General features: G+C 39.5%; 1 protein-coding gene across 2 annotated transcripts; it reads left to right on the forward strand.

The window, feature by feature from the left end:
* The first annotated feature begins 2295 nt into the window (after window positions 1-2295).
* On the forward strand, window positions 2296-56812 carry LOC127626179 (adhesion G protein-coupled receptor L4-like). 2 transcript variants are annotated; one of them, XM_052101784.1, is made up of 16 exons: window positions 2296-2407; window positions 3228-3368; window positions 13184-13333; window positions 13502-13648; window positions 22202-22272; window positions 25702-25869; window positions 26295-26478; window positions 27435-27551; window positions 27650-27849; window positions 28450-28626; window positions 36891-37094; window positions 37989-38209; window positions 39270-39336; window positions 48011-48102; window positions 54760-54928; window positions 55063-56812. In XM_052101784.1, the coding sequence occupies exons 1-16, from the start codon at window positions 2362-2364 to the stop codon at window positions 55123-55125; spliced, it is 2217 nt and encodes a 738-aa protein (XP_051957744.1). In that variant the 5' UTR covers window positions 2296-2361; the 3' UTR covers window positions 55126-56812. The 2 variants fall into 2 exon arrangements, with proteins under 2 accessions (XP_051957744.1, XP_051957743.1); XM_052101783.1 differs by lacking the exons at window positions 48011-48102; window positions 54760-54928; window positions 55063-56812 and adding an exon at window positions 44421-46587.
* Window positions 56813-60948: the final 4136 nt, after the last annotated feature.

Here is a 60948-nt window from a genome sequence, read left to right on the forward strand (position 1 = left end):
CAGTAATGGGCTTCATCATACAACATTAGCCACAAGAGGGCAGTCAGGATGTCAGGATCAACTCGACGAGAACTTATTTAATGATTACAGTAAACACCATCCCTGTTCAGAGCGGAAGTTTTGAAACAGAAGGAAAAGCCGCACCCTCCATCTTGCTGTCATGGGTCACACAGGGATACATTTACAATCAGACCCACATCATGGAGCGAAAGAGAGAGCGAGAGTTCATGTCACAATCAAGCAAACACATATGCTTTGTTTTTTAAATACATTTTCTATTACATTTGTTTTCATGCTTGACGAAAGATTAACAACAGTCAGACATCTGTTGTCCCAATAACTGCATGATACTAAAGAAATAGGCTACTTACATGTAAACGTAATTTTGTAAAATCAGTTTGTAAACTTTGTAATGATCTATACTCTTTTTAGTATCATGTTGAATGTAAAAAATAAAAACAATAAATAAATAAACAGTGGCCCCAAAAACTATTTGGACACTTAAAAAAATTATTTAAATTACATAACTAAATATTAAACCAAGTGGCATTTTTTATAAGAAAGACACGTGCACAAAACGCTTCACGAAAAGACGTTTATAGGTTTTAAATAAAAACAAAATAAACAAATAAAAACAAATATATAATAGATACTGTATACTGTTTTCTAATAAAGACAAAAAGTATTGTGAAAAGATCTGGTATAACAATTTGTAATGAGCTAAACCTGTGGTTTCTATAGGTCACCTGTGATCTTGAGGAGAATTGACAGCCTCTAATAAACACCTTAAAATATAATTGCAAAAAAACACCGTGCCAAAAAGTAATTGCCTATTGGTTAAAATTAGTTCTAAGAAAAGTTGTAGCATAATTTGTTTGCAGCTGCCATGTGATATTTCACCAGCTAATGCACTGAAATTCAGTTAAATACTTTTGGGGCCTCTGTATCTGGCCTCTGTAAAGTAAAAATATTTTTAAGTGAAATCTCAAATGAAACAAAAGATTCTAATTAGACAATATGAAAAAACAATATGTTTAATAATCTCTCTCTCTCTCTCTCTCTCTCTCTCTCTCTCTCTCTCTCTCTCTCTCTCTCTCTCTCATATATATATATATATATATATATATATATATATATATATATATATAAAGCATTAAAAACGTTTTAGTGATTCTCAAGTTTCTCTTTCAGATTTCTCCTGTAGTCTGGAGAGTCCAAAGTCATCTAGTGGGCGTTGGGGTCCAATTGGTCCTGACCAGAGCACTTGTGTTTCTTATCTTCAAGCACACAGACATCTAGAACAAAGAGGCTTGCAGTTAAAAATATACCTCTCCACCCAACTCTGATACCTATACTTTGTTGATAGAAACGTTAAGAAATAAAGCTTTTGGCTGCAAGAAGTGACTAATTTTGTAACCCAACAATATAAACTATCACAGTCCAATGACATTCTCAATTAATTTGAAGTGTGAAATAAACAAATCAACATTAAATTTTAAGACAAGAGTATTATGTGTCATTATACACAGTATAAATATGTAACACTGAGAATGCAATGTGTACTTGTGTATTAACAAGAAAGGCAGTCTGACACACTTCTGAATGCAACAACGCACAAACTTGTTCTTGCATAGAAGCATCTATGTTTACGTACATGCGTATAGTATTTTTTTAGGCTTGTTTCGCATCAGTGTTTCATACTATGAGCTCTTGCAAGGAGAAAAAATCCTTGATTGCTACATTTTAGATGTCTACAACAGAGATGTAAAACTGCTTTTAAATTTACAGTGGGTTTCAAAAATATAAAATGTAACAATTACGATTAGGCAATCAAATTTAAGCACATTTGTGCCATTGATCATGTTAACTCCCTTGTACAAAAGATCAGATTTCCTTGCTTCCATTAAACCACACAAGATGCTTTTTCTAGAACATTCTCAAATCATACTGGGATAAAATGGATCATTAGAATTTTATATTTGCACAAACTTTCACATTTTCACATTATATATGTATATATATATATATATATATATATATATATATATATATATATATATATATATATATATATATATTCAATAATTTGTAATAATATATTTAGCTTTTATTTAGATTTTCAATAGGATTTTCCCTAATGGTCTTCTGTATAAATCTGTTTTCATTATTGTGCGTTAGATTACAGTAGTATTGTGTGTGTGAGAGGATGAGTTGCTGTGTCCCTTATGCTGTTTTTGTGAGTTGATTGAGGCATCGGACAGGAAGGGTCAGGATTAGAGAAACAGGAAACTGACATAGGGAAATGCCATGCGTCACAGACAGTCACTTACTGCTTAAAGACATTCCAGCCTCGGCTCAGAAATGGAGTTTTTCCATGGTTCTCCAATAAATCTCCTGCTTTTAGCTGGTAAGTCACATTGATAACACCAATCAGACTGTATTTAATGATTATAAATGCACTTAAAATTAACCTTTAAGAAAATAAACTTTAAAATTAGCTTAATTGTTTTTGTATTTGTGTAGTTGACAGATAACATATCCATGGACTTTTTCAATCAACATTAAGGTTTTAGGTTACAATTGTATGAATGTATATGAGAAAGTGTATCTTTGTTCACCTTTTTTAGGTTACAAACTGGTAATTACAAGGGTATTATGCTATAGATGTGGTTTATGAGGACATTTCTAGTGTCCCCATAATTTAAATAGCTTAAAAACTTGTTAAACAATGTTTTATTGAAAATGTAAAAATGAAGAAAGTTTTTTGTGAGGGTTAGGTTTAGGGGATAGAATCTATAGTTTGTACAGTATAAAAATCTTTATGTCTATGGAAAGTCCTCATAATGATAGGTAGAGCAACGTATGTGTGTGTGTGTGTGTGTGTGTGTGTGTGTGTGTGTGTGTGTGTGTGTGTGTGTGTGTGTGTGTTTTATTACTTGTTTACTCAACAGCTACTGTATTACAGAAATAATATGATTTTGAAATGTTTGTTTGGAGGATAGAATTCACAAAAATTCTTAGTTTGAGACGAAGAGACTTTGAACTGTGTGTTTGAAACCAACATACAAAACAACTGCTAGAGAAATTGGACTTCAAACTCAATACCTTGTTGTAATTAAGATTAAGCCATTTCTTCAACTTACATATGTGATAACTAGCCTTGTACTCCTCTATGTATTTTAACAAGTGCTGTAATTAATGCGCAGATCTTGACCTTTGTTTTAAAGCCTGGCTTTCAAGTGTGCTGGATCCATGCAGATTGTCTGACATTTGCCAGTCCTGTCACCAGCATGCCAGTTGTGATGACTTGAAACATGCCTGCTTCTGCAAAAATGGTTTCACTGGTGATGGAATCAACAATTGCCAGGGTTTGTAATTTATTTTTATTATATAAAACCAAAATGATAAATGTACTTCAGTGCTTTTGTTATTTATATAAGATTATAAAAAGTTTGACGATTCTTAGATAATTTATCAATCTTGGGTGTAATGTAGCAATGCTTTACGTCAATATCAAATATAATTCTTAGAATAAATGTAAGTCAGATTGGTGCCAGATAAAGCATAATTTGACTTATGCAATGAACATGGGCTCTTGATGGAAACTATCATGATAGAATTGTGTGTGTGCTGATGAGACAGCTGTAGGCAAAGCAGAATAATGTATGTGATTGTATCAGTTATACAGTAATCTGTATAACTGGCCAGTAATCTGTATAAATGGCCCATCTGATTATATGGTGTAAAATATGGGCTTATTTGTTATTAACCAGAGTCACTGTTTCCACTCTTTGTTCTGTATGTCAGTCTTGACATATGACAGGTATGTGACCTGCCTTTGTATGTGTGTGTGTGTGGTTGAGTTGAGATCTGAAAGTACACCAGTCAGTTAAATGCATTCCAGTGTCCCATCTTGATTTCTTAAAAGTATGCACACCACAATATGGAAATGTATTAGAGTGGAGACAAGGATTGATAGACTGTATCAGCTGAAAATCAAGTAAGTTACGACAGTGGGACAGTTACGACGAGGCACAAGTTGGATTAAGCAGCTAACAGGTGTGCGAGCATGGCAGCAGTGCAGGTCAGCAGGGTGGATGAGTACAGAGAGTCAAGGGAAGACAGTGAATCCTAACTGAAATGTTTTGAACTGTGAAGGCAAGTCAACAATGTCACAAATGAGAAAAAGCTCAGTGATTTTCTCTCATTTATCGGCGCTTTTAGCACATTACAGACCACAGCCACTGGATATTGCAGAACGATTTCGCTTCCAGAAACAGAACCAAAAAGAGTCAGTGGTGAATTATGTTGAGGCTTTGAGACAATTATCAATTAATTTTGGACAGCATTTGGGAGATGCATTAAAAGACATATTTGTGAGTGGACTAAATTCAGAATCATTGCAATGCAAATTGCTGAGGCATGTGAAATTGCGTCATCAATGGAGTTGGCCTCAAGGAACGCACTTGAATTTGCAGGAAAGACAAAGGATGTGCCATCAGTGAATGCAGTGCAAGAATTAAAAACGTTTCCTTAGAGGGGGAAAGGGCAGTTAAAAAGCAGTACAGATTTTTCAATAGGACAATTCAAAAATACATTTACTCAAAAAAGAAAATACCAGCAAATGTTACAGGTGTGCAGGGAAGCATTTGTCCAGGGACTGTAGATTCAAAAATGAAAATGTAATGTGTGCAGTGAAAAAGGACACATTGCCAGGGCCTGCAGAAAGAAAAGATCTGCTGTACAGACTCATTATATGGAGTCTGAACTTTTGGGGGTCTATATAGTCTACTTAGCTTCAAATGGAACCAAGAGAAATGCAGTGAATGTGAAACTGGATGGTAAAGACCTGGACATGCGGTTAGACACCGGGGCTGTGGTGTAACTGATTTCAGAACAGTCTTACAAGGTGGCTCTGTCACACCATACCATAAATACTTACATGACTGTATAGGAACCAGCGTCTCAGCTATGGGATTGCTAGTGCTCCTTCAATTTTCCAAGCAGTCATGGAACACATATTATAGGGATTGGACCATGTCACAGGTTATCTGGATGACATCCTTATCATGACCAACTCAAAAGAGGAGCACATCAGGATGCTGGATGAGGTGCTTACCAGACTGGAGAGATATGGACTGAGAGTGTAAATTCATGCAAAGTAGTGTGGATTATCTAGGACATCGCATTGACAAGGAAGGGTTGCATCCTCCTGAAGAAAAGGTTGCCGCAATTATCAATGCATATAAACCAAACAATGTCACTGAACCACGGTCATTCCTGGGTGTACTCAATTATTATGGCAGTTTTCTCCAGAACTTGTCCAGCCTACTCCAGCCCTTGCATATCCTGTTGAAAAAAGAGAGACACTGGCACAGGACAGCTTCCTGTGATGAAGCGTTTCAGAGAGCAAAACAGTTGCTGCTCAGTAGCACAGTACTCGTGCACTACGATGCTAGAAAACCACTCAAGTAGTCATGTGATGCTCGCCTTATGGTGTTGGGGTGGTCATTTCTCATATCATGGAAAATGGAGAAGAGTGCCCAAAAGCTTTTGTATCTCGCACACTGCCCGAGGCAGAGAAAAAGTATGCCCAAATTGAGCGAGAGGCACTGGCAATCATCTATGGAGTCAAAAAGTTCCATAAATACATCTATGGAAGTAAATTCATGCTTATAACCGATCATAGCCCTCTGCTGACAATCCTGGGGCCAAAGGCAGTAATATCCACCCTAGCTGATCACAGAAGGTCTTAATTCTCATGGTGTACATCTACAACATTGAGTACCTAGAGCTGAAAAGGACTGTATGAGTGATGAGGCGAGTATATTATACTTTTCTCATGTTGGAGGGCTGCATATGTGTGCTAAAGACATTGCACAGGAAACAAGGAAAGATCCAGTACTATGCAAGGTGTGGAATTACACCGTAAATGGCTGGCCCAACTATGTGTTGGAGAAGAGCCTGAAGCCATACTTTACACACCGACATGAGCTGTTTGAGGATCAAGGATGTGTGCTGTGTGGGATGTGTGTAGTATTACCACCTAAATATAGACACAGACTGGTGGATGATTTGCACCATGAGGATCCTGGTGTTTCCCGTATGAAAGCAGTCGGTTAAACACATTCCAGTGTCCCGTCTTGATTTCTTAAAAGTAAGTACACCTTAACATGGAAATTCTGTATATTACATCACCCATGTTTTGTTATAACCCCATATAACTCTCTTTCTTTTTCTTAACACAAAGGGAGAAATTGTGAAAACATGTTGTGCTCAGTGTTGACATGCAATGGCAGTTTATGGTGACCACCTCTTCAAGTTTCAAAAGGACACAAAAGTATAATTCAGGAGTCCAATACAGTAAATTATTGTATGCAACTCATGTCTGGTTCTGAAGGAATATGGTATGTTTTCGTGAGAAACAAACTGAAATCGAATGTATTATTTCGTGAAAATCTTGTGTGCTTTCATGAGACAGCCTGCACGTGACCTTTTGATCTTCTTGCACAAGAGAATCAGTACACTGCATGAAAAGAGTAAATCTGGAAAATGTGGGAATATTAAACCCCCACATAACTTCAGGTTTGTTAATAAGAGAGATAAATTCTGTTTGGGATTGGGTGAGGTAAATTTTAAGTTTAACCAATAAAATGAAAGCCAATGCATGCAGTGGACCAATATCTATCAATATTTATGGATGTGTTACATAAATTGTAATAAATAAAATTAAAGCCAGTGCATGCAGTGACCCAATGATTGGCCAGATTTAAAGGTAGGTTAAGTTTAAAGGCAGCCAATCCAGTTGGAGATAAATGACCAATAAGGGTGACAATTTTATCTTAAAGGTGAGAAATGCAAATGGAACTCAGATGTGAAAAAGTCTCCTGACAGACAACTTAAGGGGACCATGGCAACAAATGGCCATAACATGGCAAGAATAATCAGACACTATACATTCAAAATGGTATTTAATTAGATTTATATGGGCCTGTGGAATTTGAGACTCTGGGACAGTAGATTTATGAATATGTCCGAAATTCAGCAGTTTATATAGGAGTCTACTGATCTGGATGCAGCTCTTTTCATGCAGTGGTAGTTATGCAGCATGAGCGAGATGGGGCATTCAAGTGAAAACTAATTTTGTTTCACTTTAACAGGACCACCAGTGATAATAACAACAGTAAACAAAACATGGCTGCACACAAACCAGAGAACAGAAATTACACACATGTCTGAAGAGTTTGTAGTAAAAAAATAGATGCATTTATTTGACCAGAACCATCTCCATTCTGTGTGTGTGTGTGTGTGTGTGTGTGTGTGTGTGTGAGCGTGTATTTATCACTTTGTGGGGACCAAATGTCCCCATAAGGATAGTAAAACCCGAAATTTTTGACCTTGTGGGGACATTTTGTCGGTCCCCATGAGGAAAACAGCTTATAAATCATACTAAATTATGTTTTTTGAAAATGTAAAAATGCAGAAAGTTTTCTGTGAGGGTTAGGTTTAGGGGTAGGGTTAGGTTTAGGGGATAAAATATAAAGTTTGTACAGTATAAAAACCATTATGTCTATGGAAAGTCCCCATAAAACATGGAAACACAACATGTGTGTGTGTGTGTGTGTGTGTGTGTGTGTGTGTGTGTGTGTGTGTGTGTGTGTGTGTGTGAGCGTGTATTTATCACTTTGTGGGGACCAAATGTCCCCATAAGGATAGTAAAACCCGAAATGTTTGACCTTGTGGGTACATTTTGTCGGTCCCCATGAGGAAAACAGCTTATAAATCATACTAAATTATGTTTTTTGAAAATGTCAAAATGCAGAAAGTTTTCTGTGAGGGTTAGGTTTAGGGGTAGGGTTAGGTTTAGGGGATAGAATATAAAGTTTGTACAGTATAAAAACCATTATGTCTATGGAAAGTCCCCATAAAACATGGAAACACTAACATGTGTGTGTGTGTGTGTGTGTGTGTGTGTGTGTGTGTGTGTGTGTGTGTGTGTGTGTGTGTGTGTGTGTGTGAGCGTGTATTTATCACTTTGTGGGGACCAAATGTCCCCATAAGGATAGTAAAACCCGAAATTTTGACCTTGTGGGGACATTTTGTCGGTCCCCATGAGGAAAACAGCTTATAAATCATACTAAATTATGTTTTTTTGAAAATGTAAAGATGCAGAAAGTTTTCTGTGAGGGTTAGGTTTAGGGGTAGGGGTAGGGTTAGGTTTAGGGGATAGAATATAAAGTTTGTACAGTATAAAAACCATTATGTCTATGGAAAGTCCCCATAAAACATGGAAACACAACATATGTGTGTGTGTGTGTGTGTGTGTGTGTGTCTGTGTGTGAGAGAGAGAGAGAGAGAGAGAGAGAGAGAGCAGACCTCTGCCTAAAGAGACGTATGCAAAAACAGTTGGTAGGTGTTACATTCTCTGCCAAAAACAAGTAGTTTTAACCAGCAAGTGAAATGTTGGCTTCAAGATAATGTTATCAGAATTATTTTGGACTGGTGCCAGTTCATAGTGGACACGACTCATGGCACACTGCCAAATATAGAAAGCAAGTGATCAACAGAAAGTCCCATCACTCGTCGCAGCTGCATTGGACAAAAAACCTGTAAGATAACTTTTATTAACTGTCATCTGAATCTGGTTACCTCAATTATTTTGATGCTTGAAGAGGTGGTCACCATGAATTGCTTTTGTATGATATCACTGTGCACAATTATTTTTCACAATTTCTCTCTTTGTGTTAAGAAAATGAAAGAAAGTCATAAAGGGTTATAACAGCATAGGGGTAAGTAATCAATGACTACATTTTCATTTCTGGGTGAACTTATCCTTTAAGATTTAATTTCTGCCTGATCTGATTTTTGACTTGAGTAGAACCAGTTCATTTAGATTTTACCACAATCTTACACATAATTTTTTTTTAAATTGCACTTTTTTTTCTTACAATACACCTTTACAGTACAATGTAATTTATACTATATAATTTGGTAGATAATTGCATACGAACCTGTTAGCCCATTTCACAAATTTCTTTCCTGCTTATTTTCATATAGATTTAAGCTATGATGAAATATTCTTTATTAAGTTTTAATTATTCTCAATCTTTTAAAATGTTGAGCCACTGGCAACTAGCTCTGTCGCCTCATAGCAAAAAATGTCCCAGGGTGAGTCCTGGCTCAACCTGGCACTTTCTGTGTGAAGTTTAAATGTTCTCCTTGCGTTTGCTTGGGTTTCCTCTGGGTGCTCCGTTTCCCCCTCAGTCAAAAGACAATGCAGTTCAAGTGAATTGGACTCTAAATTGTCCGTAAGTGTAAGTGAGAGTGCGAATGTGTTTGTCTGTGTGTGTGTTTGCTCTAAGATGGTCTGATGTTCAGAGGTGCAAAAACTACAGTAAATATGTAATGCATGCGATGCATAAGGGCGCCAAACAATACATAGGGGCCCCATACAACAGAGTTGTATGAAAGTTCTGATTCCAAAAACAGACTTTTATTACAGTGTAACAAAGCCGAGGTGGTCCATGGAGCATCTAAATTTACACTTCAGAATCATGCATTTTTTTATACAGTTTCTGTTCCCCCTTATATCTTTGAGTGGTGGCCTCTTCATCCAATGAAATCGTCTTACGCCCTCCAAGTTTCATCTTCACCATCTCCCTTGTTGCTGGTCACCCTTGGCCCCAACGTGCTTCAATGATGACAAAAAGCATGACTATTTCATTTCTATTTATAAAGCACACTGTAATCACTTCATATGGTTACATATTTTATATTGACTAACTATCATTACTTTCTGCATTAATTTGATTAGTATATTCAATTATTTTATTATACTAATTATTTTATTGGAGAGTTGTATGTCCACACACATACATGTTTTATCTCATTTCTAGCACTAATTAACGCACATATATCATCTGCCTTTTTTGGACACCAGGCAGTTCCTGTCTCTGACATTAAGTCATCCTTTTAATATCCACACACACATCCCCTTTAGAGTCATATAGAGTTTAACAAAAAGAGTCTGGCCACATACGTGTTTCATGTCATTTCTTGCACTAATTAATGCACATATATCATCTGACTTTTTTGGACACCAGTTCTGCTCTTATTAAAACATTAAATCATCCATTTAGTATCCCAACACATCTCCCATAGAGTCATACAAATTTGAACAAAAATAGGCTGTAATTCTCCCTAGAGAAGTCAATTTGCACCTTGATTATTAAACTAAGTAAATGATAATTAAATCAATATATTAATGATAAAATATCAAACATATTGAATAACATTCATAATGGAGTTATTCGTAGTACATTGATTACACATTATCATTGAAAGAGCATTGCATATTGCATAGATGTTAATTAAATTATGAAAATGGACTAACTGAATGATTAAATGAATATATACCATAGGATATTGATACATGATTTTCATAGGTTAAACTGTTTAACTTGACATAGCGACCATTTATGACACTGAAAACCAGTGAGATGCTCCAAAAGTGTCTGTCTGATGCATAAGCCCAAATAAGCACAAGAAACAATTGTAGGAACACTATGTGTGTTAATACTTTATTTAAACTCTCCTTATTCTACATCATTATTATGTAAGGACATTTTTAATAGAATTAATCATGTTTGACAACCATTATAAGAAAGATAAATTACAAATAATTAGATTATTTGTCTGAATAAAATTCTCCACCATTAAAATTGTAATCCAACATCAATTTCCATTGTAAGGAATTAGCTTTAATAAGATAATTATGATTCATTCACTTATTGGAGTACATTTATTCTGTTGTCTTATATAATAACACATATTTTAGATACAGCTTTGAGGCAAGATCTTTTAAAATAAAGTGACAAAATTATCAAAATATGTCTAATCATCTTTGAATACAAACAATCTTTATTGCTATTCTAAACATAAAAAGCTAATCTAACACATACTACATAAAACAGGTTTGTGAGTAAAGTGATAGAATGTGAAATGAATGATCAATACAGAGAAAACGTCATGTTTACTGTCATAACCTCCATTCCCTGATGGAAGAAACAAGATGTTGTATCAATGTAGTGACACAAGGGGTCGCTCTTGAGAGCCCTGAACACCTCCCATTCTTTGAGAAAAGGCCAATGAGAATTGGCGAGTGGAAATTGTATGCCACTCCCCTGGACATACGGGTATAAGGAGCTGGAATACCACTCCATTCATGTTTTGAGCCGAGACAAGGTCTGGCCATTTCAGTGGCTAGTACAGTGTTGTGGCAAGAGGGATACAACGTCTCGTTCCCTCCATCAGGGAACGGAGGTTACGACAGTAACCATGATGTTCTCTTCTGTCACTCACTCGACGTTGTGTCGATGTAGTGACACTAGGGGTCCCTATAGAAAAACGCCACAACAGCTGAAACGTGTTACGTGAACTGCTGATGCAGGTGCAAGCAGGCTGCTGTGTGTGTAATAGCAGGTACATCAGACTGCATGTAACCTTCCCCAGTACCCCAAAAGATGTCATGTAGTTACCCACATCCCTGAGGGGGAGAAGCGATGTAACTGGCATGGGAACAGGCTATGCCAGCTGTGGCCTTTTCTCTCTATGTTTTCTCTCCACAGAGTATTAGATTTGCTTGGGGCCATCTAATGCTATCATATGCATCAGGGAAGGTGTTATTTTTCTTTCCTATTCTTTCTGGGGGGAAGACCCAGCGGAGACCACATCCTGCCCAAAAGGGGAGGTGAAAATGTGGCAATACGACACAAGGGCTCAGCAGCCGCACATAGAAGAGGCATGGTGGTAAGTTCTACTGGGGGGTTAAAGCACACATTTCCGTCTCAGGGGAGGGTAAAGGTGCAAACGCAAGCGATACACCTGTCCAGCTCTTCCGTATTACTGAACTCTACCTTTTCATACCTGAAAGAACACGAGACAAAACTGGCTCAACCCTGAGATTGTAAAATCTCATGTAGGTATTGGGTGTTGCCCAGCCCAGATGTTTGCCCACGAGGACACCACACTCCTTGTAGAGTGTGCTTGAACACGCAAGGGGGCGGGCATGGTCTGGGTCTGGTAGGCCAATGCATTGGCATCCACAATCCAGTGGACAAGCCTCTGTTTAGAGACAGCCCTTTCCGCTGTCCACCAAAGCAGACAAAGAGCTTCTCAGAGCATCTAAAGCTCTGCATGCAATCCAATAGGTGCGCAAAGCACGCACCGGACACAGCAACGACAGGGCTAGGTCTGCCTCATCTCAGGGAAGTGCTTGCAGGTTTTCACCACATGATCCCTGAAACGGGTCGTGGGAACTTGAGCCAGATTGTGCCCCATCACTGAGAAAGAAGGTCCTCAAACCAAGACTGGGTGGTCCAGTATGGGGCCACGACGGTGACTTGTTCTTCGTCCTCCCTGACTTTGCACAGGGTCTGTGCAAGGACGCTCATTGGGGGGAATGCATATATGTGCAGCCCCTGGGGCCAGCTGTGTGCCAGCGCATCTGTCCCGAGGGGGGCTTCCCTTTTGTTTGTTTTATTGACCAGATGTGAGCTTCAGCTAGACTTCTTGACACCTAGTCCAGTAGAATCTTATCATTTATGATGTTGAGGAATTCCAGGATTAAAAGGTTGGATTTTCTAGATTCAAGTAATATTGCAGCAATTGTTCGCTCTTCTGCATCTAATATCCTACACAATATCATTTAAAATAGCACAGACAGAACATAAGAACTTGTCCTTTGAGAACAGGACAGATTGACAAACTCAGTTGTAAAATGTAATGTAATGTAAACTCATTAAGCACTTTATTAGAAATGCCTGTATTCCTACATATTCCTGGGATTATCTAATCATGTGGCAGCAGTGCAATGCATAAAACAAAGAAAGGCTACAGTAACTCAGATTAACTCTGTAAATTTGTAGTAAGCAGAATAGCATCTCAGAATGTACAAAACGTTGAACCTTGAGGCAGATGGGCTACAACAACAGAAGACCACATGGGGCACTTTTTTAGGACCATAATGTTCCTAATAAAGTGCTCAGAGAGTATTTGTATTTTGGGGGCCTTTCTCAGATAATCTGATTAATTAATAGGCATGTCATGTAAGTACTTTTAAATTTAATTGATTGACAGACATAATAGTTTAATGTACAGGATATGTGTATCTGACCTCTCACAGATGACAATGAGTGTGACAATGTAACAGGAATATGTGGCCCAAATGCCAACTGCACCAACACTGTTGGAAGATATTACTGCACCTGTGTTTCTGGCTACACTTCAAATGGACAGCAACAATTTCAAACTAATGATGGCACCCAATGCAAAGGTATGGCATAACATGGATAAAAACCAAATTATGTATATTCATATGAATGCCTTGTTTGTTTATGTCATATTTATGTCAAAATGATTTGTATACCGATCATTTAAACTGAAGTATACTTACATTTACACTGCTTTGCATGTGTCATTTTTTTGTGCATGCTAAATGCAGATATTGATGAGTGCATGGCTGCTGGTAGATGTGGTCCCTTCTCTAAATGCAACAACACAAATGGTTCATTCATCTGCTCATGTCTGAGAGGTTATACATCCCCAGCTGGGACCTGGTTCAAGCCTGGCAGAGGGACAGACTGCACAGGTAAGAACATTACAAATTACTCTCTGCTCATACTACAGGGGCCCATTTGTCACAGAGAATATTTATCAGTGTAATCTTATTTTTTAAAGTCAGTTCCTGTATAGAAACATACCTGAAAGTCTTGGCTAAAAAAGCTTCTTAACATTTCCACCATTATTGCCCACACTGAAAAAAGTGCTAACCTAAAAAAATGTGCTTCATGTGGTAACATCTAATCTAACTGGTTTAACTCAAGTCAAAAATATTTTACATGTCTGAATCAACTTAACTATACTAGAGTACACAGACAAAAATAATGTTAAGTGTTCGGTCATGTAGAAATAGCACCTAAGTTCATGGGCGTCATTTTGTTTTAAAAAGTGGTGGGGACATCTAGGGGGTGGTGGGGACGTCACGATGCGGCAAAACTCATGCATATTAATTTGATTATGTGCAGACAATGTCAAATAATCAATTTAATGTTTTGATAAATAGCCATTCTTTATGATCAATTCAATCGCTGTCCTTTTCTGCATAGCGCGGCACCGTTTTGTAGTCCGTTTTGCATAATGCAGCAGGTAATTTTAGCTTATCACGGCCCATTCGGCCCATTTCACGGCCGACCCATCGGCCCGCTCAGTTCTCCCGATGGCCAGTCCGCCCCTGATCGGCCCCAAAGTGCGTCGGCCCTTGGGGCAAATGCTAGGTATGCCACATTACCAGTCCAGCCCTGACTCCAATCCATGTTCATGATTCCTAAACATTAATTTAGCATTCGCTTTTATTCAAAGCAACAGAACTCTTTTTTAATTACTCTTTATAAAACCCTTAATGGGATACAAATGCACGGGTACTAATAAATCATACAATATTACTAAAATCAAAATAATATATAATAGACCAACTCCCACTCAGCATATGGCCGAGTGATGTGGCTTGCGATCTTTCACACATCGTCCATTAGAAGCACCTAACACAACACCATCATGTGCCAAGTATCAAGATTATAATACATATGGTATGCATAGGTTAGAGTTAGTGGTGGTTTGGGACAATATTTAATGAAAATTGAGACAAATTTGCAGAGCAATACCAACTCCATTTCCAGTTGATGGGATTAAGGCAGTAGGCTACAGAAAACACTTGACAATGCCTGGGCATACAATTAAGAAGCTTTTGTAAAAGTCAACCTAATCTCATAGAATAAACATTACTATAACAACATTTTTGCAAACTGACTTTTACATGCCGAATTCAATTTTTTGTTTAAAACTGCGTTTAATTCACTTTCACACAAATCAAAACTACAACGGCTGATTATGACTTTATTAACACTTTCACTCTATTACTCACACACTGTTATGTTATGATATCGAAACACTTTTACTATAATGCATAATTTCAAAAAAGATACATTTTAACACTTATATTACAGACCTACCTACATTGACACACATGTTTCAATGTGATTATTAAATTAAGACTGCGGCCTGAGACCAGTCAAGCACGCAAGTTGACACCTAGGATGAGAGTGTCATAGAAGCGTCAAATAATTACATGGCTGTTTCAGAAAATGTGCTTTTCATTTCTCATTTGGATTTTGGATACTATTGGTTAGGTTTAGGTTAAAGTTTTAGGGTAGGGAGGTACGTTTTACTCATTAAAACCTCCAACTAATATTTACCTTAAAATCCTCACCTGATTACGACACAATTTCACTCTCTGTTTGGCGCCCCCCGCTGGATATTTCACTGGGAAACTGCAATGAAATGTTCATGAGACCAGTCTGGTTAATGTTGTGGTGAAAGTTTCCTCCAAGTAGCTGCTTTCATTTCATCCACACTAGAACATCAACAATTTTAAATTTTTCCCCTGCAGTACTCTACCATTAGACCTATTTGGACTAATAAAAAATAATTCAGTTCTTCATGCTATCTGTCTGTATATGTTCTTTTGCAAATATCATCTTGGCTTTCTTATTCCTCAAGCTAGATTTTTGCCATATTATTCTCCCTCTGTATCATACTCTTTGTTTCTGTTTTGAATGGTCTGTGAACTAAGTTGTACTGTATATTTCTCATTGATGTCTGAGGCAATCATTGCTGCTGTCTCTTAACTATGTCTATTATTCTGTCCAAGTTGCTGGGTGTTTTAAATATTCTCATTCAGAAGTCTTTCATCTTTAAACTTTTTTACAATAAACCCAACTGTAGAGGATAGAAGATACATTTATTTGCTGATCTTGCAAATAGAGTGGCCTTTGAGCAATTGATCAAATTAACAACTGTTATAGTTCAACATATTAATTATTTGCTTGTGTCCACATATTTTGGTTTGATATTTTGTTCTCTAATGGAATAAAATTCATATTTTGACCGATGAGCCAAAACATTATGACAGTATGCCAAATTTGCTGTTGGTCCTCAGTGTGTCGCTAAAATTGCGCTGACCCGCCGATGCATGGAATCTACAAGACCCCTGAAGGTGTTCTGTGGTATCTGGCACCAAGATATTAGCAGCAGATCATTGAAGTCCTGCAAGTTGTGGATCCACTGTGGATCGGACTTGTTGGTCCAGCACATCCCACAGGTGCTCAATGGGATTGAGATCTGGGGAATTTAGAGGCAAGGGAAACACCTTGAACTCTTCATCATGTTACTCAAGCCATTCCTGAACAATGTGTGCAGTATGGCAGGGCGCATTATCCTGCTGAAAAAGGCCACTGCCATCAAGGAATACCATTGGGGTGTACCAGGTCTGCAACAATGTTTAGGGTGGTGGCACGCGTCAAATCCACATCCACATGAATGGCCGGACCTAGGGTTTCCCAGCAGAACATTGCCCAGAGCACCACACTTCCTCCACCAGCTTGTTGTCTTCCCATGGTTTATCCTGGTGCCATCACATCTCCAGGTAAAATTAACTCGTCCGTCCACATGATGTAAAAGAAAATGGGACACATCGGACCAGGCAACATTCTTCCACTGCTCAAGTTCCAGTTCTGACATGCACCCATTGTGGGTACTCTGACCGGTCTGCAGCTACGCAGCCCCATATGCAGCAGGGTGCAATGCACTCTATGTTGTGACACATTCCTCCCATAACCATCATTAAAATGTTCTGTGAATGGTGCCACAGTAGACCTTCAGGCGGTTCAGACCAGATGGGATAACCTTCATTGCCCTCATGCATCGATGAGCCTTGGGCACCCAACACCCTGTCGCCGGTTTGTGGTTTGTTGTTACTCTTGACTTGAGAACACAGTTAAACCTTTCGGTTGAAATCTTCATTATATACCATAATTGACTCTTGCCATAATGTATGACAGTATGGTTTTATTTGCGATAATTTATTTTACAAATCTATTACACAGCTATTTTAAAAATATGATGATACTGGTATCTTTGCCTTGTATATAACATTTGCATGAATATATAAAACATTATCCTACTGTCACGGATCCACCTGGCTCTCCCTCTCTTTCTCCCTCACTGCCAACACAGTGCTCACTCTCCCCTGAGTTTTGATCACACGCACCTGCACATCATTAGTGGATAATCTAGGACGGAATTTATACCCAGCTTTCACACACACCCTTTATGTGTTCTCATCTAAATTTTCTCAGAGACTACTCAACTTACAAGTATTGACAAACTTACCTGATGTTATATTCTATGGATATTACTTTCTTGTTGCCTTGTCTGGGTTTGTGTGTTGGTTCCTCCTCCTGTTAAACTCCAGTGTTTATTCAAAGTTACCTGCAAGTATCAAAAGACAATTATCTGTGAATTATCTATTCATCTGTACATTGTGTTATTTCCTTGTCTGGAAATTACTTATCTGCTGTTTGCAACACTGCTCAAACTTGATTTACGCACCTGTTGTTTACATCGCTGTTTAATTCATCTGTTCAATATAACCCACGTTGTTGAGTTAATATCTCTACCTCCATGAGTTTCTCCATGACAGAAGAACAGACCACCAAAATGGACTCAGTGGAGTAGGTTATATTCCAATAACTCCGCCAATATTCCACCTATACCAACAAGCACAATCATTGAGGAGCTGGTGAATGAATTTCGTCAGGTCATCTCTCCATCTGGAGCTTCAGAGGGCAGTTCGTTTTCCCTTTCCTCACCCACCTCTCCATCGCCGGTTTCTCTTTATGCCAGTCCCATGGTCAATCCTTCTCATTATTCGGGTACAGTGGAGGTTTGCAGTGGATTCCTGCTGCGTTGTTCACTGATGCTCGAGTTGCAGTCTTAGAGGTTTCAAACAGATAGAGCAACCATCGCCTACATTATTTTATTAATTTCCAGATGTGCACAACAGTGGGCAAACTCTCTGTGGGATCAGGATGGCCCAGTCATTGGATGCTTTCCTCACACACTTTAAGGAGGTTTTTGGTTTACCCGTTGGTGAGTGAACAACTTTATTCTCTCAAACAAGGAAAGAAATCGATCATAGATTATGCTCTGCAGTTTCGCACGCGAGTGGCTTGAATTAACTGGCCCTTCTAACAACCTACCGACAGGGGCTGGAACCTTCTCTGCAGTTGCAGCTGGTGGCGCACAATGGCTCCATCGGCTTGGAATGCTTTATTCAGCTCTCCATACATATGTCAGCGAACAGAGTAATATGCAATCCCCACCTGCATGCCGTTCTCCATGCTCCCCAGAAACAGAAGAAGAACTGATGCAGATTTATTCATGCAGATTGTCCCCACTCAAGCGTCAACGGAAACTATAAGAATGGCTATGTTTGTACTGTGGAGTTGGTGGGCATGTGATTGCCGAATGTCCTGTTCGCCCCTTATGACGTACGGGGAGTCCGTTTTCTATTATAGTTTCAGTGATCAGCCCACATGTTTCTCTCTCAGTCAAGGCCCTCATTGACTCCGGGGAGGCAGGCAGCTTCATAACAGAACAACTCTGCCACTGGCTCCAACTGCTGTCAATGAAATGTCCCTCCCCGATCTTCGTCCACTCAATGATTGGAAGACCTCTTGGAAGAGGAATCATCACACATTGGACTCAATCAATTACCCCTCGAGTGGGTTGCACACATATTGAAGAAATGTAATTTATGATTCTGGAGGTCTCTACAGCTGATATCCTGGGGCATCTTTGGCTACAACTACACCTACCGCATCTCACATGGACTACACGAGAAGTGATGGTTTGGGGTAAGGAGGGTTTTCATGGATGTTTACAACTTCCCAATCCTAAATGTTCCAGAGACATTGTCTGTGTGTGCCACTTCAATAGAGAGTCCTGCAAATGAGCTTCAAGTAGATGCACCCCAGGAATATAATGCATTCAAAGATGTCTTCAGCCCACAAAGAGCAGCTAGTTTACCTCCTCATCGACCATGGGACTGTGCCATCAATCTTATGCCAGGAGCACCATTACCCAGGGGACAGATTTATCCTCTTTCACTTCTCGAGCAGAAGGCCATGGAGGATTACATCGATGAGGCTTTGAAGCAAGGTTACAATTACCCATCTACTTCCCCTGCCGCTTCCAGATTTTGCTTCTGGCAAAGTTATAGTCAAGTTCTGGTATCCCCTTCCCCTGTTCCGGCAGATCTAGAACTCCTAAAAGGAGCCACTGCATTCTCTAAGATTGACTTGTGTAGCACCTACAACCTTGTTCATATCCGGAGGGGGGGCAACTGGAAGACCACCTTCGTGACCCCAACAGGCCACTATGAATACCGACCGGGTCATGCCCTATAGCCTGGCAAATGCCCCCTCCGTGTTCCAGAACTTTATGATCAAAGTGTTCCAGGTGTATTTCTAATGATTCGCTAATATCTACATCAATGATATCCTCATCTACTCCCAGAACGAGACTGACCATCGTCAGCATGTGGCACTCGTACTGGATTAGTTTAGAGAACACCAACTGTACCAGAAACTGGAGAATTGTTAATTTAATCTACCATCTATTCAGTTCCTTGGATACATCATCAGTCCCAAAGGGGTGGAAATGGACCAGGGGAGGTTAGTGCAGTTAATTCCTGGCCCAAACCCACAACAATTAAAGAACTTCAGAGATTTCTAGGTTTTGCAAACCTTTATCATCGCTACATACACAATTACAGTTTTATGTCTGCTCCTCTAACCGCTCTTCTCATGTCTAAGTCCAAGTCTCTGTCCTTGAACCAGCCCGCCTTGGAGGCCTTCCAACACCTAAAAGAAGCATTCATGACTACCCCCAGACCTGGAATAACCTTTTGTTGTGGAAGTGGATGCCTCCACCTTAAGCGTGCATTATTATCTCAGCGTCAGGGGAATCCACCCAATCTTCACCCCTGTGCCTGCTTCTCGTGGAAGCTTACTCCGGCGAAGCAGAATTATGACATAGGCAACCGGGAGCTACTCACCATCAAGCTGGTGCTGGAGGACTGGCGCCACTGGCTGGAGGGATCACATCATCCATTTCTGGTCATCACAGATCATCGCATCCTTGAATACCTGAGATAAGCAAAATGGTTGAACCCCTGCTAGGCCCAGTGGGCCTTGTTTTTTACATGGTATAACTTCTCTGTTTCTTATCGTCCATGGTCCAAGAACACCAAAGCGGATGCTCTATCTCGACTGCATGTGGTGGAACCTCTTAATGGTACACCTGAATCCATGCTACCACCAGCATTGTTCGTCAGTCCCATCCAGTGGACCCTGGATAATCAAATATATGATGCCACCAGAGAAGAACCTGCTCCGCCAAGGTGTCCCGAGGGAGGCAAAAACATCTGCACTTGCCTTCAGACTTCCCTCATCCCTTCCGTCCACTCCTCCTTGGGCTCTGGTCATCCTGGTTACCATCAAACCATCTCGCTTCTCCAAAATCGATACTGGTGGCCCGTATGTCCCTGGAAGTCCAGCGATATGTCCAAGGCTGCCCAGAATGTGCCATCTCCAAATCTCCTCGCCATCTTCCATCTGGTAAGCTCCTTCCTTTGCCCGTCCCTCAGCACCTCTGGTCACACCCTGGGGTGGATTTTATAACTGACTTACCTGCATCATATTCCTTCACCTGTATATTAGCTGCTGTTGACAGATACTCCAAGGCATGTCATGTGGCCTCCCCATGGTGCTGGGGACCGCAGAGGCCTTATTCCATCATGTCTTCTGTAATAACGGCCTCCCAGAAGACATTGTGTCTTACAGTGGCCCCCAGTTTATCTCATGGGTATGGATGTACTTCCTGGGTGTATCAGTGAGTTTAACCTCTGGATATCATCCAAAATCCAACAGGCAGACTGAGCGGAAGATTCAGAACTCTCTCCGTCAACCAGCCACTGGACTCACCCCATTCCAGTGCATGCTCAGCTTTCAGCCCTCTCTGTTTCCCTGGTCTGGGACTCAGCTCATGTCCATCTTCAATGGGCAGTTTGGCACTAAATGCTCCAGGCCGACACTAGAAGATCAGATACTCCTACTTACCATCCTGGGAAGAAGGTCTGGCTCTCCACTCAGGACATCCGGATCCAGCTGCCTTGTTGAAAGTTGAGTCCCAGATACATTGGTCCATTCACTATACAACATCAAGTAAATGCAGTCACATACCGGTTACAACTACCCTCACATTACAGAATCAATCCCACTTTCCAAGTTTCTCTCCTCAAAACTTACTATTCTTCTCTGTCTTTTCCTTCCCCATAGCCCGCTGTGACCGATGAACCCCCTCAGCCTTTGCTCTTGTAGGATGGGTTGCTGTACCATGGGTTGGTGAGGTTCAAGCCATCTTAGACTCTCGTCTGCGTTTGTGTTTTGGTTCCTCCTCTAGTTATCCTCCAGCATTGTTACTCTCCTGTTTCTTCAAAGTTACCTACATTTATCAAAAGACTGTTTTGAGTTATCTATTCATCTGTACATCATGTTATTTCCCTGTCTGGAAATTACTTACCTACCATTTGCAACACTGCTCAAACTGGATTTACTCACCTGTTGTTTACATCGCTGTTTCAATAAAACCCTGTTGTTGAGGCCATATCTCTGCCTCTGTGAGTTCCTCTGTGAGACCTACACCAAGTGGCAATCAGCAGTTGTTACTTTAAGAAGCTATTTCTACATTGTCTAACCTTTTAAAATTTGTTGACGTAACCTAATGTATTCAGATTTTGTAATGTTAAATAATATGTTTGACTTGAATGAAACCAGTTAATTTAAATGGTACCACATGAAGCAGATATTTTTGGGTTACTTCACAAAACATTTTTATAGTGAAATTATGACAGTTTAAACTTTGTGTTTAAAACAAATATAGATAACCACTCCTAGAGAAAACAAGCATTTCTGCATTTGGACTTTTGTCTCAAATCTCAGTTATTGAGGTACTTGAGACAACTAGCCCCTGTCTCCCCAACTATAGTGTGTTTATAAAAGCAATCAGAAGATGTTTCAAACTTGCATTTCATGTTTCTCCCCATGTGACTTTTTGTACATTTCTTAAACAATTAAAGTACAGTATAATAAAATAAAAAATTCAAAAAGTATACTTTTTAATACTGTAATATCCGATTTCCATTTACATGCATTTAAGTGTTTCTGTGTTTTGTTTTTGTCAGAAAACCCAAAGAAGCACTGCCATCAGGACCACAGGTGTATTTTACAGGCTGTTAACAACACACTGGAAACAGTGAGTTTCATAATTCCAGTAAAATATTCACTTTGCTCCATGATTTCACTATAATCACAGACAATAAGCACTATTGCTACAGCAAAGAGAAACACCAGCTGTCTAACCAGCTGTTTGCCATTACACAGCAAACCACAGAGGAAGAAATAAAGTAATATATGCTCGAGCTAAACATTTTGCATCCTACTTACTAAACATATGTGTAAACATTTTTGGTAACACTTTCTATAAAGCCTGTACATTGTGGTATGCTTAATGCATTGTAATGGCTTACAATACACCTTATAAACAGTTGTATGTTCTTTTGAACAATTGTAGGCAGTTATAAAACATTTACTTACCGAATTATGATTTATATCCCAAGAGTTTAATGCATTAAAACACATGATCAACACTCTTTTCCATGTTATTGGGATAAAATGTGTTATCTTACATTATAATGCATTACAGACCTAGTCTTAAAAAGTTTAATAATTAATTAATTTAAAAAAAGTAATATCACACAAGCAAGAGTGTGTTGTTCTGTATATCAGTACTAGGGGTATAAATATTAACTCTAACAATAATTAATTTACTTTTCTTAATCTAGCATTTAGGATGCATGGTGAAATCAGAATTTTGGTCACGATTTGATTCTATCCGATTTGATTATTTTGGACATAATTACGTTTAAATTATACAGAGAAATGTTTAAAAGTTTTAACTGAATGTTCTTAATTTTGACAGCTCAGACAACAGCACTACAGTCACATGCATTTAGGACCAAGGAGGTTTGGCTTATGTGCGGCTGCATATGTAAACAAAAAAATAATACTATAGTTACATGCTTTATAGGTCTGATACGAATAAGGGATAAGATAACATAACATCTGATGCAACATAATGACTTGATCCAAACACACACAGATGAAATGTAAAGCGTGAATTAAGTGTAATAGATTTGTATGGCTAATGTTTAGATTTATTGCACAAATATTGACAAATTAATAAATACATCATATGCAGGCAGATAAGGCCCATGTTTAAATCAAGCAGGGTCATAGAATTAAAAACTATCTATTAGTGTAGCGTATAAAGGCATTTTACAGGTATGTGGTAACTCTGAGTTCCCTATTTATTTTCAATGGCAGATAGCTGGCACCGGTGGCAAACTCATTCATGAGAATTCAACTGCATTATCATACAGGACTGCTTGTGAGACAAAAATGTGTTATTTTTTTGTGGCTGCCATGTGACACTGAAAAACCAGAAGTGACTTTAATCAACCATCATTTAGCTTTCAAGAGCTGAAATCACTACATATTCCCTATATAGTGCACTATGTGGCTTTCACTATGAAGATAATAAGTGCATGAGTGAGCAATTTCGGACACAGCAAATGTCGGCCTTTTTGGTAAATTATTGGCTGCTGAGTGCATAAAGCCATTGTAATTCAAGAGACTTACAGAAAACATTTAATAACTTTGCGTATTGTTGAACCAATGCATGCCTATTCAATACATTTCAATATTTAATCTAAAGGATATTTTTGTTTACTATATGTGTAAAGGTAGCCAGCTGGTTGCTGTGGTGTGCTGTGCAGGTTAGCTGCGCAGTGTGTAAACCTCACTCCCCTGGCCTCAAGATGCGCACTAGCGAATTACACTAGAGGCTGTAGCCTTTAGCCTCCTCATTAGCGTGCCTGCTTCCCATGCCGGAGATGCCTGATCGAATACTGCTTGGAGTGGGTCGAGCAGGACCGGTTACAGATGTCCAATGTAAATCTAGAAACCAGTTGAGAACAATTTTGTTATAAGGCATTAATATAGCCTACACATTTAACATAGCATACACAGGTTGCATAGAAAGTGTTGCCGATTTATTCAAAATTATCAAAACATTCACGGATGGTAAAAAGTATAAGGCTGCACTGTAAAAAGTTGTAACCAACAAATTTTACATTAAAGTGTTTTTTCTATTTGATTTAACCCTTAAAATGAGTTTTTCTGATGTAACTTAATGTATTCAGGTTGATTCAGTGATGTTAAATCATATTTTTCACTTGAATAAACAGTTTTTTTCATGTTATCACATAAGCACAGCTGAAAAAAAAATTTATTCGGAGTTTTTTATGAAGCATCTATTCAATCTATATTTAAAAAGTCTATTGTGTGCAATAGGTAAAAGACAGTAGACTAACTGATAACTGGAAATGTCTGAAGTTTAGTCACGTCCCTCTCACATGTTTTTCCTCTCACCTTGCTGAGAACATCTATAATGCAGGAAACAGCTGCTCCTGATGTAATCATCAGGATGGACAGAGTGTTTTAAAAATGCCACAACTGGCATCATACATTTTCAGGAATGGTGTGAGAAGCCTCACTGTATTGTAATGAGTTCACCTGCAATTTTTATCTTAAAAATCTATTCCTACCTGATCTAAACCTAAACAACCTGTGTTGTCTTGTCTCTTACACCCTCTTGTGTATTGCAGTTTTGTTGGTGAAACCTAATGTATTATTCCTAATGTATTGATTTAATAATGTTAAATAATATTTTTTGACTTGAATCAAACCTGTTCATTTCGATGTTACCACATGAAGCACATTTTATAGGTTATCATAGGTTACAGGTTATCATTTTTCATTAACCATCATAACACATTCATCTAAAACAACTGGTTTGATTCAAGTAAATAAATCTTTGGCACTCAGGCAGATACGCAGCTCTTATTTAAGTGTGAGAGAATAGCACCCTCTGCTGATGCCATGCAAGATGTGCAGTTTCTCTATAAAGAGATGCCAGACTGATTCATGTGCGTGTATGTGCGTGTGTGTGTGTGTGTGTGTGTGTGCGTGTTTTTGTGATTTACGAGGACAATTTTGTAAGTTACAAACTGGTAATTACAAGGGTATTATGCTATAAATGTGATTTATGAGGACATTTCTAGTGTCCCCATAATTCAAATCGCTTATAAATCATACTAAACAATGTTTTATTGAAAATGTAAAAATGCAGAAGGTTTTCTGTGAGGGTTAGGTTTAGGGGTTGTGTTAGGTTTAGAGGATAGAATCTATAGTTTGTACAGTATAAAAGTCATTATGTCTATGGAAAGTCCTCATAATGATAGGTAGACCAACGTGTGTGTGTGTGTGTGTGTGTGTGTGTGTGTGTGTGTGCGTGCGTGTGTGTGTGTGTGGGAATGCAGAAACAGGAAAATTTCATCTCAATATAGTTTTACAAGATAGTAAATTCACATCTTTATATTTATGCAAATATTAGTATCAATTATAGATACAATGACATATAATGACACACGTGAATAAGAATGCTAGATCTGTGTTTTCTGTATATTCCTGTGATGAATATTCTTACAAATTCTGACATTAACATTGCATCATATTCAGTCTTTGCGAGAACATTAAATCTCTTTTGCTCTCTTGGCTGTAGATGATTAATCTGTCAACTCCAGAGCGCCTGAGGGAGATAAGACATCAAACATCAGCTCACCTCTCTCCAGTTCTCCTCATATCATACATCGAGGCTATGACCAGCCCTAAACTGAGTTCTATAGATGAGCTTGAACATCCTGAGGAACACATAAATGAAACGATCATGGTAATCTATGTACTGTCGCACATACAATATATGATTTGAAAAAATTAGAGAAACATGGCTGTAAATTATAATAAGCCTGAAACTTCAAACTGGTTGAATGATGTGTATTTTTAATGACCGACGCCAATAACCATCTGATGGTTGATCATATTTATCGTATGCCAACCTTATACTGTATCTTTGAGGTGAAACTATAACTACTGTTTGGAGCTAGATAGGTAAAGTTGTTTTTGAACAGTGTTAACACTTTTTGGTAAAATTCTAGTTGAATGCATTTTAAGCTGGAATAGGGGAAAGTATTTTAACATAAAAAAAACTGCACATCATATCAAATGAATGACTGTTTTCATTAATGAAACTGATTTAAAGTAAATAACAGATGATATATGTTTAATGCATGTTAGTTTTGTGTTTTTACCGGTCAGGATTTGGTTTTTAGTGTGAACAATTTGGTGGAGAGTGATGAAAAAGTGGAATGGGACAAAATAAAGGAGGATTTAAGGAAGCATTACCTCACCACACTGCTTCACACAGCAGAGAAGCAAACACTGGCCCTTTCTGCATTATACACACACTCAGTGCAGATGCAGGTGAACGCTGGTGATGTAGGTGAGTTAGTCTGAGGCTTAACATCACATTTAACCCACTATGATTTATTTAAGACTCTTAAAGGAAAAGCTCACACAAAAATGTAAATGTCATTATGTAATTCCTGATGTCGTTCCAAACCTATATGGTGTTTTTCTTTTTCCTTTTCCTTTTCTTTTTTCAAGGGAACACAAATGAAGGATTTTGACAAACCTTCATGCAGCTTTTTACAATACAGTAAACATTCATAGTGACCATAGCTGTCAAGATCCAAAAATGACACATAAAAAACACCATAAATGTCGCAAAGACAACACAACAGAGGGTAAAGTGGACCCAAATGCTGGGACTTTATTCCACAAATAAAACCGTAACCAAAGAATCCAAAAAAGTAACAGAAGACAAAGGCACAAGCCTGTAAAGATGTAAAACAAACAGAAATAACTTCAATAGAGACCGATCACATGTTGACAACAAACAGGACAGAGTCTAGGATATCTCTGATGACTAGACAGAGAGTGCAGGGAATGTGTATGTATATATAGTGTGTGTGCTGATTAGTGAATGGGGAACAGGTGTGGAGAGCTGATTAGTCAGTGGGGAACAGGTGTGGAGGCAAACGTGGATCAATAATCCAGGGAATTGGAGTGGACCTGTCAGGGAGAGGAGAGACCGTTGTGGGCGTGACAATAAAAGTGCTATAAAAGTATTTTAAATGGCAATGCATATTCCAAGTCTTCTGAAGTCATTTGAAAGCTTTGAGGAACAGACCTAATTTAAAATCATTATTCACTAAAATCCTCCCCTCCACAAAAGTTCTAGCAGCATTCTGGTTTGGAATGATATGAGGGTGAGTAAGTAATGACAGTATTTTCATTTTTGGGTAAACTATCCCTTTAACTAGTCCTATTCTTACCTTTGGATTGTTGAGTCTGACTATACTGCTATTTAATCGCTGTGTGCTTAATCATTTCTAGAAATGAAACTATTCTCGTTTGAACCCCACCAAGCACACAAGCATCCAGTTTCAGCCACCATGCATGGAAACTCTATTGCATTGACTCCAAAGAATGCAAAGGATGAAAGGAAAAATGGTTAGTAAAATTCATTTCATGAAACATTTCAGTCAAATTTAAATAAAATCTGCTAACTAATGCAAGTTTATTTCTATTTTGTTTTGTCTCTGCTGTAGGGAGTACCTCCATTGTCTTTCTAATTTATAAGAGTATTGGGGGTCTTCTGAAGCCCACCGATGACCCTGGTGTCACTGATTATTCACGATATGCTGCAGCTGGTGAAATTACAGTTAATTCACCAGTAATAGCAGCTGCCATCAGTAACCCAAAGACATTCACCCTGAACAATGTGACCTTCACTCTCAAACACACAGAGGTACAGTGTGACTGATTGCTCCAGCAGGGCTTCATCTGAATAGTTCTAATACACTATATGGTCAAAAGTGGATACCCCATTCTTATGAACATTTTAAGTTATTCAAGTAATTCCAGTGAAGACCTGTCTTAATTCTATGGCATATAATGGCATTCCAGAGAATTGTGTGTTTCCAAATTTGTGGCAACAGTTTCTGGAGGCCCCTGCTCTATTTTAGAATGACAGCCCCCACCCCTGTGCACATGGTTTGTAAATCTGCTGTGGAGTACTTGATTAGTCTGCACAAAGCCCAGACCTGAACCCCACTGAACACCTTTGGAAAGAATAAGAACTCAGACTTTGAGCCCAAGCCCCATCGCTCAACATTAGTACCTCACTGATGCTCTTGTGTCTGAATTGGAGCAAATCCCTGTAGCCATTTTCTAATATTTAATGGAAAACCATCTCAAGAATTGAAGCTGTTAAGAAGGACCAGCTTTTAATGCACATGGTTTTAAAATTAAACATTCACGAAGCCCACATGGATGTGCTGTTTGGAAATCCATATACCTTTGTCCATGTAGTGTATGTATTGACTGAGTTTAACTTTTATTTATACAGGAAATAGACCCTGCCCGTGATGAAACAAAGTGTGCATTTTGGGAGTATTACCAGAGCATGGTGGGACACTGGAGTTTGGAAGGGTGTAAACGAACCCATGTGAACGCCACACACACTTCCTGTTCTTGTAATCACCTGACACACTTTGCAATTCTTATGTCCTCAGCTCAGGCCAATGTAAGTCTCCACTGCTCACAATCATTCTTGGTGCCCCCTGTCAACAAAACATTATAGACACTTTAGCCACACTTGTCTGAATGTCAATGCATTATATAACAACATATCTGCAAGCAAATGATACTAGATATTTCTTCCAAACTAACTTCACTTTTCTGAGTCATGCAGTTACTTTTAACCAACTGGTCTTAAGGTGATTTTTAGTGGATAAATGAAGTCAGTTACCTTTATTTTTTCATAACTGTGATGAGGAGGAGTGCAGGGTCATGCTGTGACTTTGCACACCCGGCCCCCAATCGGGCTAATCAGCATTTATCCCTCTCCTCGGCTGATTAGCCTCTCTCTCCTGAACTGCCGCGTTCCACTGCATTTATCCCTATGCATCAGAAAAGTACTTTCCAAGACAGAGATTAGAGCGCAACTCAATTTTTTATTATTATTGTTTTATTTTTATGAGTGTATCGTCAAGTGCTCATGAAAAAGATCCGTTTTTTGAAGACAGCAAAGGAATTGCTGGTAACACTTTAGAATACTGTATCTTACTTAATGCATAACTACTAAGGAATTACTGCAGAACTAATAGGTAATTCTTCATTGGCACTTAAGTCACTACTATTAACTACTAAGGAAGATGTGTTAACTAATCAGTATGTAATAGCATTTTATAGTTGTGTTAAGTAACAATTAGCTAATCAATAACTATTGAATTCAGTCATGCCTCCTGATGAACTACTTTTAATTATCTACTAATTCAGCTTCAGGAGAAATAACTATTGAGTAACTTTTAATGAACAGTCGATTAATTACAATTACAATAATATCATAACAATTAGCAATTACTGTATTCAGGTTGTGGCCCTTTCTTCTTCCTTACTTCTAATGTTATTATTACTATGGAAATGCAATAGGCATTTCGTGGAATTACTACACTCCCAAAATGAGTCATTACAGCGAATTTAATAGTTTTGGCCTGTATGGTCAATTGCTTTGTGAGTGTCACCAGGCAGTCCAAGGAGGGCGCATGGGGCAAACAGGCAGTCCAAGGGGGGCACAAGGGGCAAACAGGCAGTCCAAGGGGGGCACAAGGGGCAAGGGGATGAGGGGAATAGGGCAAAGACAGGGAGGCAGGGCCAAGATGAAGCCGGGGACCAGGGAGACCAGAGCAGGTCAGGCGGACGGCAAGGAGACCAAGGTGACCAGAGCAGATCTGGGGGACAGTCTGGAGACCAAGGGGATGACCTCAAGGTGGGGACCGGGTCTGGAGGCCTGGGCGACTGCCACAGGACGGGGACTGGTGTCAGGAGACCGGAGAGGCGGCCACAGGACAGGGACTGGGTCAGGAGGCCCGGGAGGCGGCCACAGGACAGGGACTGGGTCAGGAGGCCCGGGAGGTGGCCATAGGACCACAGCTATGGAGAACTCAGAGGGCGGAGCCGTGGAAGACTCAGGTGGCGGAGCCATGGAGGGCAGAGCCATGGAGGACTTCGGGGGTGGAGCCGTGGAAGGCAGAGCAAGGGCGGACTTCGGGGGTGGAGCCATGGTAGGTGGAGCCATGGAAGGCTCAGGAGGCAGAGCCGTGGAAGGTACTCCGATTCGATAGATGTCCTTCAGGGCTTTGTCATCTAAACCGATGTGGATGGCCACGATGAAGAAGAAGTGGGAGAACTCTCGAATTGTTAAATCCGCCTGGCTTAGTTCCATGAAGTATGCCGCTAGATCCATTTTGTGGTCAGTTGTTCTGTAACTCAGGGAAAAAGTCAAGAGAGCTGGATCTAGGTGCAGCGAAGGATTTTAATGAAAATAAACAAATACAAATAACTGGGAGACACAGGAACAAAGCAAACATCCACAATGGGAAACAAGAACATAAACAGGAAAAACACAGTAGATCTGGATACATACACATTTAAATTACATACAACAACTGACCCAGAACAAGCAAACAACAGAGCATTATATACACAGTGGGTAATGTCTTAATGAAACACAGGTGAAGACAATGAAAGATAGCTGGCAGCTGAATTATGGGAAGTGTAGTCCATGGGGAACAGATGACAGAGGCAAAACACAGGGCGTGACAGTTGGTACGACAAGGCACTGCTCATTTGCAGGCCGCAACCTTCTGGTGGGAACTTAACTCTGCATGAATTATTTTAGGTTAGCTGGAGCAGACCCAGTGATTGTCTGTATGCCAGCATCAGAGCCTTGAACTTGATATGTGCAGCAACTGGCAGCCAGTCTAGAGACACAAGTAGTGGTGTAGCATGCGCTCTCTTGGGTATGTTGAAGGCCAGACGTGCTGCTGCATTCTGGATCATTTGCAAAGGCCTAATTGCACATGCTGGAAGGCCAGCTAAAAGAACATTACAGTAATCCAGTCTAGATATGACTAGCGACTTTGAACAAGGAGTTGTGTGGCATGTTCAGAGAGGAAGGTTCTTGTCTTCCTGATGTTGTGGGGTGCAAATCTACATGGCCGTGCTGTTTTTGAGATGTGTTTGTTGAAACTGAGCTGGTTGTCGATGGTTACCCCTAGATTTCTGACGAGGAAATCGGTTTTCACTAAACCTTAAAGTTTACACTGCTGTCCAGGGCTAGCAGAGTAGCCACAGGTGTTAGTTCATCACATTTACTAACTACTGTTTGTACATGTTCCACTAACTTTTGACAACAAAATTGTTTCCATATACTTTGTCTTCATTTTGAATAGTTTAAAGCCTAGCAAACTTGTCATAGTTAAGAGTCTACACAAAAAGTACTATATTGTGCTATATTGCTTTAATAGAAAAGGATACATTGCTTTAACATGCTTTGATATTTCATTCTAACATTTTTAAGTGTGGCTTAAATGGACAAATACATTTTGAGTGACTGTATATAAATGCTGTTGTGTGCTAGTACACTTTTCTATGGCCTGTATTCTGGAGCATTTAAAGTTGTGGTAGGCCTGTACAAATAGTTGTAGTGATATTAGTAGATAGGATCACGTTTAGTTTGAACATTAACAGTTTTTCTGAATAGTTTGTATGACTAGGGCTTCATCCGATGCCAGGAAAATGCTGCCTCAGGAGGCTGTATACGGAGGTAGGAAGGGACCAGGCATGTCTGAATCCAGTGTTCCTGTCACATCTTGTCTACTGAGATGCCTTCAATTGATCGGTATCCTAGCAACAATGTGACATTATGCTGCCTTATTAGCCCATCTAAAACCAGTTTTTGGAGGTACCTTCTTATGCAAACGCTGTCTGAGTTATTGACTGATAGGGCATAGAGGTAACAAGACACCTACCTTTGGTTTCGGATGCAGCCTAGTTCAAACAACTCTCAAAGAACACAGGCATAGAAACTAATTTTAAACATAGTTTATTTACCTTTTGTTTGTAAGAAGATACTACTGTCAGCTGGTGAAAACCTGTTGTGGCTCAAGAAGTTTACCTTAAGCTTGCATAGGTTTTAGAAAAACATAAACACTGCCACCTTCAGAATAATTATTAAAGATAAAATATATCCACAAACTGTTGCAAGTCAGTGAAGTGAAGTGTGTTGTATCTAAGGTTCTTCGGTATATGTCAAGTAATTTTTATTTGTATAGTGCTTTCCACAACACACATCGTTTCAAAGCAGCTTTAGAGAAAATCATGCTTTAACAGACAATGAAACAGTAATATCTATAAAGTCATAGAGTCATCATTGTGATAAATATTATTGTCAATTATGTATACATTTAAATAATAATTGTATTTAGAACCTTATACAGAAAGCCGAAGGCGACTGTAGCAACAAAAAACTACATAAGATGTTGGTTAATGGAGAAAAATAATCCTTGGGAGAAACTAGGCTCACTGTGGGGGCCAGTTCCTCTCTGGCTATACAGCATGAATGTAATGCCAATATTACTTATTTGTGTGCAGTGCAAGACATGGTTTAAAATATGTGAACTAAGTAAGTGTTAAGGTCCAGTGTTTAAACAATGATTTTGTATGAACTGTAAGATTAATGACTAATGTCTTCGAAGTCTATCCTTGATTGACTGCAGAAGATCACACAGATGCATTGTCCTTTGTTAGTTGGCTGATGAAGGGTTTTGTTGGCAATTAATTGATAGTCTATGTATTCCATCTCAAGAGTGCAGTCCTTCAATAGACAAAGGTGATGCAGGCAGAGATCAGTGAGGTGCATCGCAGTTCAACCGGCAGGTCATTTCGGTGAGGATTGTGGGGTCCATCCTAAGTCTATGATTCAGGCAGAGGCATATGATGTATCCGATGTCTTACAGTTGGAGTTGGCATCAGTTCATCATCTGAAGTCCATCATAATAGACTGAAGTGATGTCTGGCTAGCACCGGCTGTAGTTTGTTGTCATCACCCAGCGACACATAGCAGTGGAGTCTGACACCAAGCAGGAGCTGGATCTGGCCAGCTCTGATAACGTCAGAAATTAATCCTGGGGTTGTGACAGGGAAACAAATAGAATAATATTAGTGTAGATGCCATTGAATTTATTGCAGACTTATAGATTATGAGAAATGTTTCTGGTTCCGGCAGACCTAACTAAAACAGCCTAATTGTGAGTTGATGGATAAATAAGGTGTATGTCTGGCTAAATAGATGAGTCATTAGTCTAGACATAAACTTAGTGAGTATATTCCATAGTTAATTAGCCACAAAGGAAAATGATCTACCTTCTTTTTGTGGATTTTGATATTCTAGGAACTATTAGCAGGCCAGAATTTTGTGATCGTAATGAACGTGATGGAATACAGCATGACAGAAGGTCACTTAAGTACTGTGGAACTAGCCAATTCAAAGCTTTGTATGTAGTTAACAGAATTTAAAAATTAATACGGAATTTAACAGGCAGCGAATATAACAACGATAAAATGGGGCTAATATGATCATATTTCTTGGTTCTAGTCAGCACTCTGCATGCTGCATTTTGAACTAACTGAAATGTATTTATTGAACTTGCTGGACATCCTCCCAGTAATGCATTACAATAATCTAGTATTGAGGTCATGAATGCAGTAATTAGTTTTTCAGCAACAACATCAGAGAGCATTTGTCATAACTTAGCAATATTTCTGAGGTGGAAGAATGCTGTTCTACAAACATTGGAAATTAGATTTTCAAAGGACAGATTGGTATCAAAATATAACACCTAATTTGTTCGCCGTAGAAGACGACATAACAGTTCATCTATTGAGAGTAAAATTACATTTTAGCGGCTTATTTTTAAAGGTTTTTGGTCGAATAATTAGTACCTCTGTTTTGACGGAATTGAGTAGAAGGAAATTTCTGGCCATCCAATCTTTGATTTAATTGATACACTCTGCTAATTTGGAGAATTGTGCATTCAGGTATCATCTGCATAACAATGAAAACTTATTCCACAATTCCTGATAATATCTTCCAAGAGAAGCATATATAAGGAGAATAGCAGAGGCCCTAATACTGTTCCCTGTGGCACTCCATACTTAACTTTTGTTTGATTTGACAATTCCACGTTAACACTGGCAAAGTGGTAGCGGTCTTATAAATATGACCTAAACCATGCTAATGCAAGTCCACTAATGCCAACATAATTCAACAGCCTATTCAAGATAATTTTTTGATCTATTGTGTTGAAGGTAGCACTAAGATCTAAAAGCACTAGAAGAGAAATGCAGCCAAAATCAGATGATAAGAGCAAGTCATTTGAAACTCAAGTGCAGACTCTGTACTGTGATGGGGCCTAAATCCTGACTGAAATTGTTCACATATACCATTTCTCTGTATAAATTAACATAGTTGGGATGACCCTACCTTTTCTAGTATTTTCGACATAAATGGGAGATTTGAAATTGGTCTATAATTAGCCAGTTTTCCAGGATAAATCTGCGGCTTCTTAATAAGCGGGTTGATAACTGCCATTTTAAAGTTTCTTGGAACATGTGCTAAGGACAGTAAGGAGTTAATAGTATTAAGAAGAGGTTCTGAGATTACAGGGAATACATCTTTTAAGAGCTTAGAAGGTTTTGAAACACTTGACTGAAATGTTTCTCATGATCTTAAAAACCTTTTGATCTGAAGGCGTATGCTTAAATGTTTGAAAATAGTTTTGTAGACAAAAATATAAAAGTGCCACCATATTAATTTATTTTAATATAAAACTAAAATTGTATTAATAAAAAAAGTTTTTGAAATTGATGACTTGGACCAGATAATAAAGAAAATCAGCCAATAAGTGCTCAACATAGATGGGAACTCCTTCAATACTGTTTAAAAACATGCCAGGGTGATACCTCAAGAAGTTGGTTGAGAAAATGTAGGCAAAGGGTGACTATGAAGATGCTAAAATATAACACAGTTTTGATTCATTTTGGATTTTGTTTAGTCACAAAATAATTCCCATTTGTTCAAAATGGCCAGACATTTCCTTCTACTCAATTCTGACAAAACAGAGGTACTAGTTATTAGACCAAAAATCTCTAAAAATAAGCAGCTAAAATATTATTTTACTCTCGATGGATGTACTGTTACATCATCTCCAACAGCGAAGAACTTAGGTGCTATATTTGATACCAATATGTAATTTCTTTCTTTATATTTTATTCTTTATATTGTTTGTAGAACAGCATTCTTCCACCTCATAAATATTGCTAAGTTACGACACATGCGCTTTGTTGCTGATGCCGAAAAACTAATACATGCGTTCATGATCTCAAGACTAGATTATTGTAATGCATTACTGGGAGGATGTCCAGCACTTCAATTGGATCAAAATGCAGGATCCAGAGTGCTGACAAGAACCAAAACATATGATCATATTAGCCCCATTTTATCATTGTTGCCTGTTAAATTTCGTATTTATTTAAAAATTCTGTTAACTACATACAAAGTTTTGAATGGTCTAGCTCCACAGTAATTAAGTGACCTTCTGCCACACTATATTCCATCAGGTTCATTATGATTGCAAAACTCTGGCATGTTTATTGTTCCTAGAATATCAAAATCAGGTATATCATTTTCCTATTTGGCTCCTAAATTATGGAATAGTGTCCCTAACACTGTTCAGGACGCAGACACACTCCTTGAGTTTAAGTCTATACTAAAGACTCATCTATTTAGCCAGACATACACCTAATTTGATCTTTACCACAAAATTAGGCTGCTTTATTTTGGTCTGCCAGAACCAGAATCATGATCTATAACTGCAAAAAATGTAATGGCATCTACACTAATATTATTCTGTTTGTTTCCATGTCTCAACCTCTGGACTCCTATCCAGAGGTTTCCAGAACCAGCCGGATCCAGCTCCGTTCCTGCTTGGACTCCACTGCTACGTGTCTCTGAGTGATGTTGACAAAATGCAGCTGGTGCTAGCCAGACATCACTTCAGTCTATTATGATGGACCTCAGAGGATGAACTGATGCCAACTCCAAACATAAAACATGGGATACTTCATATGCCATTGCCTGAAACTTTGATTTAAAATAGACCTCACTGCAATTACCGGTTGAACTGCAAAGTAACTCTCTGATCTCGACCTGCCTCATCTTTGTCTCTTGATGGACTACATTCTTAAAATGGATGCATCTATGCATCTATGTGAACTTCTGCAGTTCATCCAGGATAATCTTACAGTTCTTTTAATATCTTTGTTTAAACACTGGCCCTTAACACTTGACTTACACTACACAAAAAAGTAATAGTGGCATTATATTCATGCTGTTAGCCAGGGAGGAACTGGCCCACACAGAGAGCCTGGTTTCTCCTAACATAATTTTTCTGCATTAACCAACATTTTATGAAGTTTTGCGTTCCTTGTCACAGTAGCCTTCGGCTTGCTCACAGGGATTCTCAATAGAATAATTATTTAATTACTTGATTTTATACACACATCATAATTGTATTTAATCAAACTACACAATGATGACTCGAAGACTTTATAGATATTATGGTTTAATTTTCTGTTAATGCATGATTTCCTGTAAAGCTGCTTTGAACTTATGTGTTGTGAAAGGCACTATACAAATAAAAATAATTTGACTTGACATTATATTATCTACTTAAGGCACTAACTGTACATTGTCCAATTGCTTGACACAGTTGCCTGTGTATACATGGCACAGTTGGTTAAGTAGCATTTAAAATGTGCTTTTGAAAAGTCTTAAAGGGACAGTTCACTCAAAATTCTCTCTTCATTAACTCACCCTCATGCTTTCTTCTACTGAACACAAACAACTATACCTTTAAAAGCCTGTTCCTGCTCTTTTTTGTGCAGTTGTTTGCACACTATAATGTTCTGACGAGGATAACACAGCTGGGAATGGTTATCTCCCTTATCTGTCTGTCCATGTGTATCTTCACCTTCTGGTTCTTCCGAGACATCCAGACCACCAGAACCATGATCCACAAGAACCTGTGCTGCAGCCTTTTTATGGCTCAGTTCATCTTCCTCATCGGCATCAACAAGTTTGCACACAAGGTATCTGCCTATGATTTATGAAAGCCTATGAAAGCATTTTTAATTCTCTCTCTCCTTTCTCCTTGACTAGAGCACAACTTAAAGGTATAGTTCACATAAAATGAAAATTCTGCCATAATTCACTCTTCCTCATGTGGTTTCAAACCTTTATGACTTTCTTTCATGGAACACAAAAGGCGATGTAAGGCAGAATGTTAGCAACTGAGTCACCATTCACTTTTATTCCATCTTTGTACAATGGGAGCATTTACTAAGTTTCAAGTCATAAGGGTTTGGAACAACACAAGGGTGGGTAAATGATGACAGAATTTTCTATTTTGCGTTAACTATCCCTTGCATCACTCATGACGCAATGTCACTAGGACAACTTTTTGCCAGCACCACCAAACCGTCAAAATGTTTTGGAATATATTATTGTGACTTGTATCTGTTACATCATATATACTGTTGAGAACTAGTGAGTTTAAGACATATGGTTAGTGTTAGGTGTTAAAAAATATCTATATACTGTGTTATATAAAATTATTGTGACTAATTTTACCTATCCTGTTCCATATTTCATATTATTAATAAGTGGCTATGTTTAGGAATCAGGTTGAGTTAGGGGATCTAAAATATTGATATGAAAGTATAATGTTAATAAAAACAGCATGTTTCTAACTATAACAAAACAGATTGCAATTAAACTCGCAATATAATCTAAAGATTGCAGAGCCTGTGATGGAATCATCCATACTGAGGAGAGATAATTCTGTCCATGGTGCAGGAAATTGTCTATATGGTGATGCCTTGCATATGAGTCTGCCCTGGTCCCACTTGCACTCCACTGTCCCTTACATAAAAAAAATAAAATAAATTAATGTCTGTAATATTTGTTTACTGTGTGTGTTTCAGTGGTTCTGTTCGCTTACTGCTGGCCTGCTCCATTATTTCTTCTTGGCTGCATTTTCGTGGATGTGTATTGAGGGAATTCATTTATATCTTATCGTTGTTGGTGTCATCTACAACAAAGGTTTCCTCCACCGGAACTTCTACATATTTGGTTATGGAAGCCCTGCTGTGGTCGTTGCCATATCTGCAACTCTTGGCTATAAATATTATGGAACTAGTACTGTGTAAGTTATTAGTATTGTTAAAAAACAAAAAATCCATAGATTTTTATGAAGTCAATGATAACTCAAATCATGTGATTTGCTTAGGAGTTGTGCTATTAATTTATTTAATTTATTAATTAAATATATATCTATTAATTTAGTGCTATTAAGTTATGAAACTTATGGTTTTTGCCTGACCGATTATAAAACAGGCAAAAAAAAATCACAAACACCTATATTGATGGAGGCACCCGAGCCATACCTGTTGACCAGAAAATCATGGAGACTTTGGGGTGAGCTCTGATTTGGCCCAGTAAGCAACCACCCAGAACATCTCATTAATGCTTAAGCAACCACCCTGAATACCCTATTTTGCACAGACAAAGCATCATGCTAAAAACCACCCACAACCTACACTATAAAAAATTATTTGGAAGGCAGCCTATAAAAGTGTTTCCTGTGGTATTTCAATTAACTTGTTAATTAAAAAGGAAATGTAAATGTCTCATCATTTACTCACCATTATGCCATCCCAGATGTGTATTAATTTCTTTAATTTTAGAAGAATATCTCACCTCTGTTGGTCCATACAATACAAGTGAATGGTGACCAGAACTTTTAAGGTCAAAAAAGCATAAAGACAGCATAAAAGTAATCAGTATGTATCAAGTGTGTATCAAGTGGTTAAATCAATATCTTCAGAATAAAAAAAAAGGACTTAAAAATTTATAAAGAGTTTTACTTTTCTGCTGCCTTTATATGTTTTTTGGACCTTCAAAGTTCTAGTCACCATTCACTTGCTTTGTATGGACCTACTGAAATTAAATATTTTAAAAATGTTAGTTTGTGTTCAGCAGAAGAAAGAAAGTCATAGCATGAGAATGAGTAAATTATTAGACAAATTTTCTATTTTTGGTGAACTATCCCTTTAAGTTCTACCAACTAAAGTAATTTTTAAATGGCATGTTACCACTTTTAACATTGTAGCATTGGGGTGCCGAGTTTTGTAGTCATCATATTTTCTTCAGACAATATAAAAATCTAGTTTTACAATAAATATTATTTTATTTTTCCTCTTAAGGTGTTGGCTGAGCACTGAAAATAACTTCATCTGGAGTTTCATTGGACCAGCCTGTCTGATCATTCTGGCAAGTATCTGCTCTTGTACTATTGTAATATTCAGTAAAATACACAGACCCTCCATTAACCAAGTGCACTCTTCAATATTCACATACACTCAGTAACATAAAAAAGTCAGTTCCACTAATGCAACTCTAACATACCTTGCATTATGCTGTGTAAACAGTGTTGGGTAGTAACGCAGTTCATGAAATCTGGATTACAAAATAAAACAATAAAACCAAGGACTTGTAAACCGATTATATTGCATTAAATAAAAATAGGATGTCATATGACATTTATGCATTTTTAATTACATTACCAATCAGCTAATAGCAATAACTAGTGCTTAATTGACTGATTATGCTGCTAAATTTTAAGAACGCACATTGAGCCAGAGCCTAAAATACATGTGATAGGCCTAACAAGATAGCACAACATACAGTACGTTGAAGACAGTGTAGTCTTGTTCCTCTTTTGACCACATCCAGAAATAACTTGACTTTCAAAGAGACAGGGGGAAAAAGAACTAAGCAAAGCAATCTTTGCCTTACAAATATTATATCTCCCATTCAAAAAGGCCTCCAATCTTAAGAATCTTAATGCACTTTATCATTTGTAATGTTGTTGATACTGTTTTGAAATTAGGAGTGTTTTAAACAAGCCTGCATCCACCTGTACATAATTAGAGACTCAAACAAACAAACATGGGTGCCTGCAGGATTTAATCAGAGGGTACACACAGTAATCTGCCAAGAGGTCCGCACAGGCCTTAAAATGAAACCCGACCCGAACCCCAGACCATATGGCCCGACCCTACCCGGCCCGAACTATACCGTCACATTTTAAGCCAGAACCCGACCCGATTCGTACCCGCTTACTATCTAAATTCTTCTCCTAGTATCTTCTCCTAGTATAGCTGTATTTTATGTAAGAATATAGGCAACATTTTGGTGACTTTGAGATATGCATTTATTTATTTTCTCAAGTATGAGAAGCATTCAAGTAATTACTGGCTAAAGCATTTCTTAATGGGCAGTGGTGGCTCAGTGGTTGAGGCTCAGGGTTACTGACCAAAAGGTTGGGGGTTCAGGCCCCAGCACCACCAAGACGCCACTGTTGGGCCCTTGAGCAAGGCACTTAATTCCAGGTTGCTCCGGGGGGATTGTCCCTGTAATAAGTGCACTGTAAGTCGCTTTGGATAAAAGCGTCTGCCAAATGCATAAATGTAAATGTAAATTTCTTTCAGTAACCTTTCAGACAATAATACATTTTGAGTTTTAATTATTTAAAGAGTGCAATCTAATTCCCTGATGAAAAGGCATGTCAAAAAAGAATGTACTATTGTAGTTAAACCATCATCATAAAACCATGAAGATACACTGAACACAATCATTTTTAACTTTTATTAACTTCACTCAAATAGTAGCAAACTTGGCCAGCTATCTAGGCATTGGCAAATTGACAATCGTGACATTCCTTCAGCATGGCTGAGCATGGTTAGCTGTGTTTGGCCCAATGGTGGAAAAGAGCTTAATGATTAGATTGATTAAAACATGCAATCAATAATCAAAAAGTAATCAGATTTGATTACCTAAAAGTGTTACATTACATTACTGTGGTGATAGGGGCCTGGGCGAGCGACATCTGTGGAGAGCAAGGCCGAGAGAGTGAATGCTGTAAGGGTTTGAACCTGTGGGAAATCACCTCTAACAACTGTTTTGTGTTTGCAGTAATAAGAGAGTGATTTAAAGGGTGGTCCAGACTGCCAAAGGGGAAAGAGATCAGAGCCTGCACGCACGTGTGTGCGCATGTGTGCGCGTGTGTGTGCAGTTAACATTTCAATTTGAAACTTTTGAGTGAGTGGAAATAAAAATACTTTTGAGTTTGATTCATCGTCTCCCGCTTCGTCCTTGAGAGACTTAGCATCTTTTGCCACAGTGGGGCCAAAACCCAGGAAGGAGGAAGGATATGCTGCCACAACATCCTCACCGCTGGAAGAAGTCTTAAAGTCCCTCACCAGCATCCACCAAGCACAACACCAGGCCCTCATGGAGCTGCGGATGGAGCTGTAGATTGCGGAGCTTGCTGCCCCAGGAGGAGGCATCAGCCATAACCCCAGCATCAGCAGAACCCCATGTGACACAAGTGAAGATGGCACCACAGGACGACCCAGAGGCCTTCATGGAGCTCTTCAAGCACACAGCCAGAGCCCTGAAGTGGTCATGCTCACAGTGGGTGGTCCATCTGCTACCACTGCTGTCTGGGGAAGCCCAACTCGCAGCACACCAACCTCCTGGGGTATTCTGATTTGAAGAAAGCTATCCTGCAACAGGTCGGCCGCAGTCAGGAACAGCATCACAAGCGGTTCCACACTACGAGCAAGGTTGGCTGCCCGTTCGCCTTTGCATAACAGCTCCACGATGCCTGCCGAGGGTGATTGCTGGCTGAGAATGAGGGCAATACCAACGACTTCATCAATATTGTAGTGCTGGAGCAGTTCGTCTCCTGTCTGCCGATGGGGATGGCAGAGTGGGTCCAGTGCCAAGGTCTGGCATCGCTGGAGGAGGCGATCCAGTTGCTGAGGACCATAAAGCGGTGTATCCAGGGGACGGTCAGCCATTTTTTTTCTCTATCTCTCTCTCTCTCTCTCTCTCCCCCTCTTCCCCTCCTCACCCATCCACTATTCTTGGGTACGAATTGGCCAGCATTTACTCCTTTATTGAGGGAAATCTGTGTGGATGTGTCCTGTAGCAGTGTTTCAGTGGTTTGCGATCCACTGGCTGAGGAGGCAGAGCTGGGGCCATCTATGTCAGCTCTGCATCAGGATGATGTAAGGGAGAGGGAAGTGCAGGCTTCCCCAGCCCTTAGAGGATTTCCTGCAGGGGATTTCCCTTTGGAGCAGACGTGAGACAAAACCCTTAGACACACCTATGATCAATTGAAAGTGATTGATGGTCAACGTCTCCAGCTGGACGTTACACTCATATATCTGTATTTTTCAATGATCATGGATCGGTTGGATCAAGTGACACAGGATGCTCAGAGAAAGGAAAATACAACACAATTGTAAGTATCGAAGAGCCGTTGTGAAACGTTATTCCAGACAGCTCATTATAATCCAATGGTGGGTCACTTAGGACAGGAAAAAACACTGAACCTTCTAATGGCACATTTCTATTAGCCGGGCATTGTTTGCAGATGGTATGTGACATGCCGTGAATGTCAGCTGGTAAATCCGCCGGCCACTCCAAGAGTCCCATTGCAGCCCCTTCCCTTGATCGAGGTCCCCTTCGAATGAATTGGCATGGACCTTGTTGGGCATTTAAAGCGGACAGCAAGCAGGCATTGCTTTTTTTTGGTTCTGGTGGACTACACAACACGATATCCAGAAGCGGTGCCTCTGCGCAACATCTCAGCGTGTAGTGCTGCGGAGGTACTCTTCAGAATTATCTCCTGTGTGGGGATTCCAAATGAAATCCTCACGTGTGCAAACTGTATGAATTATTGGGGATTAAATAGATTCAGACCATTTTATGGGGAGTTTATCACCCCATACTGACGGTCGAACGATTCAATCAGACACTAAAGAATATGATTCGTAAGTTTGTGCACGAAGACACTCAAAATTGGGACAATTATTTGCAGTACGAGAGCTCCCGCAAGCCTCCATGGGGTTTTCCCCATTTGGATTATTGTATGGGTGTCGACCCCATGGTGTGCTCAACGTCCTACGACAAAATTGGGAGGAGGGACCTTCAAACAGCTAAAATTAAATTCAATACGTTCTTGACCTGAGAGCAAAACTCCACACACTGGGGCAATTAACACGGGAGAATTTGCTCCAGGCTCAAGAACGTCAAAGCCAGCTGTATAATAGGTTTAATTGACTGCCGGAAGATAAAGTCCTTGTATTACTCCCCACATCGAGCTCTAAATTACTCGCCAAGTGACAAAGGCCCTTTGAGGTCACACGGCAATTCTGGGAAATTGATTATGAGGTTAAACTAATGGATAGAGGCAAAGCACGTCAGGTTTACCACCTCATTTTCTTAAAACCATGGAGAGAGACAGTCTCCATAATGTTGCCGATGGTGGTTCTGGAGAGGAAGGAGCTCAAACCGGAGGTGAACTTAAAAGTTACTGATCGTGTCCCCTTCACTTATGGAGACCACCTCTCACAGTCACAAGTCACAGAGGTTGCCAGGATGAAAGAAGAATTCTCTGTGTTCTTGCCTCTTCCCAGTAGTACGAATCTCATAGAGCATCATATCGAAATGATCCCAGGGGTAGTGGTATGCAGTTGTCCCTAGCGAAAAAAAGTGGTTCGGGACAAATTGAAGGCCATGCTGGATATTGGGGTAATAGAAGATTCCCACAGTGACTGGACCAGCCTGGTGGTGTTGGTTCTGAAGAGTGACTGCTCGGTCCATTTTTGTGTGAATTATAGAAAAGTCAATGCAGTGTCTGAATTTGAAGCATACCTGATGCCTCGGATTGATGTGCTGCTCAATCGGTTAGGTGTGGTAAATCCCCTTAAATACCATGAAAAAAACTGCATTTTAGACACCGTTCGGCTTACACCAATTTGTCACCCTTCCTTTCAGTTTGTTCAGGGTCCCGGCTACATTTCAGCGGCTCATCGACAGAATCCTCTGACCGCACGCTGCTTACACATTAATGATTGGCAGTGGCACCTCCAGCATCTGAGGGCTGTCCTGAAATCGTTGAGACAGGCAGGACTCACTGCAGACCCTAAGAAATGCGCAATGTATTACAATGTATATGCAATGTATGGGTGGAAGTGTGGTATCTGGGCTTCAACTTGGGTCATGGGCAGGTGTGCCACAAATTGAAAAGACCACGGCAATTGCAGCCTACCCAAGACCAAAAAGGAGGTGAGACAGTTCCTGGGGCAGGCTGGCTATTATTTAGGTTTGTGGCCTAATTATTCGACCATCACCAGCCCGCTGACTGATCTTACTAAAAAGGGGGCACCAGATCCGGTCTAGTAGATGGACCCGTGTCAGCAGACATTCATGCAAGTAAAGCTGCACTCTGTGTCGGGCTGTTTTTGCACTCTCCTGACTTCTCCCTCCCTTTTATCTTGCAGACAAATGCATTGGAAAGGGGGTTTGGCGCAGTTCTGTCCCAGATGGTGGAGGGGGAGGGACGCCCTGTGCTGTACATAAGTTGCAAGCTTTCGATGAGAGATACAAAGTACAGCATAATCGAGAAGGAGTGTTTTGGCCATCAAGTGGGTGGTCCTCACTCTCCGGCACTATCTGTTGGGGCATGCTTTCACCACGCCCTGCTCCAGTGGCACCATCGCATGAAGATCACCATTGGAATCAAGCTCTTCAGCCTATTAAGTTTGAGGTCATCCACAGGCCGGGGGTGCAGATGGCTGTTGCGGATTTCCTCTCCAGAAATGGGGAGTGGGGAGTAATTGACAGGACGGAGGGCTCTTACAAATTACTATTACAATTTGAAAAAAAAAAAAATCTTAAACTACTTCAAAGTTTTTTCATCAAAAAATCCTCCATATGCAGCATGACAGCTTTGTAGATCCTTGACATTCTAGCTGTCAGTTTTTCCAGATACTTAGGTGATATTTCACCCCACACTTCCTTTAGCACTTGTCATAGATGTGGCTGTCTTGTCATGCACCTTACAGTCTAGCTGATCACACAAATGCTGAATGGGTTTAAGATCCATAACACTCTTTTCCAATTATATATAGTCAAATGTCTGTTTCTTTGCCCACTCTTAACTTTTTTATATATATATATTTCAAAATGTGCTTTTTCTTTGCAATTCCTCCTATTAGGCCTGCATCCCTGAGTCTTCTCTTTACTGTTGTACATGAAACTGGTGTTGAGTTGGTAGATTTCAATGAAGCTGTCAGCTGAAGACATGTGAGGTGTTTATTACTCAAACTAGAGAACTGATGTACTTATCCTCTTAAGGATAAGTTTAGTTGTATATGGGCCTTCCACATCTCATTCTGTCCTTTTTAGAGCCAGATGTCCTTTGTCTTTGAAAATTGTAGTGTACACCTTTGTATGAAATCTTCTGTTTTTTTGGCAATTTAAAGCATTGTATAATCTTCATTCCTCAAAACTGAGATTCTAGAGAAAGCTGTTTCATTTTTGCCCTTTTTTGACCTAATATTGCCCTTAAGACATCCCAGTCTATTGCATACTGTGGCAACTCAAAAACAAACACAAAGACAATGTTAAGCTTCAAACCAAACAAACCAAATAGCTTTCAACTGTGTTTAATAATAATGGCAAGTGATTTTCTAGTACCAAATTAGCAATTTAGCATGATTTCTCAAGGATAAGGTGTTGGAGTGATGTCTGCTGGAAATGGGGCCTGTCTAGATTTTATAAAACATAACTTTTTTTCAAATAGTGATTGTTCTGTTTATTACATCAGTAATGTCCTGACTATACTTTGTGATCAGTTAAATGCAACTTGGTGAATTAAAAGTACCAATTTCCTTCCAAAACAGCTAAATCTGTACCTTATTCCAAACTTTTGGCCACCAGTGTACATTCTAAATTCGCATAGAAGTGGCTGCTTATTATAAACCCAATTAAATAATAAATACAATTATAACATTACATAACCGAGCAGAAAAATTAAGGTGAGTATCTTACCAGAAGCTGATATTGCAATAGGGCTGGGCGATAAAACAATATCGATATTTATCACGATAAAGAAAATCCACAATAAGCTTTTGAGGAATTTTCGATATTTACTGCTTTCTCAGGCTGCGTTTCCACTGGGGTGGACAATATCCGCTCAAAGGCGCTCACAGCACTAGGAGAGAGCTTGCTCCGCACCGCTGCCAATCCTATGATCCACCTTACGCGAGCATGACGCTTGGCTTTCATAGGAATTCAGTGAAACCCTCTCAGCTTCACTCACAACGTGCCAGTGGTAACGTAGGGTCAGACTGGATGAACTTGCTAGTGCTAGCTGCCTTGCTAACGATTAGGCTACGTCGTACACCGGATTGATTCCATCTGCACCGCAAAACTTCATGACAACAGTTGCACCCTCTCATTATCTCTAGTGAAAAGCGCGACAGAACAACAGTGATGTGGACAACAGCTCTGATCTTTCTGCTCTGTAATGTTGAATATTGTTCTCTAGCACCAAACATGCATAATTTCTGCCCTTTACCGCTCTGCACGCGTTGCCTCTTTTCCCTGCATGTGTGTAAACATGAAGTGCCACATGAGTTAATGTGGTTTCAAAGCACCTTTTAGACCATAACATTTTTCTCTTCTAAACGTATCTTTATTAATCAGCATGTTACGAGCCTTTAATAATAAACAAATTGAATAAACAAATCGATTTCTGTTTTAATTTTGTGAAAATTAATTAGATGTCTGGAATGGATAAGGAAATACTAAAATTACTAGTTGGTAGACTAGTCTCTCACTTTAAAGAAAATATACAAATGTTTTTTTTTTACATTTTTTAAAAAACATTTTAGAAATGTTCTCTGGGATATCCCTGAACCCACATTCAGCATCATTCCACAGTCACAAAGGTTCTATGCCCCATACTTGGGTATCTGAATCTAAAGAAATATATACAAATATCTAATTTTAATGTAAAAACATTCCAACAATTACTGGACTGCTGTCACTATGCTTCAGAACAAACAGATGATCTTTTAACATTCATTTTCAATTGATAAACTATAAAATATTTTTATATTTTCGTAAAAGATCCTGCAGACCCCACTGTTTGGCCGTCTCTGGACACCCTGTGCAGTTTTGTAGAGATTATATTGACTGTTTAGAAGATATTGATCAATATGAAAAAGATTATCGTGATAACAATTTTGGCCATATCGCCCAGCCCTATATTGCAGTGGCCAGTCTTAGCAGTTTCTGTGATTTGGCCCTCCTTGTTAATTTTCTTTTCTTTTTCTTTTTCGTCGGATTGCAAAAAATCTACATCTAAGTTGAAAGTCATGCAGCAGGCAGAAGTTTGGTGCTCTGCTCATATGCAAACAATCTTAACAGTAGTTCATGTAGGTCAAAATACATGAGGAGTTAATTGTGAAATTCCAATATCATCATTCACATTCAAACAGGATTAGATTTCTCAGAGGACCCTTGAGTTATCCGAAAAAAGGTAAGTAATTTGCTCTGGAATTTTTGAGGTTGTGTGAGAAAACACAAACTTGTCAGATTCGGATGGGATTAAAATCCCAAAGTACATCTGTGAAACACGTATTTCCCTAACCTCCTCATGGAAAACTAGTCCCGTCCGAATAGGGTTTTTACAACACACTCTCATGGCGAAATCGTCAGGATTCATACAACTTTTCTAAATTTGGCTAATTCGTATGATATTGTGCACCTGCACACATTTGAATGGGGGTGGGGTGGGGGGGTGATGGACATCGTTTACAATTATTACTTGCTTCTGTCACACAACAGCTTCCTATCATGTTTACACACTCTACTGATTGGTTAAGTTGAGATAAGAGGTTTGTGTAAGGACATAATATTAAGTATGTCCTTAACACCTTGTGCGCAGAACTCATGCTTATTGACACATCTGACATCTGGGAATTTTCATTAGATTGGGTTGGGCTTTTGTTGCATACAGTTCCTACAATCTTTGTCTAATGTGTTGAGGCAGTTGTCCAAATTATTCTTTTTGTTCCCCCAGGTTAATCTGCTGGCATTTGCGGTGATCATCTTTAAGGTTTATCATCACACAGCAGTAAAGACACCTGAAATCAGTCACTATGAAAATATCAGGTAAAGAAACGTCTCCGGTTACACACATAACCTCGGTTCCCTGAGATGAAGGGAAAGAGAAGGTTGGGAGGGTTACTTTTAAATGTAATCTGTAACAGTTTACTGATTACTTAATAATAAATGTAATCTGTAATGTAATCCAATTTTATGAGAACTGTTGTAGCTGTTATTATATATAAATAAAATAAACATGGACACTGCACCCTAATAATAAAACAGAAATTGAAATGTTACTGTAGAACAACTGTATTTTTTAAGAAATCTCTGTCTAGTAGAGAAAATACTGAAAAAGAAAATTTTGCATAAATCAGATACTATCAAAACAGATGTACTGAATTCTGTTTTGGTTAACATTAAACTAAATCTGACAGGATATACATCAGATTCAAAAACACTGCAAAGTTTGACTGAATAGGCAATTGTAATTTGCACTATTCATTAACTTCAGACTGTATTTAATAGGTTGATCACACATTATCATCATCATCGTCATCATCATTATTATCATAATTAATTGATAGAGAGTGCCTTTCCTCTGCTTGCTAATGATCTTATGTCAAACATCACCAGCTAACAGTTTATGGCTGATTTCTATGTTTATGCTTCTACTTTGATTCCAAAAAGAATAAAATGTGTCGTTTTAAAGAATAGATAAAAATAGATTTAAACTTTTAGTGTATTTTCTATTACTTATTCCTAATTACTATAAGTTTGCCAGAATGTCTCCCTCACTCAGTCTTTTAAACTGTTCTCAATTTATCAACAAAATCCAATAAATACTTAATTGAACTTTTTTCCTAAGGACTTAAAAAACATTTTCAATTAATTTGGTATTTATGTGTACAGTTTGGATATGTTAATAAGCAGGTGTTCCGGGGTATTTTTTCAGTTGATTTTTGTAGTTTTTGTTGTATTTAAATCCTTTTTTTTTTCCTTAAATGTGTGAATTTAAAGTACCGTTCACTGGGGGAGGGATAATTTGCTTCAATATGGAACGTAACAGCTGAACATCCTAGCTAATATAGTACAGATCACATCTGCAACCATGATAGTGGATTTCTGTCATACCGGTGTTATGGATCTATGGGGATCATGTTAACTGGGGATGTGCACGTGAATCGTTTTAATTGCATTTTCAGCAGATGCGTTCAATGTGAATTGCCAAGGAACCAAGAAAAGGCATTTGACACATTATAAAAAAAATTTGGTATCATTATTAACCTGCTTTGTTTGATCGATGTCAGTTACAATGAATTTGATACCATTTAAGAGTGATTTTAACATGGTTTCACAGGGTAACATGGTTTCCCATGTTAACGTGGGACATTGTTTGAATGGGAACTGGTGATTACCTTTGTCAGAGTAGTAAATCACATATGGAAGTCTTTTATTTTCAACAATAAAGCATCATAGGCTTATATGTGTCAACAATTGGCTTATACTCTATTTATTAAAAAAAACTATAGCTTGATAAAGTTTATAAAACAATTGTTACTGTTCACATATAAGGTCTGTTGGTCTAGGGGTAGTGTGACGAAGAAGGCAGCGAATGAGGATCTAAGTGCAGCTGTTTATTTAACAAACATAAAGAAAACTCAGAACAAAGTAAAACACAGGAGACCTGGCACAGAGCATACCAAAACATGCAAGAACTAACACTGGAAACAGGGAAACCAAGGACTTAAATACATAAAGGAACAAACAAGGGAATAAGGAACACCTGGGGAAACAATCAGGGAATGAGAACTAATCAGGGGGAAACCAATCATAAAATGAAACTACAAAAGGACTAAAAAAACCAAACAGGAAACAGGAACTAAACTTCAACATAAAAGCACAAAAACAAAAGACAACAGAGAACATGACAGAGCCCCCGCTTTAAGGAGTGGGTTCCAGACGCTCCAAAAAGCAAAAAAAAATGAAAAACGAAAAACAAATTGTCCAAGGGGGCACAAGGGGCAAACAGGCAGTCCAACGGACAGGGACTGGGGACGGGGAGTCCAATGGATGGGGACGGGGGCCTGGGAGGCAGCCACAAGACGGGGACTGGGTCAGGGGGCCTGGGAGGAGGCCACAGGACGGGAACTGGGTCGGGAGGCCTGGGAGAAGGCCACAGGACGGGAACTGGGTCGGGTGGCCTGGGAGGCTCGGGAGGCGGAGCCATGGAAGGCAGTGCTGTGGAAGGCAGAGCCCTGGGAGGCCCGGAAGACGGAGCCATGGACAGCGGAGCTGTGGAAGTTGGAGCCCTGGGAGGCCCGGAAGACGGAGCCACGGAAGGCAGAGCTGTGGAAGGCTCTGGGGGCGGAGCCATGGAAAGCTCTGGGGGCGGAGCCGTGGAAGGCAGATCTGTGGAAAGCTCAGGGGGCGGAGCCGTGGAAGGCAGATTCATGGAATCTGGAAGGTGGAGCCCTGGGAGGCCCGGAAGACGGAGCCACGGAAGGCAGAGCTGTGGAAGGCTCTGGGGGCGGAGCCCTGGGAAGCCCGGGAGACGGAGCCATGGAAGAAGCTAACACTGGAAACAGGGAAACCAAGGACTTTAATACATAAAGGAACAAACAAGGGAATAAGGAACACCTGGGGAAACAGTCAGGGAATGAGAACTAATCAGGGGAAAACCAATCATAAAATGAAACTACAAAGGACTACAAAAACCAAACAGGAAACAGGAACTAAACTAAACTTCAACATAAAAGCACAAAAACAAAAGACAACAGAGAACATGACAGGTAGTGTGTTTGCTAACCATGCGAGCAGACCTGGGTTAAATTTCCTGTGAGTACCTGCATTTTTATTTAAATTGTTAGAATAGCCTCTTTTACTTTTAAAAGTTTCTATGCAAAAGATGATCTTTCAGAACAGTGCAATATTTTTAGTGAAGAGTAAGTACAAAGGCCAAACTGACCAATGGATAAGAATAAATGGTACTCTGAAAAAGCATGAGAAAGTTCTTCAGAAACATAATGATTTTGTTTGTTAGGCAAAATCTTACCATTTTTAATCTTAAAATTGTTTTACAATTTTAAAAATCCTGTTAACTTTAGAAAATGTAGTTCATGGTTTTTTTCTTCCTCAGTAATTAATCTATTCTCAGAAAATTCAGTGGAGTATACTTTAATTACTGGCTGTTCGATTCAGTTGCAATTTTGATTTGATTTATTTAAAACAATCTAATAAATTGTGTCTGTGTAGGTGATTTACAAAATTGTTTTCAATAGACTTGTTAAAAATACATCATAATCTGCAGCAAAGCTTCACATTTGTCCTTACTGATCGTGATTTGAACCAGTGTCACTAGTGATGAGGAGTCGACTCCTCGACTCTGACTCATCCTACAGTCGGAGTAGACTCTGATACAGGAATAGATTATTTTGTTCGACTACATAACTTTAAGAACAGGACATTGTGATTGGCTCAAAATAATGAATTGCCATTCTTAACAACCAATCACCTTCTCTACAAACACCTGTTGGTTGGTGGGACACCATCTCATTCATCTTGTGCATTCGTGCAAAAGAGAGGGAGGGTGTGATCTAGGGCTGGATGATTAATCGAAAAGAAATCAGAAAAAACTTTAAGAATCTCTAACTTACATAATTTTCCTATGTCGCTTATTTTGTTTTTTTAATCCTGTCACTACTTTCCCTTTAAAAACATACTACCGCGTGTGAAGTCACGTGACTCCGCCCAGTCCAGTCAGCAGCATTTAAGCAACATGGAGGCGAACTCAAACACTGAGTCAACTGAGTGACAGGAGCAGCTTTTACCAAGGAAAAACACAGTGTCCGTCAAAACACAAAATGAAGACAAATGTAAACACTGCAGATAAATCATTTTATCGACCAAAGGTAATACCACCAATCTGTTTCAACACTTGGAGCATGAATCACGTTACCGAAAATGTACAGTGCATAGCTCAAAAAAAGTGAGAGACTGACAATCGTCCAGCAACAAGTGCCCCCACAAAGCAGATGTCGATAACACAAGCATTTACAAATGCTACAAAACATAAAAAGGATTCAAGAAGATGGAAAGAAATAACTGACGCCATTTGTTACTACATCACAAAGGATATGGCTCCCATAGCTACAGTGGAGTGCAGTGGATTTAAACACCTTGTTAAAACTCTTAACAGAAGATACACTTTGACCATCTTTTTCCAAAACTGAGTAAAATATTGGCCTCAGATCCTGCCTGAAACCTGAAAAGGTAAACATGGTAGTGTTTCAAAGTAAGAACCTAGAGTAAATACTTGTGCATATAGAGTGACAGGACAGGATAACTGAGAGGAAGATCACATGCAACAGCGATCATAAGTCAGATTCACATCTATAATGCTATGAGCACACATGATACACAGTCTTCTGATCCATTAGAGGTGCCCTGTCCAAGCCCTGCTCTTGCTCTTAATCAGCAGTGTTCAATGAAAATTTTTGCACATGGCATTATTTAAAATATTGGTTTACAGGAGATGCAAGTTATTATTTTCAGACTTTCCCCTCGAAAGTCGCTATACGCAAGCGATAAACCCGGCCAGCTGTCCTGTATTTCCAAACGTAACTGTTCGTATCTGATAAACACAGGATGAAACCACTCAACCTGGAGATTTTAAAATCTCGCGAAGGTATTGGGTGTTGCCCAGCCCGCTGCTCTGTAGATGTCTGCTAGAGAGGTGCCATTGGCCAGTGCCCACGAGGATGCCACACTCCTTGTAGAGTATTTCCCAAAGGGGTGGGCACGGCCTGAGCCTGCTATGCCAACATGATGGCATCCACGATCCAGTGGGTAAGCCTCTGTTTGGAGACAGCGTTCCCTTACCGCTGTCCACTAAATCAGACAAAGAGCGTCTAAAGCTCTGCGTGCGATCAAAGTAGATGCGCAAAGCACGCACAGGACACAGCAATGATAAGGCTGGGTCTGCTTCCTCCTGGGGTAGCGCCTGCAGGCTCACCACCTGATCCCTAAAGGTGGTTGTGGGAACCTTGGGCATATAGCCCTGTCGGGGTCTCAGGAATATGTGAGTAAAATTAAATGAACTCCAGGCACCTTTTGCTGACAGAGAACACCTGTAGGTCCCCTAACCTCTTGATGGAAGTGAGCACTGGAAGAGGGCAGTCTTCAAAGGGAGTGCCATTAGCTCAACTGACTCTAGGGGCTCAAATGGAGCTCCCAATAGGCCCAGAAGGACCACAAAGAGGGGAATGCATATTTACGCAGCTCCCGGAACCAGCTGTGTGCCAGCACCTCTGCCCCGAGGGGGGGTCCTCCCATCAGGGAATACCAGAGCGGGCAGTGGGAGGATTCCCGGAAAGCAAACAGGCCTACCCCTGCTTTGCCGAATCGACTCCAAATCAGCTGGACCACCTGGGAGTGGAGTCTCCACTCTCCCCTGAGCATCAACTGCCATGACGTTGAGGCTGCCCGGGATGTGAGCTGAGGGATCGGGTTCGGACAGTAAAAGATGTCACCCATGACCTCGTCAGCTTGTCGTGCACCTCCGGGAAGAAAGGTACCGGGGTGGACAGATGTCAGATGATGAGGACTCGATTGGGCAAGCGCAAGCATGGCGGTCAGCTCCGCATCGCCCTGACTGGGCCAGCACACCCGAAGGCACTAGCCCAATCAAGTCTAACAACACCAAGGCACTCTCCGTTACATTAATCAAAAACTCATCCATCTCGCAAGCTCAGAAAGAGACATTAGGTTGGCATTGAGGCGAGCTGCCTGTCTCATCCCAGAACTGGACGGGAACAAACGAGCATAATGGGTAATGAGCAGTCCGCGGGGGATTACCCGGTGAACCAAACCCATTGGAGCCCCCAAATAGCCTCCAGCGTCAACCAGCTGGCCTCGTACCTGTAGGTAGAAGGTCCGATGCGGGGGACGGCTGAAGTGGCTATCCCGGAAGAAAGAAAGCCATGACTGCAACGTTTCCATGGTCATGTTCTCACAATTTTTACTTCTGGAACCCGACTGATCCGCTCTCTTCGTTTCAATTTACAAATTAAAGGTTTGTTATTTGTTTAAAACAAAGATATTGGAAAATAACTAAATAACTACAAATAAATCTAAACTGACACATTGAGACCAAAATTGTGTTCTTTCACTTCTTTGAATGGATTTGATGTGAAAGGCACAGCATGTCCAATATTTGGAAACTTTTAAGAAGTAATTACATTAATATAGTCCAAAAACTAACCCAAACACTAAACCTAATAGTATAACAGTAATAACAGTACAGAGACCAAAACATTGTTCTTTCACTTCTTTGAATGGATGTGACATGAAAGGCACAGTCTGACTTTCAGAAACATTTGAGGAGTAATTGCATTAATATTGTTCTAAGTCTAAACCTGAACCTAACCATGAACATGTTGCTAATGTATACCAGTGCAGAAAGCAACTGCATAAAATAGATTTCAGGTGGTAAGCGAATACGGTGAAATAACACACATCAATGTGGTGCAGTTGTTTAGTGAATTCACCACTCAATTTTCACAAGGTAACTAAAGTATACATTTATGCAAATAATTTCACAAATCAATTTACAACCTGAATCACTCATAAATAGAACATAATTTAAATAATTTATTTACAGCATTGATATTTTTTTATTATACAGATTATTACAGTTAGATGTTCTATACCATTGTTCCTCAGGTCTTGTGCTAGAGGAGCTATTGCTCTTCTGTTTGTTCTTGGAGTTACCTGGACATTTGGTGTCATGCACATCCTATATGAGACCACCTTCACTGCGTATCTCTTTACCTTTGCCAATACATTCCAAGGGATGTTCATTTTCATATTCCTTTGTGTTCTATCCAGAAGGGTAAGGTTCCGACTCTATTGTGTACAAGCAAATCATATTTATAATGTTAATCAGTATAATGAAAATGACACAGTATATATATTACATTTCAATTTAATGATCTAACTGACATATCTTTCCACTTTTATTATCAGATTCAAGAGGAGTACTACAGATTATTCAAGAATGTTCCATGTTGTTTTGAGTGTCTGCAATGAACTTATTGTTATTAACTACAGCACCATCCTGCAAATGCTTTTAAATCTACACTGTATAAAAATATCGTCAGCTAAAAAATGTGCTTCACGTTCAATGTTTTATTCAAGTCAAATATGTAATTTAATCTGACACATTTTTATTGGTTAGATATACAAGTAGTGGAAAAACATAATTCAGGTAACAACTGCAGTGTTAAGTAGGGATGCACTGATACCACTTTTTCTCTTCCGATCTGATTCCGATATCGATAATCTCAGTATCAGCCGATCTCAAGCCGATGCCAGAGTTGTTTTTTTGCATAATCTGTTTAGATAGTTACATTATTGTGTGGAACTAATTGGGAATACGCTTTAATATGTAAAGAAACACAAACATCTAAATGTTTAAATATAAATGTATAGCTTATTAAGAAATAATTTATTGTTAACTAGTATATTGGATAATGTAGCAGCAAAATTAACAGTAATTCCAGTCTTCGAGTCTTCAGTAGAAAATATTTATTTTTTCCAAAAATGTTCCAAAAACTTGCATCTGGACTTTAAAGGATTCAGATCTCTTTTTTTGTTCAGTTTAGTTGTAAGACATCAGTCCACTTTTCATTCACACATTTATTTTTTGGAACCCATTCAACTTAAAATTTTTATAAATTTTGAACAAATACTAATGATGATAATATAATTATTATTTAATTTTAATTTTAAATACAACAGTAATATATTTAAATCGTACACTTTTGATATTCTAAACACTCCAGGAAGTCCAGTATGTGTCTGTTTGTAGGCAAATTCACAGTAGTTTAATTCACTTCTTATTCAAATTCTGGTCAAATTCACCTCCTGTGCTGTTCTAAATGCATATTATAAGTGATCCGAACTATTGAGCATCTACATCTGTGATGCTGTTCTTGAGTAGTGCTCAAATATTGCTCACCACTGTGAAGGCTAAAAATAGCCATGTGCATCACCAGCATGTGCTTCAGTTTGTGTCAGCAGAGCAGCATCATTCATTAATGCACAGCCTTTTGTGATTCACAGAGCTATCGCACATCTTCAAGTGGCTTTGAATAAAATGCACAAGTCATATGAACTGCTTTAATGGTATTTTTATGGTTCTTTTATGTCATTTTTGGAGCTTGAAAGTAATGAACATGACCAACACACAGTATCGGATTTGGATCGAACTCGTCGGACCGATACCCAATCTGTCTAAAAGCTTCATTATTTGAGCCGATGCCGATCCAGGTATCGGATCGGTGCATCCCTAGTGTTAGGCTCTATAAAAATGTACTAAGGATGGAGGTGTACTTCTACAGTACATCTAGAACACTAGAGTAAGATGTTTTAAAAGAACCTCAACTGGGAAAGTTTCAATATATACAGTTTCTTTGGAGAAATGTATTCTAAATTGTTACTGCATGCAACATATCTTAATGTTCCTAAAAAAAAAAACAAGTAGTTAAAGGTTTTTACATTCAGTAGCTAAACAGTTTTTCACCTGGAGATATATGTACTTTATATGTATTTTATGCTGGATAATAAAAAAAATTTCTGCCTTTTATATGTTCACCTCTACATTGTATACAGATCAAGAGAATTTCAGTTTAAATCTTGCTGATTGGTGATTTTGCTGTAATCAGTGAACATATTGCAGTTGCAGTTTTTGGTTTATTTTTTTTAGCCCCTATCTTGTGATATCACAGTAATATCCAAGTCATTCTCACTTCCAAGCCATCAAACACTGACACTTGTGCAAGAGCCCATGCATCACTATATACATGCTAAAAACACCTCACAGTGTCTGTTTTCAGTATTTTTTCATTATTTTAAGTCCTTCAACTCAACTCCATTCCTAAACCTAACAACTTTTTAACAATATAAAAAGTCAGTTAAATTTACATTCACAATAATTGCATTTACACTAAATTTGAATATACAGTAGATCTTTTTGAGCACCTAACCCCACCCTAACTAACCAATTGTCAACTAAATAAAAGTAACAAGCACATCCAAGTATAGTCACAATAATTTATTCTGAAAATGACAAAAAAGCACTATTAAAATTTTCAGAGTGAAAGTCTTGGCTCATACCAGCAGAGGTAAACTGGACAATTTTAACCATTCCAAACCTTGACTTCCTGTTTTCAGGAAGGGTTCTATTTTTTAATAACATTTATTCATCTCTGTTAATGTTAGTTAATAAAAAAATAAAATTAAAAATTGTTCATTGTTAGTTCATAGTGCATTAACTATTGTTAACATACACCTTTTGATTTTAAAAATGAATTAGTATATGTTGAATTAGTTAACTAAGATTAGTAAATTATGTAAAAGTAATTGTTCATTGTTAGTTCATGTTAACTAATGTTAACAAATCAAACCTTGTTGTAAAGTGTGACCGATGTTTTATACAAAAGAACAAGAATTGGTTTGTTTCTTTATGAATGGACCTACGTAAATGACTTATCATTGCTCTTTTCTGTTCTTGTCACAAGAAGACTGCTTTAAAGGTGCATTCAGTAATTTTTCCATTAATACGATTTTGCCCCAAAAGATTCAATTGTACTTTTGAAAAATATGTTTAAAATTATGTTCACTTACATGAGATGAAGACAACAGTCATGTCATTAGCCTTATAAAATGTTTTTTTATTTTACACGAAGCAGATCGTCTCATGGGGGCTGTCATTTTCCCTGTTGTCTTTTGTTTTTGTAATTTTTAGAATTTTTGAAATTCTGAAGTTCCTTTTTCTTGTTAGTTTTGTAGTCTTTTGTAGTTTTATTCCTTGATTGGGTCTTCCTTATTATTTTTCATTCCCTGATTGTTTTCCCAGGTATTCCTCATTCCCTTGTTTGTTCCTTTGTGTATTTAAGCCCTTGGATTCTCTGATTTCTGTATCAGTTCTTGCATATTTAGCTTTCATGTTCTGTGCTTGGTTCCCAGTGTTTTGCTTTTCCTTTTGCTCTGGGTTAACTTGTTTGTTTTTCAGTTTAATAAAGCTGCATTTAGATTCTTATTTCTTGCCTGCCTCGGCACAGAAGAACTGACCAAAAGATGGATCTAGCAGCAGTCTTTATCCAGTTGAGCCGAGCGAACCTCCCTATCGTTGAATACTCTCATCTGTTCAGCACCATAGCCAGATGCACTGGTTTTGCTGATGGCCACTTAAAGTCCCTATACTAGATCGGCCTCTTTGCCAATGAAGGGAGGGAATTACCTGAGACCGGGAACTACATGTGGGAAGAGTACATTAATTTAATTTTAAAGATGTTCGCCTCTGAGAATCCCCTTAACGAGCCAACACACACACTTGCCACGGCCAACGAGCCAATGCCCACATCTGCCACGGCCAACAAGCCAACACCCACGCATGGAAGTCTCGTCCGTCCCAGAGTCAGTTTTGCCAGCCTCATCCGTCCCAGAGCCAGTGTTGCCAGCCTCGTCCGTCCCAGAGCCAGTGTTGCCAGTCTTGTCCGTCCCAGAGCCAGCGTTGCCAACCTCGTCCGTCCCAGAGCCAGGAAGAAAAGAAGAAAGGCTTCTGCTCCCCAGGCTCCGCCCCAGAGCCTTCCACGGCTCTGCCTTCCATGGCTCTGCCCTCCACTGCTCCACCTGCTTCCCCAGTGACTATTCCTCTCACGGCTCCTCCCGCTTCCCCAGAGACTATTCCTCCCACAGCTCCGCCCACTCCCACAGAGACTATTCCTCACATGGCTCCGCCCTCTTCCCCAGAGACTATTTCTCACATGGCTCCGCCCGCTCCCCCAGAGACTCCTCCTTCAGCGGTTACATCAGCCTTATAGTGGTGACTCCTACAGCAGCTCCACCTCCTGACCCAGTCTCGGTCCTGTGGCTGGCTCCCAGGCCCCCTGACGTAGTCCCCATCCTGTGGCCAACTCCCAGGCCTCCTGACCCAGTCCTGTGGCTGCCTCCCAGGCCCCCTGACCCAGTCCCTGTCCTACGGCCACCTCCCAGGCCTCCTGACCCAGTACCTGTCCAACAGCTCTGGCCTCCTTGGTATCCTGGCCACCCTTCTGGTCTACTCTGGTCCCCTTGGTCTCCCGGCCATCTCCCGGATCGGCCTTGGTCTCCCGGCCATCTCCCGGATCTGCCCTGGTTACAAGGCCGTTTTCCGGATCTGCCCTGGTCTGCTGGCCGTCCCCCAGATCTGCTCTATTTCCCTTGGTCTCCTGGCCGTCCCCCAGATCTGCTCTGGTCCCGTTGGTCTCCTGGCCGCCCGCCTGATCTGTTCTGGGCTCCTGGCCGTCCGCCTGGTCTTCTCTGGTCCCCTTGGTCTCTAGGCCGTCCGCCTGATCTGCTCTGGTCCCCTTGGTCTCCTGGCCGTCCGCCTGATCTGCTCTGGTCTCCTTGGTCTCCTGGCCGCCCATCTGGTCTTCTCTGGTCCACCTGGTCTCCTGACCATCCCACGGATCTGCCCTGGTCCCCTTGGTCTCTTGGCCGCCCGTCTGGTCTTCTCTGGTCCCCCTGGTCTCCTGGCCGTCCCACCTGATCTGCTCCCTGACCTTGCTATGTTCCTTACCTCTGCTCTCCTTGGCCCTTGTGCCACCTTGGACTGCCTGTTTACCCCTTGTACCCCTTCACTCCATGGAAAATTTGTTTTTTGTTTTTTTGCTTTTTTTTGGAGCATCTGTATTCCGCTCCTTAAAGCAGAAGCTCTGTTATTTTCCCTGTTTTCTTTTGTTTTTGTACTTTTATTTTGAAATTCTTGTTTAGTTCCTGTTTCCTGTTAGTTTTGTTGTCCTTTGTAGTTTTATTCCTTGATTGGTTCTCCCTGATTATTTTTCATTCCCTGATTGTTTTCCCAGGTGATCCTCATTCCCTTGTTTGTTTCCTTGTGTATTTAAGCCCTTGGTTTCCCGGTTTCCTGTGGCAGTTCTTGCATGTTTAGCTTTCATGTTCTGTGCTTGGTTCCCAATGTTTTGCTTTGCCTTTTGCTCCGGGTTAACTTGTTTGTTTTTCAGTTTAATAAAGCTGCATTTAGATTCGTATTCCTTGCCTGCCTAGTCACAGCAGTGACATGTGGAGATCGCAATACGAGACTGTTAAAACCCTCCCGTTTTATCATTGTCTAGGTAGTAAGGAGAGCGACATTGTCCCACCCAAAGCACAAAACACACCGTTTATACACTGGGAGAGGGTGAATGAGGCAGGCAGAAACAGTGTAGTAAAAGGATATACACAGATTTATTGACAATACCAACCGTGTACCATTTACAATACAAAACCATCCAGAAAGAAAAATGTGTTTTACTAATATTTCACTATGCACATCGAACACTGCAGAAGGGAAGGAAAAGGAACTGGACAATGCTAAATCAAAGAAATGAATAAACAAAACATCCAATCTTCCTAATCTTTTGGTTCAGTAAGCCTACCTAAAACAGAAAAAAGAAAATGTAGAAACAAAAATCTTCAACGTCCGTGACGTCGTATCTATACTATACTAACTAACCAAAATAGAAATACAGCGGGTGGCACTTGCCCTTAACCTAGTGTGATTATACAGCAATTCGTTCTACGTGTGCAAAATGTATATCACGTGACAGAACTTACCTATTCCTTTTTCCTCCAGCCAGCACAAGTACATTGAAACAGTCCAAAAATAAGTTATTATTTGACATTTTATTGAAGAGGAATAGCCCCTTGAGATGAACCATCTCGTTTTCGAGGGGGTCCTCGATTCTAGATACAGAAATTCTCCTTACAGCAGCAGTCAAACAAACGTAACAATAACAAAACAAAAAACAAATAACATGCATTACAGTAATAGTATTTAAATATATAAACCAAAAACCATACAAACAAGAC

The sequence above is a fragment of the Xyrauchen texanus genome, chromosome 32 (genome assembly GCF_025860055.1).
Source record: "Xyrauchen texanus isolate HMW12.3.18 chromosome 32, RBS_HiC_50CHRs, whole genome shotgun sequence".
In the NCBI taxonomy this organism is placed as follows: Eukaryota; Metazoa; Chordata; class Actinopteri; order Cypriniformes; family Catostomidae; genus Xyrauchen; species Xyrauchen texanus.

Bases quoted from the DNA above. Each gene is read 5' to 3' on its own strand.
- LOC127626179 (XM_052101783.1), top strand. From the start codon at position 2,362: ATGGAGTTTTTCCATGGTTCTCCAATAAATCTCCTGCTTTTAGCTG. The intron at 37,095-37,988 runs GTATCTGCCTAT...TGTGTGTTTCAG, and splicing joins TCAACAAGTTTGCACACAAG to TGGTTCTGTTCGCTTACTGC. The intron at 39,337-44,420 runs GCAAGTATCTGC...TTTATCTTGCAG, and splicing joins CAGCCTGTCTGATCATTCTG to ACAAATGCATTGGAAAGGGG.